Genomic DNA, 69,796 nt, shown 5'->3' on the forward strand with positions numbered 1-69,796 from the left:
GTGGGACAGTGGGGGCTGGCCCAGGAGTGACCTCCCCCCCCCCCCACCTCAGTACTTCGGGGCCCACTTGCTGAAGACTGTGAGGCTGCTGCGCCTGCTGCGCCTGCTCCCGCGGCTGGACCGCTACTCGCAATACAGTGCTGTGGTGCTGACCCTGCTCATGGCTGTGTTTGCCCTGCTCGCCCACTGGGTGGCCTGCGTCTGGTTCTATATTGGCCAGCAGGAGATTGAGAGCAGCGCGTCTGAGCTGCCTGAGATAGGTACGAGAGGCTGGGGTGGGAGGGGGGCATTCGAGTGTGCATACATATGTGTCCAGGAGTGTGTCTACTCGAGTGTATGTGGGTCAGGGAAGTGTGAATGCATGTGTCTCTGTCAGGGCATGTTTGCGAGCCGGTCAGAGATGTGTAGAAGTGTGTGTGTGTGCTTGTATGTGTGCGTCACAGCAACATGTGTGCAAGTAGACGTGTGTTTGAGAAAAATGTGGGGGTGGTATGTGTGTGAGTGTGACAGAGCCATCACCTCACAGTAGGCCTGTTCTCCAGCAGCTGGGCATTGTGGAGAAAGCCTGGTGGGCTGCCTGGAGGAATCTTATTCACCCATAATGACCTTCTTGTGGCCAAACTTTTATCACATTCTTCAAGCCCCTGCCTAGTTGGAGAAGGCTGTGCGGGGAGCCAGTGTCCTCCAGGGTTCCTCTGATGCCTGGCACTTTCCTGCTACCTTCTCTGAAGCTCATCCCCCAACATCTCGGCTCCTAAGCCTTATTCCCCACTCTTGTCACCTCCAGGCTGCATCTCTCTCGGCTGCTTCTCAGCCCTCCTCCAGCCTAAACTCGGTCTTTTTCCACATCCCACCAGTGTCTTCACTCTCCTTCATTTCACCTCCACTTTCACAACTCCTCCCTCAGCTTACCTCCCACTCACATCTTAACTCCTGCTAGGAGAGCTTCCAGCTCTACTTCTCATCCCAAAACGTCACCCGAAATGTCATCCAGCGGGTCACAGCGATCTTCTGGGGCCAAACCCTCATCCTCTTGAAGTCCCTGTAGCACCTGACCCTGCCAAACACACTCCTGCGAAATGTTCTGCCCCTCGGCCCTGGGCTGGCCTCCTCCCACTCCAGCCCCTCAGCCCCGAGCTTTCCTCAGATCGCTCCCCTCTCACCTTGTTCTCCCTTGCGGTTCCCCTGGCGTCACTACGTGGACATCTCAACTTCCATTTTTTCTCTCTGACGCCAAACCATTCTGTCCCAACCTTTTCTAACTCGCCGTGCTTGCAGCTCCAAAATGTAACACCCCAGTCTTCCTCCCCGCCCTCCAGCCCTCCAGTGACCTCCAGTGCTGGCCTTTCGCACCAGTTCCCAGTCAGTGGTAAGAGATCAGCTGCTCTGACAGCCTGTCATGACTGTCCACTCCTCGGTGGGAGCCAGGTTGGCCTTAGAAACCTACTCGGATCAGTTCCCAGGGATGAGGAGGCTCTGTAAATGCTCTCTCCTTCTCCAGCCCGGAGAGACCCGCGTGAGGTCCAGAGGGCCCACCTGGACATTTCCCAAGCCCTGGAGTCACTGAGCACACAGGTGCTCCAGGCAGTGTCAGCTCCTTGGCGCCTGCCCCTCCCAGAGTGGGGCTGTGTGGAGGCTGCTCCGGGTTCAGACGGCCATTCAGTGAACATGGAGTCAGAGGGCCAAGAGATGGATAACGGGGACACAAAGCGCTGACCCCAAAGTGGGCTGAGACACCAAATTCCTGGGTCCGCCCCTCCATCCCCAAAGGGGACCCAGGCACCCTGGGCTTTAGTCCATGTAGCTCTTTTGTCCTGGCGACTTCACAGGGGCTAAGGAGCCGACATTGGTAACACTGTTGGCTCCCAGAGGGCTCTGAGTCCACCAGCGAGAGCCTGGTGATGTGGGGGGCTGGCGGGTTTTGTAGATAGACATGGCCATTCTTGTACCCTTGAACCTTAAGTTGCAGAGTACTTTTGTCCTATTTGGGGCTGGTACTAGTTCACATCTGGGTTGTTTCCAAGTTCTTCGGGTCATCACCTCCACCTTCTTTCTCCAGGGAAACTACCCCAACCTGGGCTGGAGTCACACCAGACCTCCCAAAGTCCAGCCCTGCTGGCCCCGCTCTGTCTGCAGGAGGCACCTTCCTGTGGCTTCCTGGCCATGGTTCCCCTGGTCCACGGCCCGTGGTGTGGACACAGGATTCCTGCCCCAGATTCCCATGAGCCCAGTGGAGATGGGCTGGATTTTCAAAAGACTGTGCTAAGTACTGAGGGACTCATTCAGGGCAATTCACAGTATAAAAGTCACCAGCCTCAGGAACAGACTCTGCTGGCCTGACTCCCCATATGGAGGCCCAGGCCAAGGTGAAGAGGGGCACCTCTGCCACCCTCCCCTGTGCTCCTGCTTCTTTCCCCTTGTCTCCCCCCCCCCCCCCCACCTAGCCACTGGCTTCACCCTCAGGGCCCAACTAACGACTGAAAAGTTTTGCATGCTCCCCTGCATTCTCACAGAACACCTCAATTAACAGGAGGGGGAATCTCACCTTGGCTCAGGCCTTCTCACAACCCCCCAAATTTCTTGGCCCGGAATTTGATGCCCAGTGTGAACCCCCATCTAGCTAAGCCGAGTGGCTTGCCTGTACTTGTTTCCATCTTGAGATTTTGCTTATGCTTTTCCCTAGACCAGGAATGACCTCCCCCACCTCAGTTTCTTTGTATCAAAACTCTATCCATCCTCTGAGACCAAGGACAAATGTCTCCTCTTCCAGGAAGCCTTCTAGCCGTAGCCCATAGCATGGTGGTTTGAGCCCCGCCGTGTGGCACTCGGGCCTTGTGTAACTCTGAGATGTAGCTCCTACCCTGCAGGAAGCCCCTATGGGTCCCCGCAGCTCCTGGCCAAATGAATGAATGGGTGGGTAGGTGAGAGGGGGAGAGTTGGGATCATGGGGGGGGGCAAGATGTATAAGGTGTTGGGGAGAGTGTGGAGCAGGGGGTCTAGGGTGTGTTGAGGTGGGAGGGGGCAGGTGCATGTGAAGAGGTAGGTCCCACTGCTCCCACCTCCTGCCAAGGGAAGCCCAGAGAATGGGGTTGATGGGGAAACTGGGATGATCTTTAGCCTCCACCCAGCCCGCCAGGCTGGTCTGTGTCTGCATGTGTGCTGAGGGCCTCTGCATGTGCACAGGTGCCTGCCTGCCTGTGGCCTTTGAGTGTCCTCACCCATGTGCTTGTATCCGTGCGAGTGTGTCCCCTCCTCAACCTGGGCACCAGTGTGCAAGCACCTGTGTAGCCTTGTCTATCTCCCAAGTGCTCACTGGCCTTCTCTGTGTGAGTGGTGTGGCTGTGCCTCTGCGAACGTGCTCACATGTGTGTGCCCTTGTCCTCCTGCCTGTGGGGAGCACGTGTATAGCCTTGGTGGTGTTCATATGCATATCCATGTCGCTGTGCTTGAGAACATGTGTGTGAAGTTGAGTGGTGTGTGTGGTTGTGTGGAGAGATGAGGCAAGTTCAAAGATGAGTGGACAGGGCAGAGGTGGCCTCACCCATCCAGCCCTGGGAACAGTGGTCTGGGGTTAGTGCCAGCTGTGGGGAGAGGGTACAGTGCTCCTGACTCCGTCCTCGGCACCAACAGACTCCAGCTGGGGAGACGGCAGCCTCAGCCTCAGCCTCAGCCTCGTGTGCTCGTCTTGCTGAGGGCTGAGGGGATGGAGAGGAGAGCACTGGGCCGGCAGAGGAGGAAGGTGGAGGGAAACCATGGCATAGATCTGTATCCACATGTCCCCCACCCCGGGGCTACCAGCAGGCATACCTGCACCCACAGCCTGGCGTGCTGTCCTGCTGACTCGGGCCCCCTGCCCCCTTCCCAGGCTGGCTGCAGGAGCTGGCCCGCCGACTGGAGACCCCCTACTACCTGGTGGGCCGGAGCCCAGCTGCAGCGAACAGTTCTGACCAGAGCGACAACTGCAGCAGCGAGGCCAACAGGACGGGGCTGGAGCTCCTGGGCGGCCCGTCCCTGCGCAGTGCCTACATCACCTCCCTCTACTTCGCACTCAGCAGCCTCACCAGTGTGGGCTTCGGCAACGTGTCTGCCAACACGGACACGGAGAAGATCTTCTCCATCTGCACCATGCTCATCGGGGGTGAGGCCTGCCACGCTCTGGGACGCGCCCAGACTTCTGGCCCCAGGTGGCCCCTCCCTCTCCACCTCTCCCAGGTTCCCACGGGTCTTCCCAGAAGTTCTTCTGTTTTAGGGGCCCAAGGACCTTGAGGCCAAGGCCGGGAGAGCCCACTTGGCTGCAGGCCTCCATCCACCCAGCACAGCCCGTGCCTTTCCCAGGAGCCTGTGGAGGATGGGGGGGGGGGGGGGGGCAGGACAGACGTGCGCAGCCTGGTGTCGGTCAGGCTGGGCCAGGCCAGTCCTGGAGGTGACCCCCTCTCGCCACCCTCCCCAGCCCTGATGCACGCGGTGGTGTTTGGGAACGTGACGGCCATCATCCAGCGCATGTACGCCCGCCGCTTTCTGTACCACAGCCGCACCCGCGACCTGCGCGACTACATCCGCATCCACCGCATCCCCAAGCCCCTCAAGCAGCGCATGCTCGAGTACTTCCAGACGACCTGGGCCGTGAACAACGGTATCGACACCACAGAGGTGCGCAGGCCTCCAGGCTGGCCCTTCTAGCCTTTGCTCCTTCAAGGGGTGTGCACTTGGTCTAAAATTCTCAGGAGTGGGCCGGGAGGCCAGGAATGCAGAATTCTGGCCTCCCTGCCTCCGCTCTCTCCTGGGGGACAGCAGCATGGGGCAGAGGGCAGCCAGGAAGGTTTGGAGGCCCCTCTCCACTCTTGTTAGGTCTGGAGGAGGAGAGCTGGGCTGCTCATGGTGGGAACAAAGTGGCTGAGAGGGAGGCAGAGCGCCCCTCGATGACCAGTCCCTGTGGGGCAGGTTGGAGGCTGCCTCCCTTTCTGCCACCCCATCCCTCCCCTCTGCTCCCCACCTGCAGCTGCTGCAGAGCCTTCCTGATGAGCTTCGAGCAGACATTGCCATGCACCTGCACAAGGAGGTCCTGCAGCTGCCCCTGTTTGAGGCGGCAAGCCGCGGCTGCCTGCGGGCGCTGTCCCTGGCCCTGCGGCCCGCCTTCTGCACGCCGGGCGAGTACCTCATCCACCAAGGCGACGCTCTCCAGGCCCTCTACTTCGTCTGCTCCGGCTCCATGGAGGTGCTCAAGGGTGGCACCGTGCTTGCCATCCTAGGTTTGTGAGGGTGGGGGGAGGGCTTGTGGGAGGCAGATGGCCCCGTGTGCAGAAAATCCAGAGAGGGGACCCAGGCAAGACCACCTGGAGAGACAGCCAGGATGGAGCCAGGAGCAGCCATGGAGCCCCGGGAAAAGCTCAGCGTGGGCCTGGTGACCATAAGGTGGCAACACAAGGAGGGGGAACCGATTTAGAGGGTGTCAGAGGCCAGAGTGAGTGGAGGACCAGTCAGTCTGTCGTATATGATGGGACATGGGTGAGCAGCACTTTCTGACAGGAAGAAATTCAAACGCTGAGGATTTAAGTGCTGGAGAGTGTTCAGGAAGGGCTGGGGAAGCGAGGAATGGACATTATCTTTGTGGGCCTCCCACCACCATTAGGCCGGGGAGGGAGGAGATGCTACTCTCCCAGGGCAGATGACAGCCAGCCCAGGGCCTTGAGGGATGACAGCAGAGCTCAGAAGCAGCATGTATACTCCTTTCTTGGAAAAGGAAAGAGGTGAAAAGGGGAAAAGGAAAGGATCCACTCCTAGACAAGGAAGAAGAAGTTGCAGTTATGGAATCAGCATCATAATAGTGCTGACACCAGGGTCTCACAGCGGGGCCAGCTTGCACCTTCCTCTCAAGCAAACCTCAAAACCCTGGGGGAGGAAGTGGTGTTATTCCTATTTTACATAGAAGGAGACAAAGGTTCCCAGATGTTGATGAACTGACAGGCTGGCTTAGAACTTGTCTACCCAACTTTAGACCTCAGGCTTCATACACTGTGCTACCAGGCGCTCTGCTCTGTGGAGACTGCACCCAAGAAAGGGCTTTGTTTCAGGATGCCCTGACGTGCAGCACATCTGGGCATCCGGGAAACACGGGCTGCATGGCACCTGGGCTGTGAGAGGCTGCCAGCAGTGACCTCAGAGGGCCTTGCACACGGGAAAGGCCTGGATGGAAAGGAGGTGGCACCCTAACCACGGCTGAATCCTCAAGCAGCCAAGCACTTGTAGACTCACTGTGTGGACAGGTGATGCCGGAGCAGCTGGTGTGTACTAATCTGGAGAATCAGGATGACCAGATGCCCGCAGCTACTGTGTGTCCATCCTCTCTCCCTCGAGGAGGAAGATGTTCCGACAGGAAACAGGTCTTGGAACTGAGAGAGGCGAGAGGCTGCTTCACCCTTCACCTTGTGTCATTCATGAGTTTGGCTTCTGGGCCAGATGCCGTTTGTGCCAGGACTCTGAGCAGACGGAGTTAATGGCTGCTCACATGTGTCTGTCCGTCCTTGAGAACTTGTGGGGAACTGGAGAGATTCACAAGGGTGAAAAGACAGATTTTGATCATTGCAGACTGGTCACCCCAAAGCAAGATTGTCAAGTGGATTATTAAACAGATGGCTTCAGCCTGCATCAAGGAAGCAGTGTGGCTGCGAGCTGGCATGAGTCCTGCAAGAACATCTCTTCACTGATGCCAGGCACCAGATCTCAGAATAGCCACGTTCAGAATTGAGACGGAGCCTCAAGAATGACCACCGCCTTCCCCCGAGCCGTTGCCTCCAGAATGTCCCCAGCACCGGGACTTACTTCACCTTTGACCCATCCTGTCCCTGCCCATATGTTCCAAATGAACCATTTCCTCTGTTGACTTGGCCGCTGTGGGTGCCCAGAGAATGCGATTCCCCGTGACCTGGTTCGCTGCTTTGCCTTCATCCCACCTCCCACCTGCTTCCTTAGTTGAACATCCAGCGCCTCCTGCCTGCTCCTGGCAGCTAAGGCTCACCGTGCATCTAGCAATGTCAACTCCAGCCCCTTCCTCTGTGTATGAACTAACAGCTAAGCATGTGCAAACTCCATTGCGGGGGAGGAAGAAGGCAAGCCAAAGAGGTGGGTTGGACTCTGGTGTCAGGAGGATCTTGATGAGCTTGAGCGGGAGGCTCTGCTGAGCTGCCAGCCTGGAGGGTGGTCGCTGGTCCCTGAGACCAGTGGCACAAAACTCTGTCCTTGCTCCTGTCCTGTTTCTCATTTTTATCTCACCTCCTGGATGAAGACAAGAAATATACACTTATTCTATTTCCAGATGACACACATGAGGAGAGAAAGCTCATTCATCAGATGATCACACTGAGATCCAAACAGCTCTCAGAAGGAACCAGAAGGATGGCCTGATACCAAGAAAATAAGATTTAACAGTGATGCATTCTAGTCTTAAGTTTGAGCAAAAGTCCATGAACATTTAGCGTTGTGCTGGCAGCATGAGGCAGTCCACGGCGCGGGTGGCAGTGATCCACCTTCCTGAAGGATAAGGAAACGCTTTCTCATCTGTGAACTGACTGGCTGTGGGTTGAGCTGGCTTGTGAGGACAGTGGGTGCTCTGTCCAATCCCGGGTGGCGCGCCATCCCTGTTGGAAGGATCTACAGGGGACTCTTGTGGGCAGGGGAGGAAAGGAAAGGAATTTTGATTGATGGCCTATTCAGGCACTTTATCTCCACTAACTTACTTAATCTTCACCACATTTCTGTTCGGAGACACCGCATTTCATTGATTCTAAGACATACATTTTTCCCCTCCGTTTAACATTTCTGAGATTGGGATACAGATTTACAATCTGTCAGCCAGGTGGCAGCGTCAGCAGGTGGTGGGAAACCCTTCGTTGACACCTGCTGGTCAGATCAGGAAAGCACCGCAGCCTCAGTTCCATGCGGATCTATTGCAGAGACCAGGCGTCAGGGCTGGAAGGACATGAGCCTGGCATTTCCACTGTGCCACATGGGCACTGACCTGCCGGCTCCACACTGTTCCCGGATAAGCTACCCCGAATCACCTGTGAGGCCGGAAAACCGTCGGATCGTAGCGTCTCCCGTAGAGACTCTGATTCTGTAGATAGGAACGGGGCCTGGGAGTCTGACTTTTAACTGTCCCAGAGCATGCTGACCCCCGGGCAGGCCGGGAGCCACTGGAATTGGTGACTGCTCACTGGTCTCAGGTAAAGTTTGGATGTGTGTCCGCAGTGGCTTTGATCCCGTGTGCCGCAGCACCTGGGTCACAGTGCCGTCCTGGCCCCACAGGGGGGCAGCTGGAAAGCCCTCAGCCCATGAGGAACGCTCAGCAGCTCCATTTGACTTCCCTCCACAGAGGCCGGGGGCGGGCTCACTGACCTCTGCTTCCTCTCCCCAGGGAAGGGAGATCTGATCGGCTGTGAGCTGCCCCGGCGTGAGCAGGTGGTCAAGGCCAATGCCGACGTGAAAGGGCTGACGTACTGCGTCCTGCAGTGTCTGCAGCTGGCTGGGCTGCACGAAAGCCTGGCACTGTACCCCGAGTTTGCCCCACGCTTCAGCCAGGGCCTCCGAGGGGAGCTCAGCTACAACCTGGGTGCTGGCGGAGGCCCCACGGAGGTGAGGCTGCTGGGTATGTGCATGGAAGAGGCTGGGGTGCCAGGGAGCCTGGTGAGGTGAGCAGAGGCTGGGGTTTTTGGAGGTGCTGTGTTAGTACATGGCCTGGACGAACACCCCCCGCACATAGTAGGGGTCATACTCTCCCTGCCCCTTCACACCCACACTCTGTCCTTTAGAGCCCAGCCATGCTCAGCCACTGCGCCGTTTTCCTGGCCCATCTGAGACAGCCTGGCCTCCAGAGGGAGGTCTTAGGGGAGGGCCGCCGAGCCCACTGGTACCAGAAAAGGAGCCTGTTGGCCAAAGAGGAAGGATGGTGTCACAGGGCAGGGCAGCGGCTACACACAGCCACCAGGCCACCTCTGAAGAAAGCCCTGCATCTGTCCTACTTCTTCACCATGAAATAAAACTGCTCAGAGGGGCATTTGAATTTTCCTGACTTACGTCACAAATTCCAAACCAGTTTTTAGTACTATGTTCTCTTAGATAGTTCAGTTAGCCTAAGGGACCAAGCCACACTTGGCTAGAATTTTGAGGGGCTTAGTGGCTGATGGTGACAGCAGGAAAGCAGCCCTTCCCTCCCCCAAGTGAGCTTCCTCCTCAGAAGGGTGAGGTCAGGGTGGGGGAGGTGAATGGAGCGTAAGATAAGCCCAGTTCCTGGCCCCCACTGTTCCCAGGCGGACACCAGCTCCCTGAGTGGCGGCGACACCCTCATGTCCACACTGGAGGAGAAGGAAACAGATGGGGAGCAGGGCCCTGCGGCCTCACCAGCCCCAGCTGATGAACCCTCCAGCCCCCTGCTGTCCCCAGGCTGCACCTCCTCATCCTCCGCCGCCAAGCTGCTGTCCCCGCGCCGAACCGCACCCCGGTCCCGTCTGGGTGGCAGAGGGCGGCCAGGTAGGGCAGGGACTGAAGCTGGCCCCTCTGCACACCCTCGGAGCTTAGAGGGGCTGCAGCTGCCCCCCGTGCCATGGAATGTGCCCCCGGATCTGAGCCCCAGGTGAGCAGGCGCTGGGCCACTGCCCTTCGGCAGAGATAGTGCTGATAGGACCAGGGCCCCGGCCACTCACTCCCCTGCCCTGGGTGCCCCCCCCCATCCTAACCCTCCCAGCCTCCTCCATTGACTTGTGTAACTTTCCTTGACTCCTCCGTTTCCCAGCTGCCCCCCATCCCCCATTCATATAAGTACACGCTCTAACCGACTCCGCCTCTGGAGTTCCCATACCTCCCATTCAGAACTCAGCTCAGAACTCTCCTATTTCATGTCAATCTCGGATCCCCAGTGAAACTGCAATCTCCTAGAAGGGACATCTCATACTACCTTTCTCTTGGGGTCCCAAGCCCCCTGTCCCGGCTCCAGGGTCCTGTAACTTCTATATGAGGACACTGGGGTATTTTGTCCCAAGAAACACCGCAGTGGCTACCTGTCGATTTACTGTCCTGGTGCCTGTGTCCACAGGGTAGTAGATGGCATTGAGGATGGCTGTGGCTCCGACCAACCCAAATTCTCCTTCCGCATGGGGCAGTCGGTCCCAGAATGTAGCAGTAGCTCCTCCCCTGGACCAGGTACTGGGACCCGGTGCTTGGGGGAAGGTTGGCAGGGCACTCCCTTTGCCCTGTGACCCTCTGAGAAACCAACAGGATAGAGGTTGCCTAGAAGCCCTCCTCCCCTCCCCCACTGCAGGGTATGGGCAGCGAGTTTGGTGGTTAAGACCAGCACCTTGGTGTTGGAGGGTGGCTGGGAACGGGGTTTGGAGCGCTGCTGTCAGCTCTGCAGCAGTGTGACCTTGGTTCTCGCCTCAGCTTCCGGTCTGTAAAATGGTTGTGTGCACACTAAATAAGATAATGTTGCTAAGATCCCTAGCACATCTTCTGGCTCACTGGCAGGGTAGAGGGCTGAGGCAGAGTTAAAAATGGCCCCCAGCCAAGCCATGCAGCCCTGGGTGTGGACCAGGTAATGAGCTCCCAGGAGCGTCCATGTCCCTGGAGGACAGAACAAGAGACAGGCACAGAAAGCAGCTTCCCGGGGAGAAGGCAGGGGGCAGGGTGTCCGAGGTCCCCTGGCAGTTTGGGCAGAATTCATTAACTTGGGCCCTTTCTGTACTAACTGGGGCAGAGGCCTGGACCCTGGCTAGTAACCTCCTCCTACGGTCCACAGAGAACAGCCTGCTTACCCTCCCCCTCGGACCCAGTGAGGCGAGTAACACAGACACGCTGGACAAGCTTCGGCAGGCTGTGAGTGAGGGGAAAGGGGAGGGAGGGCAGGGAGACTGCTGTTGTGTAGGTCCTGACTCCACTGACCTTCCCTCTTCCCTCCGTGAAGGTGATGGAGCTGTCTGAGCAGGTGCTGCAGATGCGGGAGGGACTGCAGTCCCTACGCCAGGCAGTGCAGCTCCTCCTGGCACCCCACAGGGAGGGCCCATGCCCTCAGGCGTCAGGAGAGGGGCCAGGCCCAGCCAGCACCTCTGGACTCTTGCAGCCTCTGTGTGTGGACACCGGGGTATCTTCCTACTGTCTGCAGCCACCAGCTGGTTCTGTCTTGAGTGGGACCTGGCCCCACCCTCGTCCGGGGGCCCCTCCCCTCATGGCACCCTGGCCCTGGGGTCCCCCAGCATCTCAGAGCTCCCCCTGGCCTCAAACAACAGCTTTTTGGACCTCCACCTCTGACTCAGAGCCACTGGGCTCAGGAGAACTCTGCCCAGAGCCTAGCACCCCCGGCTCGCCGCCTCCTGAGGAAGAGGCTAGGACTGAGCCCCTGGATCCTGTGAGCCAGGCCGAGGCTGCCAGCACTGGAGAGCCCCCGCCAGGGTCAGGGGGCCTGGCCTTGTCCTGGGAACCCCACAGCCTGGAGATGGTGCTTATTGGCTGCCATGGCCCTGGCACGGTCCAGTGGACCCAGGAAGAAGGCACAGGGGTCTGACTGCCAGCACCAGAACTCATTGTTGCCAGACATGCTGCCATCTGCTGCTTTGCCCAACCTCGGGATAGAGGAAGGGCAGCAGCCACCCCCAGGGACTCCGGGCTGCCTGCTGGCTCAGGGCAGAAGCCTGAGAGCCAAGGAAGGCCTGGCCCTGGGCCCTCACGGAGGGTGGGCTGGAGCCTCAGGGACAGGCCCCAGGCTAGTCGTCCTCTGGCCCCTTCTTGTGGGTCCCCCCTCAGCCTGCTCCTCTGACCTCCTTGTCTCCTTCTGGGAGACAGAGGCTGAGGCCAAGGAGGGGTTCTGCCATCCCCTGCATGTGCCCCTGACTCACCTGTCCCATATTTTTTATATTAAAAGGTAATAAAGAAACTACTTTGGAACTCAGTGCTTTTTACTTACAAAAGAAAAGTAATACAGTAAAAGTCTGAAGCTAATCAGCTGGAGACACAGGGATTAGGAGTCTGGGGAGAGGGGAAGGTGGTCTGCTGAGAGAAGGGGAGGGGCTCTGGCTCTAAGGGAGCTGCAGAGTCCCAGCCCCTAGGGGTTCCTGAGGGCCAGCCCCGTACCGTACCCTCTCTCCCCTGCCCCACCCCGGCAAAGGCTCAGATCAGTGGGCTGTCAGTTGGGTCTCTCGCTACCCACTGGTTTTTCCAGGAGCCCGGGTTCCCAGCTCTAGGTAGGGAGCTGGAATGGCAGGCGAAACTGAGGCCAGAAAGCCCATGGGTCGTGCCACCACGCCTCACTGTGGGGTGATCTTGGCAGCCTCAGCCCGGATAAGGGCAATGAGGTCCTGGTTGATGAGGAAGACGAATCGCAGGCTGGCAATCTATAGGCAGGAGAGAAGGGGGGCTGAGGACAGAGGTGGGACTGGAAGCCAGGCCCACATACTGGCTCACCACACCCCAGGCAGGTCTCAATGTGGCCTCTCCACCTCCTTCCCAGCTCACCTCCACCACGGAGTTATTGCTGAGGCGCCATTTGGAGCCACACAGCACCGGCCGTCCATCGATATAGATGGGCCGCCGACCTTCATTGGCAATGAAGAAATCACCGTTGTTTTTCAGTTTGATGACACCTATGGAACAGAGAAGAAAAAGAGGATGGTGTGGTGGGGGAAGACCAGAAAAGAGCCCAAAGCCCCCATGTACCCTCTCTGATTCTTGGGGGTGGGCTAGAAGGCACCCAGGACTCCCAAATTAGAGATCCTGAAAGGCCAGCTCATCCATGAGAGTTTCCACAGAGACCAAGCCCCAAGGCTGCAGAGGGCAGTGAGAAACCAGGAGAGACATCCTCACTGCTTCCTGTTGGTACCTTGCTTCCGGGAGATCTTCCAAGCTGGACCCTCCAGAGACAGGTCCACGTCAATCTGGTTATCCTTGGTTGCCCTCCCCAGGGTGATCTGGGGAAATGGAGCAGGTGAGGGCTAGCAGCTGAGGATTGGGGGATGGGTCCACACAGGCCAGGGAAAGATGAGAAATGAGGGACCAGACACAGAAAGGACATGAGGGGAAGACTGATGGGGAAGGGAAACAGGAGTGGGAAACGGGAATGGGATGGAGCTGGGCCTGCCTTACCTCTCTCGAGCGCATCAGGTACCGCACCATACGGCCCCGTAGCACTGCCAGCGTCTGGTTGTCGAAGTCCGGAGAGCTCATGCCTGGGGGAGGAGCAGCTCGTGGGGGAGAGCCCACCCTTTAGGGCTACAGGGCAGAAGGCAGGGAGCCAGGGCACTGAGGGAAAGGAAGATGCACCTAGCCAGGCAATCCTGGTCCCCTGGCCTCCTCACCTGTGATGCTATCTACGAGCACCTGCCACTTATGCAATTCCTGTTCCAGCTGACGAATCTCTCGCTTCTGGCGCCGGTCAGCCACTGTCAGCTCTGGGGTGAGTTGGGGTGGTAAGGAGGGACACACCAAAGTCACTAGCACCTGGTACTGGTCCGCTGTGTTCAGGCAGGAGCTTCCACCCCCTTACTGTCCCCACCAGAGCACACTCACCATGTTCCAGGACCTCATCTCGCATGTCCCTGGGAGGTGAGAAGAGAAGAATGAATGAGGTTCCACTTCCAGCTCACCTGCCCTCACCATCAGGTACTCCTCGGCCCATTAGGACCTCCCTCAGCCAGTTAGCCCAGCGGCCCAGGAGGCTGCTTCTCTGGTCTCGGCCTAGCCTTCTTCCTGGGGAGCCTGGAGGTGTACGGTGCTGTGGGAGTGTGAGGGTTGAGCAGAGAGACCAGGTGCCAATCGCTACAACTGGAGCTTGAGGCTGCACCTGGGCTGGGCTCTGTTCTCTGCAGCAGGAGCGGTAGGGCCAGGTACCTGAGCACTCTGCCCCAGGGGGACCACCCTGCCTGTGGGCCCAGCCACTCACTTGAGCTTACTGTCATCAATCAGGTCCTCTGCATCCGAGAAGTTCAGCACCTGGTCCCCCTTGGGCAGCGGCTGCACTGAACAAAGGACGGAGGGAGGGTCAGCACCAATGCTACTACTCAGCCTCCAGCTGCTGAGCAGACCACTGAACTGAGGGGACACACTGTAAAGACTGAGCCTGTGGGGTCAACTTCCTGCTGAAATGAACAAAGTTAATCCAACACAGGTAAGGAGTGCACGTCAGATTAGGCTGCTTGCTAATCTGGCACAAAGCATGCCTGGGGTTAATGGAGGGCAGAGGCGCTTCTGCAAAGGGAAGGGAATTAAGTCTGACCTTTCGTGTGGGCTTTTTGGTGTGTGAAGGGCTCTCACACAGCCTTGAACTAAGTAGAGAAGGCACTGCTCTTAGTTCCATTTTACAGATGAGGAAATGGACACAGGAGGGAAGGTTCATCTATGAGACTCTAGTTTAGGACAGAACCAAGATTCAAGCTCTGCTTTCCTGATTCCAAACCCAAAAACCAAAGCATCACATGCTCCTGAACATTTTCTGCCGCCCTCAGCGAGGGGCTGAGGCACTAGCCCATTTAGAAAGGATGTGCTAGAAGGAGTTACCCGACCCTAACCAGTGTTTTTCAAACTGTGAGTCATACCGTGTTAATGAGTCGTGAAATTAGTTTCATTTTTTCCAAAAATGAGATGGAAATAGGATAATATCAGAGCCCATTAGATATGTTCAGGATAAATATTGTTTCATGAAAGTTTCTCAGTTTTTTTTCTAGTCAAAATGTGAAAGGGACCTGGGCCTCCAAAATCTGAGAACTGCTGCCTTAAGGCTGGCTCTTCCCACAATTGCAAGTGTGTGTTCAGTAGCAGCTCCCACTAGCTAGTGGCTGTGAAACTGCCGGTTGAGGAGTTTGACAACACTGGGTGTCCTCACTCCCTGCCAAACGTTCCCTCCACCACCACACCGGCCTCCTAGGGTCAGACTGTGTGGGGAGATGGGTTGGGGTGGTCACTGCCACCAAGTCCCTCCCCCACCACAGCTGCCGGAAGTCCCACCAACCTAATATTCAATTGACTTAACAACTAAGCAGTGTACATTCCCTGTTCCTAAGGACTCCTAGCTCTAAATAGCAAAGAGAAATCAAATACCCACATAAGAACCCTTGGAGAGAAAAATTAAATCTTTAAGTTAGCAAATAAGTTTACACAAAATAACTTTCAAAATAGTGACAAAGGAGCTAGCTATAATAGCAAAAATAACTTTATCCAGTATCCATTCTCTCTGGGAATTCAGTGATATTTGGGCGGGAGGAAGCAGATTTGGATGCTGCAGGAATAAAGTGGGCTGCCTGCTGGGCACTAAATTCAGAGATCCTTAGGAAAGAACGATGGGCCTCCCCCTGACAAGATTTCCTAAAATCCTCTTGTAGGAATGTCTTTAAATAGCCAGAGCTGCAGGCCCAGATGATAAAGCGAAGGGCATGACCAAAGTTTCCTTTTCACAACAATGTAGAAGGCAACGGGCAGTAACGTTAGGAAGAGCTGCGAGTGCTGCATTATGCAAGTCTGACGCTGAATCTCAAATCCAACCGAAGCGTTTCCTGCAGTTTAATCAGACTGCTTTCCTGATCTGTCACTAGGAGTGAGAGTTTTACTGCTGAGGGAAGAGACGGAGCAGGGAGCATTCTGGCCCTTGGGGAAGAAGGACAAAAGGACCGGATGTAAAGTCCCAGTGGGGGTTCTGAATGGCCCGAAGGCAGCCTGGCAGCACTGACTGTTGGTGGGAGGAGAGGCAGTGAGTGAAAGGTGAAGAGAGGGAAGGGCATCATCTCTTGGATGGGAAATGGGGAAGGGTGAGCAGTGAGGGGGATGTTCACATTTTGCTCATACCTGAATGTTATTCATGAAGACTATATTAACGTATTATTTATCCTATATAATAAAAGCCTAATATGCTAAGTGTCCTGTCATCTGGTTGGCTGGGCAACCAATCAAAGCATAATACGCTAATGATATGCTAAGGCCGCTCAACTGCTTGCTATGATGAGCACTGACCACCAAGGGGCAGTCGACCAGTCGAGCCAGTTTCGGCCCAACGGCAGAATGACCGGTCACTATGACACGCACTGACCACCAGGGGGCAGACACTCAATGCAGGAGCTGCCCCGGGTGGTCAGTTCGCCTCCTACAGGGGGAGCACTGCTCAGCCAGAAGCTGGGCTCACAGCTGGCGAGTGCAGTGGCGGTGGTGGGAGCCTCTCCCACCTCCATGGCAGCGCTAAGGATGTCTGACTGCCAGCTTAGGCCCGCTCCCATGGAGTGGGCTTAAGCTCCGTTAGTCGGACATCCCTTGAGGGCTCCCGGACTTCAAGAGGGCACAGGCAAGGCTGAGGGACCCCCCAAAGTGCATGAATTTCATGCACCGGGCCTCTATGTAATTATAAAATGCCCAAAACCCAAACAAACAAAACCCAGAAATGATAGACAAATAGCCATCTAGACATTTTGCCCAGGATTCCAAGCAATTTTGGCTGAAATTACCCTTGCCATGAAGCTGAAGACCGTTCCAGCTACTGTCCCTCCCTCTAGAAGGAAGTGGCTTTTGCTGCAAAGAGAGGTGAACCAGACACTGGGAGCCACTGAGGAACTACAGGGCACGTGAAGGCAACTGTGCTCAGAATACTCACACACGCAAACCCACTCTGCCAGTTCATGGGGCCAGTTACCTGTCTGGTCCTCCAGCAAGTAATACTGCTTCATGAGCTGCCAGTGGGCCTGCAGAGCCTTGGCAGTACGGGCCAGGTAGAAGGCATCAGGGTGTCTGTGCAGCAGGTCCTGGAAGGTCTCCAAGGTGGGCTGGCTGGTCTGAAGGGCAAGAAGCATGCTCTCTCTAGGCACCTAGGTTTTCTCACTCCTGCCTTTCCACCCCACCCTTGCCCACCCCCAAGCCATTCCCACCAGGAGCCAGAAGAAGCTATGGCTGTCCAGGGAGCCGGGCCCGCCTCTTCCTGAGTACAAGGGTGTGTGGATCTGCACAAGCATGTCTCCAGCAGTGAGGTCTCCCCACATCAGTTTTCTAGTTCAGCGGTCACCAACTGGTGGTCTGCGGACCACTGGTGGTCCTTGAGGTCCGAAAGGTTGATGACCGCTGATCTAGTTAGTCCAGTTCCCACCCTGCCCAGCCCCTTCATCAACCTTACTAGCCCTCATCCTTACCGATCCCACTTTGCTGAGCAGCTGTTCCTCAGCCTTGCTGAACAGGGCCTTGCTCTGGATGGCGGCAATGGCCTCTGGGTGCAGCTGCCTCATGGCCTGGCAGGCCAACCTAGGCAGGGAGGAGACAGGTCAGGACAGTGTTGAAGGGAGGGTGTTAAGCAATCTAAAGTTCCTATTTCCCCCAAAGCCTGCAGGTCTTTGAGATGCAGGACAAGAGGCCAGGCCCTCAGTAGGAAGAGCCCAAGGCTTAGCATGGTCTCATGGGTTTGTCCAAAGTACGAACAGGCAACTCAAGAAACCAAGTCCCTGTGTTCAACCCAGCGAAGAGATTCAAAGACACAGCCCGCTTGGGGCCAGTCCCGAGGAAGATCCTAAATCCAGCTGAGGCTCTCTCACCAAGACCTTTGTCCTTGGCCAAAGCTGCCACCCATTAGCCACTGCCCAGCACTTCCTCTTTCTCACACTGAGCCCTGCCTGTTTCCTGGTATATCAGGGCCATGGCTAAAGCTTAAGCAGTGCCAGCGGCTATGGAGTAGAAGACAGGTGTTAAGCATCCAAACAAATTTGGATGACATTAAATGAAGTAACTGAGGAGGAAGAGTGTGTGGTGCATGTGTGCACAAGTTTATTTGGAACTCAGGGTGCTAAAATTAGAAGGAATTGTGGGTGATCGGTGTGAAAAGGTTGGGAGGTGACTTGCCTCAAACCACAATGCACACAGTGGTGGAACCAGGGCTCCCCTCACTCATGTGGGTGTTTTCTCCTAGTCTATTTCCTTGACTTCTAGATCCCCTTGCTCCTGATATCAAGCCAGAACTAGCAGGGTTGGCAGCAGGAAGAAGCTTCCCTCTAAAGCCTGAGGATGCAAGGGCCCAGCAGCCCTGCCCCCCGGACCCCCTCTTTGGGCCCTTATACAATTCTCTTGTTCCAGGGGCCAAATTCTGGTATCCCCAGTACTTCTCCACTGCTGGAGCCAGCCCCACTCACTTGGAGATGACAGGATCGTAGAGCAGGGCGTACCAGCGCTCCTGGACTTCCCGAAGGGTGAAGCGGCAGCTGAACTTCACACCCAGGTGGACGGATGTCAGGTCATTGGTCTGCAAGGCCCCAGAGGGGTTTGCTTCAGCCTTACCACTGGAAAGAAACCCTTCCCTTGCCACCCGCAGGGCACTACTGGGCTAGTTGGGGGACAACTGGAGGCTGGGGGAGAAAGAGTGCCAGGAAAACTGGTGGGAAGCACTACCTGCAACACAGCATTGATGAGCAGGAGGTCATCAGCAGGCTTCCAGCGGCCCAGATCCTTCGTCACCTGAAGTGGCTGTTTGCTCTTTTTTACTCGCTTGGTGATTCCAGGAGTGGGGGCTGGGCTGGGCGGCACAGGAGTGCTGGGGGCCTTGGACACCTGGGCAGAGGACAAGAACACAGTGAGCTCAAAGCCAGCATCAGGGCAGCTGGTCTTCAAGTGACAGCCCCAGCCCCACTCAACAATAAGCAGCACAGGCAGGGAGCTAGTTTTCTAATACCCGTTCCCACCAGAGCACTTGTACATAGTCCTTGACCATATGGGGTCTTCTCTTTGCTGGTGGCACCCCCAACCCCAGAGTGGAGGGTGGGTAGAGAGGATACCAGGAAAACACTCTTACTGGTACAGTGTCTGGGGCCAGAGCAATGCCACCTGGGGATTATTTTTGCACCCAGCAATGCTGGGAACAGGCTGTCTGCTCCCAGAATAGATGCATGCTCCATGCCTCCCACACAGAATGTGATACAGGATGCATTGAAGGGTGGGGGGGTGGGGGAGCGTGGAGATGTAGAACAAGAAAGAGGGAGTAGGAAGAGATAGGTTCCCAGGAGGGAGGCATCTGAGGTAGTCTGGTCCTCTCAGCATCCTCTGAAGAACTCTTGCCACAGACAGGTTATGGGGAAACTCTTGCCAGCTGATAAACTGTGGCCCTGGACCCCACCTTTCCCCTCCCACCTCCTTGCCACATCTTCCCATTCCTCACCTTCTTCTTCTCACTAGAGGAGGGTTCACTTCCAGAACAGCGCCCTGGTTCCACCCCACTGGCCCCCTTCGCCCGCGTGGAGGACTTGGCCAGGCTGCTCTCCACCAGCTCATCATCAAACTTCTTCCTCTTGATAAACCTGTGGAGAATCCTACCCAGTGAGTAATCCTGCCCCCTCCCCAACAACCACTTACATCATGCCTCCAGAACAGAGCAGGTTCCCAGCAGGGTGCTGACTGCTCCAGCTCAGTGGATGGGGCATGACACTGCTGTGCCCCACCCCTCTGAGACAAAAGAGTACTGTACCACCAAGACTTCATGTCAAAGACCTGAGATCTCCCTCCCTTGCCCTCTGTCAGGGATTTAGTAGGGACAGGAAAAGCACGAGGTTCTGCCAATGGGGCCTCTAAGGGTCTCAGGTAGTCATTCCCAACAGGGATGAAGGCATGCAGTTGCCTAATGCCCCTGGTCAGTCCCTGGCCATCTGAATCCTTACTACCTGGAGGAGCTTCTCCGTTTAGGGATGGTGCCCAAGGCCTGTGAGGAGGCTCGCTTCTGCCCTGCCAGTGACTCTTCATCCTCTGAGCGGCTGGCAGTGCCTGATGCCATCAGGGATGAATCTAGCAGCCCCTGAGAATCTAGAAAAAGAGAAGTAATGAACTCAGACCTCCTAAGTTCCTAGCAGAGCCCTGAGCCTCTGCTCATAGGTCTTCTCAGCCCTCCCCTTCCTCTGCCAGCCCTCTCAGCCCTCCCCTGCTTCCTTGACACTTGAGGTTTTAAGGTGGGAATTCCTTGGCCATCCAGATCCCATCTGGGCTCAGACCTGGCCCAGACCTTCCACGCTGGGCAGTTTTCCCAGTGCCACATGTCATGTCGTGCAGCACCTGGTGCTCAGGTCAGACTGGTTGATGACGACACACCGGGCTCTGGGCATAACTGCTCCCTCTGCCATCAAAATGCAGCCATGCCAAAGAGCAGCAGCTCAACAGCAAGTTGGTCAATTGTGGCCTCTGCCGAGAGGTATGTGGGTGGTGCTGGCCCAGGGGGAGGTGGCAATGCCCAGCCAGGACGGAAAGACACATGTGCCAGGCACGGGGTGGACTCAGCAGATGCTTGGTGCCCAAACATTTGGGGAGCTGGCCCGGCCTCATACTACCTTTGTCCATCCTCTTACAGTCCCAAAGCCACCGGTTCCAAACCGCAGGGCTAGGAGGAAGGGTCCCACAGGCTCATCCAAGGATTCTGACCAGGTGAGCTTAGAGGCTGCGAGGAGATTCTGCAAAGGAGAAATGAGGCTCCATGAGGCTCAGGATTCCAACTGGCCAGCCTCACCTCCTTATACTGCAACAGGCCCCCCAGGTCCCATGAGCTAGGGAAGACACAAGGAGAAGAAAGACAAAAGTCTCTATTTCGCCAATATGACCCTGATAAATCAGTAGCCTTTTGGAAGCCACTGACATCTTTGAGAACATGATAAAAGCTATGGATTCCAGCCCTGACTGGTTTGGCTCAGTGGATAGAGCGTCGGCCTGTGGACTGAAAGGTCCCAGGTTCGATTCCGGTCAGGGGCATGTACCTTGGTTGCGGGCACATTCCCAGGAGGGGGTTGTGCAGGAGGCAGCTGATTGATGTTTCTCTCTCATCGATGTTTCTAACTCTCTATCCCTCTCCCTTCCTCTCTGTAAAAAATCAATAAAATAAAAATTAACAAAAGCTATGGATTCCAGAAAAATGTACAAACACATACTATTTAGGGTGTTCACGGACCCCACTAATTCTACTCACAGCCCCTAGGTTAATGGCCTTGATATAAACTAGCAGGAAACAAGGGATTCTTGGCTCACTTTCAACAGCTGGCCACTCAGCTCAACGGCACCACCCCTTTCCCTCCTGGGCCAAAGAAGGGAAAAGGATAGAATTCCAACCAGTCCATCTCTTTTCTCCCCCCCATTTGCATATTTAGCTGAAGATTTGGTGGGTGGTATCTCGGGGAAACTAAAAAATACAGTTTGGAAACTGCCTGAATATCAACCGCCACCCGGGGGGCGGAGAGGCTCCTAAACTCGGCCGAACTCGGGTGCTGGGAACTCGAGGGGGCGCGCCGCCTGCGGGTCCCGCTCCTCCTGCCCAGGCTGTTCTTGCGGCCCCGCCCCCAGGTGAGCTCGCCCCACGGAACACGGCTGGGAATCTTGCCACCTGGGGAGAGGGCGGAGGGCCCCGATCCCACGCCCAACCGAGGCAGGGTCTGCGCCCCCTCCCCTCCCTCGGTTCATTCTCCCTCGAGTGCACAGCAAGGTGGGGGTTGGTCCAGGTCAGTTTCAGGAGCTCGGGATAGCAGTGGTGTTGAAACTCAAAAGCAACACCGAGAGAACCCCGATGCTCTCGCGTTCTCGGTTTAAGCCCCACGGACTGGTGGCGGGGAAGCGGGGGGCAAACACCGGGCCAATTCTCACCCCACCTTCAGTAAGCCACCTTTACGCATGCGTAACGTCTCGGACTAGACGCTGGCCCGGCCCACGCATGCGCAGATTACCGGGGCGCTACCGGGGCGGGGCCCTAAACCGGGGGCAGAGGGGGGGTCGTCCCTAGAGGCACTCTGTGACATTCTATTTGACGCCCCCCCAACTCCGCTCACAACCCTCAGAGGAGAACCGCGAGGTCTCACCATTCCTAGGCTGCCAGCTCCAACAATTTCTCCGCCGCGACGGCAGCAGCCGCAGGGCCAAAGCCAGTTTCCGTGAGGTACGTCCACTTCCGGGTCTACGAACCAGGAACTTTACAATCTCTTCCGGTTCTCCCAGAGCACAGGCGTGAAGGGGGCGTGGCCATGGCTGCGGAGGTCACAGTTTTGCTTACAGGTGAAATCAAAGGCTTTCCCAACAGGGAAACATCAGGGATTATAGGCACCAGAGAGGTTACCCGGTTGAGGGGAGCGATTAAAGGGAGATGCGAGACTTGGGGCGGGATAGGCTGAGGGGCGAGACCGGGCGGGGCGAGGTGGGGCGACGCTGGGCGGGGCGGCCCGACAGTGGGGTGGGCGGGGCCGCGCGCGGACTAGGTTACCGAATTCGCTCGAAGAATAGGAGTCTTTGATAGTTTCCCAGGACCGGTATGCACTGGTTGGTTCGACCATAGGTTTTAGAGAAACTATTCTGTGTCAGACCCTATTCTGTCAGGCCCTGTGCTAGTCACGTGACGTTGAGGCGCTCGCCAGAGAGAGGTGGCGTCCCAAAGGGGCGGGAGGTTGATGTCTATGCTGTGGAGCGGATGGGCCGCTGGGAGAGGCGCCGAGAGAAGGAGCGGTGCCCAGTTGGTCTTCAGCCCAGTGCCACCTGGACTGCTAGAGGCATTGTGGGTCCCCGGAGGTAGGAGAGAAGACCAATGGAAGCACCTTCAGAGGGGAGTGCCTGCAGGGAATCTTGGGATGAGAGAACAAGCCTGTAGGAAAAGTTGGGAGGTGTAAGGGCTGCCCCGGGAAACCAGAGAAACTGTCCTCTAAAAGAGGATTTCTCTTAGTTTTATGTTTCCTTGGAGTGCACAAAAGAGTAGTAGCTCACTCACCTGGACATTGCCGGGGAATTAAGTATAAGATGGAGGGCTGGCCCTTCTAGCCCCGACAGTGTATGATAGCCCCCTGCTTCAAAAGTGCCCACTTCATTTACTGTCCTGTGATTGTGCTTAATGAATATTAACCTATTTAGTCTCCCCTGAAAGGTTGTGTTTCCTGACATAAGGTCTGGTGGACCACCTAGATAGAGTATCTATATTCGATGAGAGTTATCAGGGAGGTCTCTAAGCAGGTGACAACTGAGCTGTGATTTGATAGTTGATAAGGAACTAGTAATGCAAAGAGCTGGGATGAGATGACCTAGTCAGAGGGGCAAGTATAGCTCCAAGCAGAAAAGAGTTTGGTGAATTTGAGGAACAGGAAGGAGCCCAGTGTGGCTAGAGCGGGATGATGAAGAAAACGGGTGAAGGAGAAGAGAACCAAGAGGTCATCAGGAGAAGGTCACATTAGACCTTGTAGTTCATGGAGTGAAATTTGGCCTTTATGCTTAATGCACTGGAAAGCTCTTAAAGGATTGCAAGCAAAGGCATCCATCTGTGATACTTAATTTTTAAAATGAGCCCTCTGGCTGCTTGTGGAGATTGGATTGGAGGAGTCAAAAGAGGAAGCACAGAGGTGAGATAAGAGGCTTTTGCAGCAATCCAGGTGAGAGGTAAACCCAGATGGTTTAGCTGGGTTGTGGTAGCAGTGAAGATGGACAGAAATAGTGACTTCAGTATATATTTTGGAGGCAGAACTACAAAGACTTGCTGATGGATTAGGTATGGGATATGAGGGAAAGAGAAGAATCAAGGATGAGACCTAGGGGGAGGGAGAGTGGGTAGGAATAGATCAACCAAAGAACTTGTATGCATATATGCATAATCCATGGACACAGACAATAGGTGGTGAAGGCCTGGGGTGAGGGGCAGGGAAGGTTAGAAGAGGTCAGGGAAGGTTAGAAGAGGTCAAAGAAGACATGTGTAATACTTTCAATAATAAAGACTTAAAAAGAAAATAAAAGAAAGAGACCTAGATTTTTGGCTGAGAAACAGTGATGCTAGCACCTTTCCCTTTAGAATATGTTCAGAAACTGGTTCTATTGCACCAACTTCTCATATCCTGATCCAAGTCTCCTAGATCCATCATCTCTCACCTGGACTATTGCAAGAGCTCCCTAACTAGTCTTCCAGCTTTCGTCTTTACTGCCACTCTTTCCATTTCTTCACAGCAGTTAAGCTATTTCTATTAAAATGTAAATCCACTCATATCAAGCCTCTTCAAAATCCTCCATCTTCTGCCCTGGCCGGTGTAGCTAGTTGGTTGAATGTTGTCTGTGCACGGAGAGGTCACCAGTTCGATTCCAAGTCAGGGCACATGCCCAGGTTGCGGCCTTGATCCCCCATAGGAGGCATGCAGTAGGCAGCCAATCAATGTTTCTCTCCCCATCTCTCTCTAAAATCAATAAAAAATATTTTAAAAAGAAAAAAATTCTCCATCTTCCTTGGAATAAAAATGCATGGTCTAGTCCCTTTTCCCTCACTGACCTCATCTCCTGCTCCTCTCACTTGCCCTTTTTAAACTTTTAGTCTGTATCCCCTGCACTGTTTACCCTTTCCATGCTTTGTTTTTCTCCTTAGCCCTCTAATGTATGATGTATTTTACTTATTTTTTTTCTCTTATTGTATGTCCATTGGCAGTAGAGCTCTATGAGGGCAGGGATTTTTGTCTGTTTTGTTCAGTGCTATAGTAGGTGCTTAATAAATATTGTTGTTTTTGATTTTTTACAGAGAGGAAGGAAGAGGGATAGAGAGTTAGAAACATCGATGAGAGAAGAGAGTAACATCGATCAGTTGCCTCCTGCACACCCCCTTCTGGGGATGTGCCCGCAACCAAGGTACATGCCCTTGACCGGAATCGAACCTGGGACCCTTGAGTCTGCAGGCCGACGCTCTATCCACTGAGCCAAACCGGTTACGGCAATATTGTTGTTTTTTAAATTTTATTTGAGAGCGAGGAAGGGGGAGAGAAATATGTATTTGTTGTTCTACTTATTTATGCATTCATTGGTTGCTTTTCTTATTGTTGTTTTGTTTTTAATTCTCACCTGAGGATATTTTTTCCATTGAATTTTTAGAGAGAGTGGAAGTGAGGGAGCAGAGAGAGAGAAACATCTATGTGAAAGAGACACATTCATTGGTTGTCTCCCAAATACTTCCAGATCAGGGCCAGGGATCAAACCTGCAACTCAGGTACATGCCCTTGACCAGAAATCGAACCTGTGACCCTTTGGTGTGAGGGCTGAAACTCTAACCACTGAGCAAAACCACTCAGGGACATTGATTGCTTCTTGTATTTGCCCTGACTGAAGATCAAACGCACAACTTTGACGTATTGGGACAATGCTCTAACCAATTGAGCTACTCCGCCACAGCTTTAAATATTTGTTGAATAAGTATCTATATATATAAAAGCCTAAGCCAGTGGTCGGCAAACTGCGGCTCGCGAGCCATGTGCGGCTCTTTGGCCCCTTGAGTGTGGCTCTTCCACAAAATACCGCCTTCTGCGCATGGGCCAAAGAGTCACATGTGGCTCCCAAGCGCGGTTTGCCAACCAATGGCCTAAGCGACCAGCCAAACGTCTGGCCAGTAGCTATGACATGCACTGACCAGCAGGGGCAGACGCTCAATGCAGGAGCTGCCGAGCTGTGGTGACTTGGCAGCTGCTGTTCTCCGATGACATACCCGGAACCAGAGAGGAGGGAACCCAGTTCTGGTGCATCACCCGAGAACTGCCCTCTCACAATCCAGGACCCCTCAGGGGATGTCGGAGATCCTGTTTTGGCTCCCAGACCAGGCAAGGGGACCCTACCAGTGCACAAATTTGTGCACCAGGCCTCTAGCCCATTGGCTCCCCACTTCGGGTCTGGCTCCCCATAGGGCCTCTAGCCTGTTGCAGAGGTCATGGGTCTGGCCCTTACAGAAACTTTTTGACTCAATTGGCTAAATGATGACACTTGCAGGACCTACTGGCTGCGGCCCCAACGTCTGGCCCCCGCACCTGCCCATCTGCTTAATATCAATTTCCAGTGGAGGCAGCAATTTTCTCAGTACCACTCTCTGCTGGGAAACCGTCGAGGCTTCCCTCCTTCCCGGGTGTGTCACCGGAGAACTGTCCTATTGCAATCTGGGATCCCTCAGGGGATGTCAGAGAACCAGTTTCGGCCGATCCCGGCAGGACAGGCCGAGGGACCCACCAGTGCACGGCACTGGGCCTCTAGTGTTAAATAAACCTACTGAAAAGAAGTCTGTGGCAGGAGCATATTTGTATGGGGGCAGAAACCAAGAATTCTGTTTAAATATGTTAAGTGTGAGATGCCTGTGAGGTGTTGGTGGAGGTGTTGAGTAGAGAGATGTACCTAGCCCTGTCAGGGAAGAGTCCTGGACTGGAGATACATTTTAGGGAATGATTATCATGAAGATCTGGATGCCATTGTCTAGGGAGAAAGTGTAGATAGAGAATAAGAAAGGTCCAAGACTAATGCCTGAGGCACTTTAATGTTTAAGGTAAGGTAGAGGAAGAACCAGCAAAGGAACAAACAGAAGACTGTGGATTAAAAAAAAAAAAAGCTAGCAATGGCACCAGTCATCCAGCCTCCACCTAACCATCACTGGTTCCAGAGTAAGTAGTCTTTCATAGTCTAGCACTGTTTGCCTGAGATAGATGTGGCTTTACAATGGAGGTCCCATTCACGGTTTTTTCAGGATTTTTGTGCATCTGCTCAGGACGCCAGGCTCCTCCTGGAGGATTAGAACATTGTGGTTAAGAAGACATGCTTGCCCTAACCGGTTTGGCTCAGTGGATAGAGCGTCGGCCTGTGGACTGAGGGGTCCCGGGTTCGATTCCGGTCAAGGGCATGTACCTTGGTTGCAAGCACATCCCCAGTAGGGGGCTTGCGGGAGGCAGCTGATCAATGTTTCTGGCTCTCTGTCCCTCTCCCTTTCTCTCTGTAAAAAATCAATAAAATATATTTTTTAAAAAAAGAAGACATGCTCTGCCCCAGCCCGTGTAGCTCAGTGGTTAAGCATTGACCCAGAAACCAAGAGGTCATAGGGACCAGTTCGATTCCCAGTCAGGGCACATGCCCGAGTTGCCGGCTCAATCCCCAGTATGGGGCATATGGGAGGCAGCCAATCAGTGATTCTCATCATTGATGTTTCTATCTCTCCCTCTCCCTTCCTCTCTGAAATCAATAAAAAAATATATTATTAAAAAAGAAGAAGAAGACAGGTTCTGGAGTCAAACTGGCTGCTTTTCAACCTCAGCAATATCACCACCAGATTGTGACGTTGAGTAAGTTACCGTTCTTTGCCTCAGTTTCATCATCCGTGGGGAAATAATAGTACTCACTTGATAGATGGTTCTGAGGAGTAAATCACTACTTTGACTAGTGGGTAGTATAAAGCAAGTTTTCAAAAACTATTAACTGTTGGTACTGATCTAGGGCTTGGATCTCAACATCTCCTGCCAGGTGGTCAGAGTCAAGGACCCAGACTTTGAATCTAGGTTTTTCCCCACTCCTGTCTACTAGAGCAGGGCCAATTCCCCTCCTACCTTCTGGGCACCAGTCAGAGGACACAGGATCTGTCTGCTGTTGGCTCAACTATAGGAAGTCAAATTTAATAAAACTGTTGACCAGTGTAGAGTTATCTTTGGGTTCACAATGCATTTTAAGTCAACAGATACTCAATATCTGTACACTTTTTTTTTTCTCTAAGGAAGAAGAAACCATCTGCAAAGGTAGAGTCTCATACACACATTGAAACCCTCTGAAATATCAATCCCTAGGTTAGAGAATCACAGACGGACTTTATGAAATACTCAACTTCATTAACATGATAAAATGTACACATCTCACCATGGCTGGGTGGTTCAGTTGGTTGAAGCATCGTCTCATTTACCAAAAGCTTGCAGATTCGATTCCAGGTCAGGGCACATGCCTAGGTTGTAGGTTTGATCCTTGGTTGGGACACGTATGGGAGGCAACTGATTGATGTTTCTCTTGCATCGATGTTTCTCCCTCTCTCAAATCAATAAAAAAACAAACAAACATATCCTCAAGTGAGGATTAAAAAAAAAAATGCACACATCTCAGTCCAAAAGCCAGAATGACAATGAGGAAACCTAAAATATTCCCATTAAAGTTAGGCATTCCACAAAGATGGCCCCTGTGACTTTTTTCCCCCCACATTGCTTTGGAAGTACTAGCCTACTTAATTACAAAAAAGAAGGAATGAAATATGAAAACTGGAAAAGAGGTAAAATTATTATTTATGATATGAGAGCCTACCTGAAAAATCCAAGGACATCAACTGAAAAACTAATACAAGACTCTAGCAAAGTGGGCACAAATTTTTTTTAAATTTATTTTTATTTTTTTTAGTGGGCACAAATTAATATACAAAAAGCCAATGAACAACAGCCAAGTAGAAAGTATAGCGGAATAAATTTATAATTTACAATAGCAACAACAAAGTAAACTAAGAATAATCCTAATAAATATGCTAGATCCAGGTGCCCCAAACTAAAATGCTATATATCATAGGACACAAAAGGAAGCTTCAATAAATGGAAAGGAATACTCTATTTTGGGGTAGAAAGACTTGCCATCATAAAAATGTCAGCTCTCCATAAATCTATAAATGTAACACAATCATAAAAATACACTACATAACCTGAATATAAAGTTCATATGGAAATTTTTACATCAGGAATAGCCATGAACATTTTGAAAAAGGTTAACGAGAATGGGGAGGGCTAGAAGAGGTCAGTGGGGGGGGGATGTATGTAATACTTTCAACAATAACGATTTTAAATAAGATCATATAAAATTGATTCATCTACAAAAAAGATTAATGAGGAGAAGAGCTCTACCAGATATTAAACCATTAAAAGCTACAATAATTAAAGTAGTGTAATTGAGGGGACACTGGAGAATGCTTAGTGATATTGAGACAATTGTGTAGAGTCCAGAAATAGACCCAAGAGTGGTATCTCTAGCCCTTACACTAATGTAAATTCATATGAATCAATTGTGTTTAAATAAATTTAAAAGAGTAAAAACAAATTTATAATGTTGTAGTGGGGAAAGTATTTTTCAGGTTAGCTTAAAATTTCCCAAAACCTAAAAAAAGGATGTTCTGTCAACATAAAAATCTATAATTTCTGCAGAGCAAAAAACACCATAAGCAAAGACAAATGGCAAACTAGGGGAAATATTTGCAATTCATATAATAGACAAAGGGACTAATTTGCTTCATATATATAAAATCCCTTCAAATTAATATAACGAACAAAAATCCAATAAGGAAATGGGATGGTTAACATAAAAGACAAATGACTCTTAAATATTCAACCTCACAAGAAAGTTAAAACTACATTTAGATACCATTTTTCACCTATAGATTGGCAAATGTGTGACAATAGACTCCTGCATAGTTGTCTAAGAGGGGGACATAGACACTCTTAGGTATTACTGATAGAACTGTCAATTAATGCCTGTCAAAATTATAAATGCATATAATTTCTGATCCAATATACTTGTACACATGCATAATAAACTATACACAAAGTCATCGACTTTAGAAACAAAAGTTTACAACCAAATATCTATTAGAAGACTAGCTAAATAAGTTACAATCTCTCTATAGGATGGAATTTCACACAGCCAGGCCAAAGAGCTGTCACAAAAATCTTCATAGGCCATGATTAAACTCATGAAGAAATCACTAAAGAGTTTTAAGCAGGGTGTGTTATGAGATCAGGATTTTAGAAAGGTCTCATTGGCCTATATGGAGGATAGATTGAAAGAGTATAACTAGAGGCAGGGTGATCAGTCAGGGTAGTCATCAAGGAGAAGACACACAAAATATAAACTGGGTAGGGCTTGGTGATAGATTAGATGTAGGGATGCAAGAAATGAGGCACCGATGACACCCTGGCTTCCAGCTTTGGCAGTAGAAGTAGAGTGATGGTTAGTGCATTGAGATGGGAAGCACAAGTGAAGAGGCCAGTTTTGGGTGAGAAGGATGAGTCTTATTTGGATGAATAGAGTTGGAGGTGTCAGTGGGCAACAGGTTGAGATGTCAGTTGGGTTTTTGGATATACAAGTCAATGACTTGAGGGAGAGATTGGAATTAGGGAATCACCATATAGCTGATGTTCCAAGCAGTAAGGGAGATGAAGTCATCTTGGGATAGTCTATGGCAGGAATAGAGAATCCAGGCACTAGAGCAGCGGTTCTCAACCTGTGGGTCGCGACCCCTTTGGCGGTCGAACGACCCTTTCACAGGGGTCGCCTAAGACCATCCTGCATATCAGATATTTACATTACGATTCATAACAGTAGCAACATTACAGTTATGAAGTAGCAACAAAAATAATTTCATGGTTGGGTCACAACATGAGGAACTGTATTTAAAGGGCCAGAAGGTTGAGAACCACTGCACTAGAGCAACCCCTAGAGTACACAGGCAAAAGATAATGAGCCCCTACTGGAGCTAGAGCAGTACATGGGGGACATAGGAGGGAAGCCAACTATCACAGAAGTCAAGGGAAGAATGTGGTAGCATTTTAGTGGTCTGTGTCTCACCTTGAGGACATAAGCTGGGTTTTATTTTTATTTTTTGTTATCTGCTACATCCCTACCTTCAATCAACACAAAGTTTTGCACATAATAGATATGTCTGTGAACAAATAAGGGCATGAATCCCATCATAGCTGGCTCTTTACACTACTTTAGTACACATCTTCATTATTGCTCCTCTAATTGGTCTCCTAGCATCTCCACATTGCCAAAGCTGCCTCTAAAGCACAGATCTGGTACTACCACTCCTTTCCTTGAAAATCATCAGTGGCTCTCCACTGCCTACAGAGGAAAATCCTCAGCTTGGCCTTCAAGCTTCACAAACCCAATCCCAGCCCAGTTTAGCTCCCACAACACCTTGCTTTTGCCCATTGAACTACAGCCACAGTGACCACTTTCTAGTCTACAAACATGGTCTGTGCTTGAAGTGCTCTATGCCCTTTCATTCCCCAGACCCGTCTTTCCCTGACACCTGTGGTAGTTCTTCAACATTCTGTTGAAATCCCACTTAGCCCTGAAGGTTTTACCAGGCCCACCCTGCCATGAACATCTCCTTCCCCTGTTCTCCATTTTACTTTGCACCTCTGTGACATCACTGGCCCTGCACTGTGTCTTACATATGCCAGCTTCTCACTATTCACTACCGATCTCCACACTGGAGTGTGGAAAGGGATTGTATCTCAATGTCACCTTTATACATCCAGTACTTAGTAAAGTGCTAAATGAGTGATAGATAATCCTGGGAGTACTAATGTCTAGTTCTCCCACTCCAATGCTTTGCATATGGTTCTGTATCCTGTGTTGGCAATAAGCTCCTTGGAAGTTTGTTTTATTAACTTTTATACCCTCATTGCCTAGTACAGAGCACAGCAACACAGTAGGTGCTCAATAAATGTTTAAGTACGTAATAATTACTCATTTAATTTGCTCTCAGGAGCCTCCAGAGAGGCCAATAGCTTTGGCAAACAGTGTTTTGTATGTGCTTCCTGCCAGCTCTCACAGGCTGCCTCTGTAGGCCAATGACAAGCTGTGTCGTGTAAACATGGATCTACTGAGGGACTGTGAAGTGTGGCTAACAGAATGAGTTAGGGCTGTCGTGGAGGGTAAGTGTTTAACTCAAAGAGATGTGGCTCTCCAGGCAGAAACACAGCCCAGAAGAAGCCTCAAAGACAAGAGCAAATCAAATCAGCTAAGGAGGGATGGGATCACTTATTCCTTAGGGGAAAGTATGACTGGGTTTCTACTTTGTACACAGCCCTCTGTATTGGGGCAGCTACAGCTGGGCAAATAATTGGAAAATAACTAGGCATCTGCTCTTAAAGAGTGTGAAGTCTGGTGGGGCTGAGGACAGGCCCATCAGTAATCCCAGAACAAAGTCAGGATTGACCAGTGCTAGGAGAAATGCATGAACAAAGGATGAAGAGAGCAGCCAGGAGAATCTGAGCCTTCGGGGGGATTAGGAGAGGCTGCATGGTAGAGGGAGGTAGCATTTGAGCTTATTTACTAAGCTCTCCTGAATGGGAGGGAATTGTAATAGGTCCCCACTGTCTCCTTCTTCCTTCTTCCAGCTTCTCATCGCTGTAGCCAGAGCAATGCTCTTGAAGTGTAGGTCGGAGTATGTCACATCTCTGCTCAAAATTCTGCAGTGTTTCCCATTTCATTCAGAGTAAAAATGGCTCCTGTTCATTCGGGGTGGAGGGAGGAAGTCTTTACAGTGGTCATTAAGGCCTTATGTGATCTGCCCCCAGGCACTTCTGCATCATTCCTTCTCTTCTTCTACTTCCTCACCCCAAAGCAGCCACACTGAGACTTCGCTATTCCTTGAATGTGCAGGCATGCCCCCACCTTAGGCCATTCTCTTTGCCTGGAATGCTCTTCCCCATGGTTTGCTTCCTCACCTCCTTAAGTGTTCATTCAGATGTCACCTCACTAAAGCCTGACATGACCTATTTTAATTGTAACCCCTACATTCTGGTACCTTACCCCTCTTTTGGAATTTCTGTTCCTCCATGGCATCTTTTATCATCTGACATACTGTGTATTGTACTGTTTTTTTGTTTATTGTTTGTTTCTCCCCAATTAAATATGCGTTCCATAAAAACACTTAAAAAGGACAAATATTTTCATCAAATCTGTATCCCTAACATCTAGAACAGTGGCTAGTATTAGGTGCCCAATAGATATTTGTTGAATGAATGAATGAATGAGGACATTATACATGCTTGAGAAAGTCTATAGGAAGTGCCTCCTGGTGGAGTTCCTAAAAAACAGTTGCCTGGCCTAGCCGGTTTGGCTCAGTGGATAGAGCATCAGCCTGCGAACTGAAAGTCCCAGATTCAGTTCCAGTCAAGGGCACATGCCCGGGTTGTGGGCTCTATCCCCAATGGGGGACTTGCAGTAGGCAGCCGATCCATGATTCTCTCTCATCATGGATGTTTCTATCTCTCTCTCCCTCTTCCTTCCTCTCTGAAATCAATAAAAATATATTTAAAAAAACAAAAAACAGTTGCCTGAAAAATCATTTGCAAGGACATCTCTGACCTGCAGAGCCGAGGACCCTGCTGAGAGTGGGTGGTCAAGTGAGGAGGAAGTGGCCCTTAGCTGCGGGAGGGAAGACTCCAGCCACCAAGAACTGTCTGCAGGATCCAGATGTCCAAAGGATGGGTCAGGAATCCCTTGTCTCTTTCCCCTACAGTTATCATACTTGCTCTCCACGCTCAATCACCTTCTCAGGTGAACCCCACCCAGCTTCAGTTGTGTCCATCTTTCAGCAATTCCCATACTTATAATTCAGCCCTCTCCTTATCCAGGCCAGCTCAATCCCTTTGCTGCCCCCTTGTGGCTCCTGCAGTAAAGGAACTCTCCCAGAAAGTCTGAGGTGACAAGGGACCTACATAAGGACTCTTAGAACAGGGATGTGGGAGAGGAAATCTGAATCAACTTGACACCATGGCATCTCTGAATTATTGATAGCTGCCTTCCCTCACAGGCATTGCCACCAATAGCAATTAAAATCTCTCAACCGAACTCTGATAGGTATGCCAGCTGGACTCGGGCTTTAGTTGTTCTGGGCTGGTCACCTTTGGGGGAAAAATTTGGGACAGCCAATCACAGGGCCTACTACCTTGAGGAGCATTTAGGCCAATTGACTAATATATCCAGCCTCCACCTACTCTGTTTCCTACCAACTCACAGCCAATAAATAGTCTTTGAGGGTGATGCAGTCACCAGCCAGCTCAGGACTAGGTATGTATAAAGAGATGAGGAGTTAGGTATGACACAAGAGGGAGGGCTGGGCACTGTGGAGAACTGGAGAGCTATGCCCTGTAAGAAACTGCTCAGCTGCGCCACTGCTCAGTTCTGCCGGTGTGCAGCCCCAGCGGTCCAGGGGTTCCCAAAGGTGAGGATGGCGTCGGTGAAGAATGAAGGACAAGGAGACAGCGTTCAGATGATCAGCATAGCCAGGTTCTCTCTTTATTCTCCTGTTACATCTGTATTTATACCATTTGATCCTATAAGCATGCCTCTATAGTCACATCATGGTACGTTTTGGGTCCTCCCTTGACCTCCTACAGTTCCTTGTTTCATGTCCATAGTTTCTTATCTGACTTTTGCCATCTAGTTCTGTTGATTTTAATCCTATCCATTCTATTCCAAAGGTTAGGGCTAGTTTGTTATCTCCATTCCAAGGTCACTACTCTACTGTTCTGTTAAGCTACAAGGAAGTAACTGAAGGAGATTATCCTAAGTAAACATTATGTAGCTTAAGCGTGATCATAGTTAAGGTGATTAACTACCCGCCTGGCACTTAGTTAAGGGGTTTTACTGATTTAGTCCCTTCCTTAGTCCTGTTAATCCCTAACTCCAGGGAAAAATCTCCACCTGAGGAAACAACCTTTCTCGGGGAGGTGGCCCTGGTTAGAACACATACCGCTAAGAAGGGGAAGCAAACATATTAAGAACAGTATGCCAGGTCCCTTGAAACATATGCTGTGCAGATGTTTCTTCCCTGCAGCAACTATGTCAAGCAGCAAGGATGGACTGGCTTCTGGCACAGTTCTATCCAGTTGTTTTTGCAGGTAACAGAAACCTATCTAAGCTAATATCAGCCCCAAACAGGGGAATGTCCTAGAATGCTCCTGGGTTATATTGTGGACTTATAAGACAGGGATACAGCCCTAACCAGTTTGGCTCAGTGGATACAGCATCGGCCTGTGGACTGAAGGGTCCCAGGTTCGATTCCGGTCAAGGGCATGTACCTTGGTTGTGGGCACATCCCCAGTGGGGATTGTGCAGGAGGCAGCTAAATCAATGTTTCTAACTCTCTATCTCTCTTCCTCTCCCTTCCTCTCTGTAAAAAAATCAATAAAATATATATTTTTTAAAAAGACAGGGATACAGATGGACCTCAGTAACCATCTGGCTGGCACAGTTTCCAATTAAGAGACTGCTTTGTTAATTATTTCTCTGTAATTTTTTTTTCTTTCTGGCTACTTTCAAGGTATTTTCTTATCTTTGTTTTTAGTACTTTGACTATGATATGCTTAGGTGTGTGTGGTTTTTTTTGTGTTTATCCTGTTCGGTGTTCTCTGAGCTTCATGGATCGGTGATTTGTTGTCTTTCATTAATTTGGGAAATTCTCAGTGATTATCTCTAGACATTTCTTCTGCCCCATTTTCTCTCCCTTCTTCTTCTGGGACTTCAATTACACACATGTTAGACCATTTATCATTGTCAGATACATTTTGCTTAGTTTTGGATTTGCATGATTGTTTGCTTGCTTTTACTCTTTGTGTTATAGTTTAATTTCTATTGATCTAGCTTAAAGTTATAGATTTTTTTCTTCTGCTTTTGTCCAGTTTGCTGATAAAACTGTTCAAGGAATCCATCTCTATATTAAGGTTTTCACTTGTAGCTTTCTATTTTTCCATTTCATTTTTACAATTTCCTACTCCCTGTTCACACATATTGTCCATATTTTCCACTAGTCTAGATCCTTTAATGTATTAAATACTAGAGGCCTGGTGCACAAAAATTTGTGCACTCGGGGAGGTCCCTCAGCCAGGCCTATGCCCTCTTGCAGTCTGGGACCCCTCGGGGGATGACCACCTGCTGGCTTAGGCCCACTTCCTGGGGGATTGGGCCTAAGCTGGCAGTCAGATACCCCTCTGGCAGCCCAGGAGCCCTCGGGGGATGTCCACTTGCCAGTGGGGAGCAGGCCTAAGCTTCAGTCGGACATCCTTAGTACTGCTGAGGAGGCGGGAGAGGCTCCCACCACCACCGCTGTACTGGCAGCCGTCAGCCTGGCTTGTGGCTGAGCAGATCTCCCCCTGAGGGAGCGCACTGACCACCAGGGGGCATCTCCTGCATTGAGCATCTGTCCCCTGGTGGTCAGTGTGTGTCATAGTGACCAGTCATTCCCAGTTGTTCTGCTGTTAGGGTCAGTTTGCATATTACCCTTTTATTATATAGGATAGAGGCCTGGTGCACAGGTGGGGGCCGGCTGGTTTGCCCTGAAGGGTGTCCCGGATCAGGGTGGGGGTCCTGCTGCGGTGCCTGGCTAGCCTGGGTGAGGAGCTGAGGGCCGTTTTCAGGCTGGCCACACCTCCTTCAGGGTGGGGGTCCCCTCTGGAGTGCCTGGCCAGCCTGGGTGCGGGGCTGAGAGCCGTTTTCAGGCTGGCCACACCCCCTTCAGGGAGGGGGGTCCTGCTGGGGTGCCTGGCCAGTCTGGGTGAGGGGCTGATGGCTGTTTGCAGGCTGGCCAAGGCCCCCAGTGGGGACCCTCACCCATGAGGGTCTGGCCATCCTGGGTTAGTGGCTGATGGCTGTTTGCAGGCTGGCCAAGCCCCCCAGCGGGGACCCTCACCCCATGAGGGTATGGCCATCCTGGGTGAGTGGCTGATGGCTGTTTGCAGGCTGGCCATGGCCCCCAGCCACCCAAGCTCCCAGTGGAGGCTGGCTGGAAGCAGGTATCTGGGATTTATTTATCTTCTGTAATTGAAACTTTGTTGCCTTGAGCGGAGGCCACAGCCAGCCAGGGCAGGCGGGAAGCTTGGCTTCCTCCATCGCTGGGGCAACCAAACCTCCTGCTTGGTCCAGCTCCGTGGCTGCCGGCCGCCATCTTGGTTGGGTTAATTTGCATATAATCACTCTAATTGGCTGGTGGGCGTGGCTTGGGGCATAGCGGAGGTGCAGTCAATTTGCATGTTTCTCTTTTATTAGATTAGATAGCTATTTAAAAGTCCCCAATTGATAGTTACATCTAAGTCATGCTCATATTCTCTTTTTGAGATGACTCCTCCATTCATGGAGTCATGCTCATCCTTTTTCTAATTTTTTCCAAGTTGCCTCCCCAGTACATAGGACACACCAGACTCCACATGGCTTTCCTCCCCCAGCCTCTTTGGCTGGATTGTTTACAAAAGTTTTGATTCCTTCCACTTCATCCAGGTCTCCTTGAAGATCACAGTGAGGGCTAAAGTAGACCTGTCCCTCATGTACCTTCCACATTAATGTTAGTTTCTCATCTTTGGAGGTTCCAAGATAAGCAGAGCTATGGCCAACCCCAAATCTGGCTTGAAGAACTATGCCAAAAAATATTCCTTTCTATGCCCTGGGTTTCCTGAGCTTTTCTGAGGGTGGAGGCATACCAAATATATAAACTTTGCTCTGGAAAAAAAATGAGGCACATATATAAACTCAAGAACCTCATTGCTAGAAAAGCACTATATATATCTATATATCTCCTTGGTTTTCAACCCTCTTGGCTTCACAGCTTAAACCATCCAGGCCTTCTTGGCTTTTAAGGAGATGAATTGTTGGCAAAGCAGGAGAAGAACCTATCAGATACTGTGCTTGTTTGACAGAGAGCTTGCTAGAGGACATGCAGAAAGCCAAAGTCCATCATCACCAGAGCAAGTTTAGCCACTAAGCTACTTAAGCACAGTTCCAAGAGCATATGAAACATGTAAAAATGTTACTGTGGTTTTTTTAAAAAAAGTTACTGGTTTCAAAATACAAAATATATTTAAAATATGTATATATAATTAAGTGTTTAGAAAACATAGAATTGCCAGTTTCATTACACTGTCAAATTTAATATTCAAAATATTCTTATTACATTTATTAAACATGTTAGATTTTATATCTATGTTGAAAAGTCACAGCCAACTACACATTAAAAACACTTACTCATAGCCAGTTAATTTCCAAAGCAGAGTTATAAAAAAAATTCTTTCAAATTATTTCAAACCATACATTGAGCATGAGGCCATTTTAATGTTGGATACAATTGGTGTGAGGCCTCCAAAAAAGAATAAGTCTAGAGCAGTAAAGGCGAACCTTTTGAGCTCAGCGTGTCAGCATTTTGAAAAAGCCTAACTTAACTCTGGTGCCGTGTCACATATAGAAATTTTTTGATATTTGCAACCATAGTAAAACAAAGACATACTTTTGATATTTATTTTATATATTTAAATGCCATTTAACAAAAAAAAATCAACCAAAAAATGAGTTCGCGTATCATAGGTTCGCCATCACTGGTCTAGAACCTGAAAAGCTAGAAAGGGCCCTTTGCTGCCACAGCTGTACTGTGTGACCTGCATCAGAATGCCTCTTACCTTCCTCCCCGCCACCCCTCCACCCTGTCCCCCGCCCCCAACTAGGCTTTCCTTGCAATAATGTTAAGCTGTGGCTCAGAAATCAAATCCTACTCAAGCATCATTCAAGAGCCAGTGGTTCATATCCTTTTCTTTCTTCCAGACTCTCAACCTTAAGCTGGAAGCAAAAATGGCACCATTCCTGAGAAACAGAATCACTGGATTGCAGGTTCTCTAAGGATAGAGTCACTTCCCAGTTAAGGTTTTATTATGCCTAGTCCCTGGGCTGGGGCTGGCTGGGGGAGTAGAGAAGGAGGGGGAGAGTGGAGGCCCAGTGAGAGCTGAGACAGATGGCCGTGTGCTAGGAACAGTGAGGGTGGGACAGTGCTCTTTAGCTGAATGAACTAAGGAAAGTAGTGTCTTAACTGAACAGACAGACAGTTGCCAGAGATGGCCTCCTTAGCCCACACCATCTAGATGTGGAACCTCCATATCTCCATTTCTGCCACTGTTGCCATCACTCTTGAGACTCACTTTGCCTCCCATACAGTGACACTTGGCTCTGACTTGCATGCGATATTTCCTTTTGTTTTTATCCTTTGTGCTTTCATGCTAATCATCAGTATTTCAGTTATTTATTTGTCCATGTCTTTGATTAATTTAAGAGTTCCTCACCCCTACTGCGTGCCAGGCACTAATCATGGCCATCTCAGCCTCCTGGCTCCCGAAAGACAGAGACAACACTTGGGGAATCTTCTCTGTTTGGTGTCCAGGTCAGTGGCCAGGTGGTCATGGACCTGGTTTCAAACATCAGTGGGGAAGATGTAGGTTTCAGCAATGAGACAGAAAAATTTAAAAATAAACATAGCACTATTTTATTAAAATATACAGTTTGGGGAGTGGAGGAGGAAAGTAGAATTTCTCAAAGTTCTAGGACTACTTAGCAACATCCCTGGTGTTTGTTGAAAAAACACCAGCTGGGAACCTGAATTCGTGACAAGCTGCCATGTGATTGTAGTCACCCTAAAGTTTGGGAATCACTGGCTACGGGATGGAGTGGGGACTGTGATTGTCTCGATCCTTCTGGCTTTTCAGGGTTCCAGGGAGGGACTCGCTTGACTTTTTATGAACAAGTTCAGCAGACTCATTTGAAAGCTCCAGGTGTTCCTTTCTGTGGGTGGCCGAGACACTGAAAGAGTTAATACAGTTACAGGTCAGGGAGCAGCAGACAAGGCCCAAGAGCTTCCCGGGTCTTCTCTGGGAGACGAGTGCAGGGCTGGGCCCAGACGTGGCCTGCACATGGAGCTGCCTAACACACATTGCTGCCACATTCCAGGGGCTCTGCTTCTCTTCTTGTGAGTCTGCCTCTTGTCTCACATCACGGAATACTTCCCTTTTCCCTCCCCTTACACTTCCCTGCTTCTTCCTACCCATCTCCATCGCCATCTAATCTCCTTCCCAGAAACCAAGTGATCAGCCCTCTATCTGCAGCATGTTGGATATCTGTGTGAATTTGCACTTGCTGCATCTCGGTGCACACATGTGAACCACTGTGAACTTCAGCTGTGCAGGAATAGGCCCTGAGCAAGGAAAGGCAGTCAGAGTGAAGGCTAGGATTCTTCTCCATCTGCAGACAGCGTGTGGTATATACAGGCATGTTGCCGTCTTACCTGTCAGAGAGAGCCCAGGGGAGATGCTTGTGAGGCAAAGCAGGAAATGATCTTGAAGGAGGGGTCTAGTGTTTTTTGAGGGACATGGTCTTCCTAGTGTCCCAAATCCCAGAGGGAAGATGAAGAGCCCTTCCCCACAGGCTGAGAGGACACCTCAGCAGGCCTGAAATGAGGCAGGCTGTCAATGCCAGGCAGATTAGGAAAATGGAGCAGTCAGCATGAGGTCAGTGGTCCTAGTTATGAAGCTAGACAGGGCTGTGAACCGGACAGCACAGCCAGGGAAGCTGGTGAGGTCAGCAGGACCACCAAGACGTGAATGACCTGGAACCACAGCAGGCAGACTTGAGGATTCATGGTGGGCCAGGAGCACATGGCCAAAGAGAAGGTGCACTTTGGGGAGTGGAAGCAGTGTGTGTCCCCAGAGGGGCACACAGAGTACTCACAAAGAAAGCAGCATGACCACTCCCTCCACTCCCCCCCCTGCTCCCCCCCCCCCCCCCCACACACACAGGCAGCAGTAGCCTGGGCAGCAGCATAGAACTTCTGTTGAAGAGTGGCAGGTCCTCATAGCACAATAACAGGATCCCAAGACAATGTAGGGAGCCCCCACACTGAAAGGTTAAGGACCAGCCTGACACTCAGGTAGGTGGTGCCAACCTGGGATGTGGATAAAGAAGACCAAAGAAGCAGGGCTTTGCCTGTACACCTGGTAGTGAGAGAAAGTGAATAAACTTGTATAGAGTTGGAAAAAGGGGAAGAAAATTGTATTCACCTAAATTCCCCTAGAAACGGAAAGCTGTCTTTGCTGGGAACAATATTTTGATAAGTGCTTAAGCCTGAAACTGAGATCCCAGGGGAGGCCTGGGTGTGGGCGGGAACAGCTTTGCATGAGACAGGAAGGAGTTTTTGAATTCTGCATATTATACCAAAGAGAGAGGGGGAGAAAAGAGGCTGCTGTTTGGTGTTGTTCACTGTGAATCCCTTTCCACATCACTCCCTAAAATTTTCCAAAAGTTACTAACATCATTAAATGCCTGGGGTCAAATAGAGTATGCACCCTTGATATTTATGTGCACAAATAGGGTGTGCCAAAAATATATACACACACTTTGAGTAATTATAAAGGCAGTGTTTATTAAAATACATTTCATTTTCAAAACTGAGCTATCAGCTGTTAAAGTGTGTATACATTTTTGTGTGGCACCCTGCATTTATGTGTGTGAGAACAACAAAGGGATTGGGAGCCTCCGATTCAAACAGATGCCAAGTAGAGCCCAGACACTGGCAGGGATGTAGAGGGAGAAGAGAAGAGACACCACCATGGGGCCACCTTAAGCAAGTTTAGCCAAATCTCAGGGGGGTGGGGCCTCATTTGACTTCTGGATTACTTCATTCTGCCACAGTGTTGTTTTGGTTGTTCTCAATTGTGTGTGCTACATCCAAATTAACTCACAATAACAATCACACACACACACACACACACACACACACACACACACACACACGCCTTGGAAACTCTCCAGAAGTTGTATCTATGTACGAGGTGGGTTATAATGCTAATGTCCAGTTGGGACTCTCAGGCCCACTTCAGAGTGGAAGCCTAGCCAAGGATCAGCCTTCTTTGATGCTGCCATGCTACCCTGTCTTACCTGAGTCCCTGTCTGGAAGATGGCAGCAGCACCAGCATGTTACAGCTCTTAGTCTGGTTATGTCTAGACTGGCAGACATCAGTGCCCTATCCCTGTCATAGATCTTTTGTTCTTTGTTTGCTTTTTTAATCCTCACCCGAGGATATGTTTATTGATTTTTAGAGAGAGAGAAAGGGAGAGAGGAGAGAGAGAAACATCGATTGGTTGCCTCCTGTATACGCCCTGCACAGGGATCAAATCCACAACCTTTTCTGGTGTCAGGATGATGCTCCAACCAACTGAGACACCTGGCCAGGGCCCTGTCAAAGATCTTTAATTGGGGCAGGGCCAGGGCCACAGGAAGCAGCTGGGATTGGCCATCTATTTTTTATTATTTATTTATTTAATTTGCGGGGGGGGGGGGGTTGGGGGGGGGTTGGTCATCTAGAAAGGCTACTTGAGCCCTGGCCTAGTAGCTCAGTTGGTTGGAATGCCATCCCTATTTGCTAAAGTTGTGGGTTCCATTCCCTGTCAGGGCACATACAAGATTCAACCAATGAATGCATAAATAAGTGGAACAATAAATTGATGTCTCTCTCTCTCTTTCTTTCTCTTTCTTTCTCTCTCTCTCTCTCTCCCCCCTCTCTCTTCCTTCCTCTCTCTCTAAAAATCAATCAATCAATTACAAAAAAGTGAGAAAGGCTGCTTAAAGAGCTTTAGGTCTTCAATAGTGACATCTTCAAGCCAAGAGAGGCAAAGGAGAGTTGAATCTTCCTAACCAGAAAAGCTGATTGTTGGCCTGCTAAATCCTGCCTCCCTCCCCTCAGCTGCTCTTCCCAGGGACAGTCCTTGAAGGCCTTAAGGAAATGACAATGCCAAAGACAGGCCCAGGCCCAAATCTCAGGTTTACCATGTGATTCTTGGTCTCCCTCATCCATCCATTCTGCATCTGACTCTCTTTGAAAACAACCCCCAGTCCTAGGGTGAGCTACAGCTCTTGAGCAATTCATGGGCAGCCCAGGAAACAAGTAGAAGGAAAGACTTCTGGAGTGATCTTCTGAGACGCCATGGAGAGTCCCTTGAGAAAACTAGATTGGTATTGGCGTGGGGACCCAAGCTGATGGCTCATGAGGCAGGCAAGCTTGGCTGTCTGATGTGACATGATAAACTAGGTCATTGTTAATGTTTGGAAAGAGACATCTTGGGTCAATGGATAGAGACAGTGTGTACTCTTGCCCCCACCCTTGATGTGCAGATCTTCCTGAATCCAGATTAACCACCCAGCCTTGCCCCGTACCAGGCCTTGAGGGACATCAAGCTTTTATGGTAGGAGGAATGCACATCCAATGCCAATAGCCGGGGAACATCTGGGCATCCCCCTAGCTGGTCCCAGGACAGGCTGACAGGGGTCTTCTTTACTATTGGGTGACTGGAGGAGGCCACATCAGTCTTCCAAACAGTCTCCATCTGGTTCCTCCGTGGGCTGGGGGTGGAAAGTGTAAAAAAGAGACAAAGAGTTAGACATACAGAGAGAAAGATTGAGAAGCAACAGCTCTCCAGGGCCACAGGCTCAAGACACTTCTTCCCTTCCCAAATAGTTGTCACTTCCCTCCTCGTTACCTCTCTTCCCCTTAACTCTGTGTCAGTTCCCTGGGGCTTCTTTGGCTGAGGAGTGGCTGGAAGAGGTCCCTGTCCTTCCACCCCCCCCACCCCCCCACCTCCGGCAGGCACATGTCCTGGAGCTGAAGCCCTGAACTGGCCATACTAGGTGTAGATGTGGGTCTTGTTGGCTGCCCAGAGACTCACAGCATCTCTTTTTGAGCTCAGGGGGTGGGGGAGAGGGGCGGCGGGGGTGGGGGGGTCACAAGGTGGGAATGATCAGGCTTGTTTATATTGGATGAACCAATGGCAGGTGCTGGGCCAATGCTCAGGGTAGAAATGGTTGTAAGTTCTCAGCTGTGGGTCCTCGGAATCTTTCTATTGCATAGTTTGAAACATATTTGGTTAGGCTGGTCCCTGAAACCCACACTCCACTCCCACCCCCCACACTCGCTCACCCCCCACCGTTTGAGCCAAAGGCCTGAGCTGAGCAGGGCAGCTGAGAAGACAGGTGCCTTGCAATTCATGGGGTGAGCTTTGCCAGCCTCCCCAGGCTGGCCACTCCTGCTCCCTGCCTCCACACCCATCCAGCTGGCTGTGCCCTTGGTTTCCCTGCACCTACCGGGCCATCCGCAGAGGCATACATTTCTGGTTCTTGGATGGAAGATGCTCTGGGGGCTGCTTGCAGAAGGGGCTGCTAGAGTGGACACGCCGGAGTAAGGAGGGGGGCGGCTTGCTTTTCCTTGAATTTGGGGAGGTGACCACAGGGGTGTGCAGATGAATGTTCCATTCCAGCTTGAGCTAGAGAAACCAGCAGAGAGGCATCAGGAGACAGGAATTCATTCCCTCTCTAAGATAGGAGCGGCATTGCCTAACTCAGGGCTGAGCAGAGAGGGATGAGACCCAGGGAAGGCCTCTAAATAGAAGCCCCTGGGACCCCAATGTATCAACTTTCCTAGAAATTACTTGAATTCTTATTTGCTAGATTAGTTCCTGTTATTTCCTTTGCTGTGGAGAATCTGAACAATGAGTAAAACAGTGAGAAAACACACACACACACACACACACACACACACACACACACACACACACACACACAAAGGAAGCCAGAGCAGCTGGAACTCCTGAGGCACTTGCAGGGTTAGTGACATGGGACCAGGCTGCGCCTGGATGCTCCGGGGAACTTTTCATCCAGCCCCGACCCAGGCACTGGGCAAGGAGCTGGGGGATTCCTCACAATCACCAAAAGAAGTCATATGGTCCCTTTCCTCTCGACTTTAAAACCAATTTAGTAATTAAGATACTTACAGGACATGATTGGGACTAGTATAAGATGCTAGGAAACTGAGTTGGGAGATAACCTCCATGGCCAAAGGTCTTCCAGCTGCCTGCTGCTGGCACTTACACAGAGTCCCTCAGCACACTGCCTCCCCCAGACTGAGGCCACTGCTTTCCGGACTCAGGGGCTTACCTCCTGGCCCAACCCTAGGGGAGATCCCAGCAGGTTTTGAGTCACTGCTATGGGATTCTTCAATCCCTCCAAGCCCTGGTCTAGCCCCTTGGGGACCATGTCAGCTGCCCCAGTAAGAGGGAAGGAGTAAAAGAAGCTCACGCCAGCCTTCAGAGAGTAAAGATGGGTCAAACCCAAAGGATTGGGACTCAAAATGACTTTAGACTCTCAATAGCAACACCAAAACCTAGAAGGCAATGAGCAGTGTCTTCAAAATCATGAGGGAAAATGAATTCTAACCTAGACTTCCATATTAAGGCAAACTGTTGATTCAGAATGAGGGTAGAGCCTGGCTGGCATGGCTCAATAGTTGAGCATTGACCTATGAACCAGGAGGTCATGGTTCCATTCCCAGTCAGGGCATATGCCCAGGTTGTGGGCTCCAGCCCCAGTGTGGGGCATGCAGGAGGCAGCCGATCAATGATTCTCTCTCATCATTGATGTTTCTGTCTCTCTCTCCCTCTCCCTCTTTGAAATCAATAAAAATGTATATTTTTTTTAAAGAATGAGGGCAGATACTAACTAAAGATGTTTTCAGACAACCAGGGACTCAGTGATTTCACCTGCCAGGCACCCTTGGTCAGGAAGTGACTGGAGGAGGTACTGCAGGAAAGAGAGACCTAGAAAGCAACAGAGCTGTTCCCAGAGAGAAGCAAAGCAAGTCTCCAGCACGATGGGAAAGACAGTGGTGACCAGGTCTGGAGAACTCATAGGATCAGGGCAGAGAGACCCACAGGGAGGGAGAAACAGAGTTGGAACTTCGGGGTCCAGCTACCTCACCCACCTCCAGAAGAGTCTTTCTTCTGTGATTATCTTTGAAAGTCCCACTCTGTTCTGTTGCCCTCCCCATATATGGAGATTGGAATGTGCCCTTCCTTACACTCCTGCCTTCACCTCTTCCTGGTTCAGAGGCTTTGACCTGTTCTCGTATTTATCATCTGCCCTTCTTGCCTCCAGTCACCCCCACATTCCTACTGGCCCATTTCCTGGCCCCATCCCTACTGTCTGTGCTGACCCCAGAGAAGGTCACCAGGCAGGAGACCCACCTTGGGGAACATGGTTGCCATGCTGCTCAGGCACTCTCGGCGCTTCTTCTCCAGGTCCTTCTGCTTGTCCGTCCAGGCCTTCAGGCGCAGGTCCTGCAGGTGGTCGATATTCTCCAGGAAGACGTAGAGACTCTGGGCCTTGTAGGTAGCCCCGGTTTCCCGCATGGCTTGTATGTGGCTGATCACTTCTTGTCTGGAGAGAAAGGGAAGTCATTTAGTGGGTTAAGGGGCCTACTTTCCCCCCCAAATCTGTTCATCGGAGATGACTCCACATTTGTAATTCCTGGGAGCAGGAAGAGAAGCAGAAGTTGGGAAGGCAGCGAGGAGAGAAGTGGGAGGCGTTGTCAGGTGAGGAGCCTTGGGGCTGGGCTGGAAATAAGAAAGTAAAGCACATGAGGGAGCATATCAATTGTGTTATGGACAGTGGTGTGGGGCAGGAAGAGAGAAAGAAAGAAGGAAGTGGGCTTAGAGACAAAGCCCACTACAGGGAGAATGGTGTGTAAATACCCTACCTCCCACTCCTTCTGGGTTGCTCAGGGCTTCAGGGGGACTTTTTCCAGGTCTGGGGTTCCCCCCCTTTCCCATGTTCCTCCTTAACCCTTGAATGAGTTTTAGTTGTGCCCACACACCACAGTGGGTGTGGGTGGGTGCTGGGTAGGTGCCAGGGAGAACCTACCGGAGGCTCTGGAAGCATCTGTAGATGATATATTTATGGCACAGGCTCTGCAGCCTGAGCTCGGTCAGTTCCATGGTGGTAGTGGTGAGCTTCAGTGCCTCGCTGCACAGGGGGTTGGGCAGCCCCTGCTTAGCATTCTCACTCAGGAGCTGCAGGTTTTTCCTCTGGGCCTCCACATCCATGTGGTATTCCTTGTTTAGAGTCACGGAGGATATATGCAAAGGGGTCTGGGTCACCTTTCTGATGGATGTCCCTGTGCCAGGAACAGAGGCTGATTTCTTGATCTTTGTGGGAACCCGATGGGTCCATGATTTCAGGGTTAACTCGGGTGAACTCTTGACCCTCTGATATCCTGGAGCAGGCTTCCAGGTATTAGGGGACCTGGGCAAGTGTGGCCTCCTGCCTTGGCCAGCAGATTGGGTTCGGCTTGGGGGAGGGGGCGGTGATGCCTTCTCCAAGTCCCTCCATCGATTGGTGGTCACGAAGATCATCTCCTCATCCTTGCCTGGCTGCTCCAGCTCTCTCCGAGGGCCCCCTTCCCCCTTTTCCAGCTGGACCAATCTCTCCTGCTGCTCCTTTGCCGCTTCCTGCACCGCCCACTGCCGCAGCTTCTCCTGGTGCTCCTGTTCCAGCAGGGCCCACTTCTGCTGCCGCTGCAGCCATAGCTCCTCCTCCTCCAGCCACTGCTGCCTCCGCCTCTCCCAGCTGAGTTCCTCTTCCCAGTGCTCCCCCTTGCTCTCCAAGGCCACCGTCCTAGAGCTCTCTAGAGACAGCTGCTCCCTAACATGGGACTTAATTTGGAGTCCTTCTTTCTCCTGGGCTGCTTCCTGGAAGAAGTCCTTCTGGTCTTTAACTTTGTGGTCTGGGCTCTCTGCCAACATTATTTCCCATTTCTTGTGATCCACTGAGGATGGAAACACAGGCTGAAGACTTTCAGCATCCCTGCTGCTGTATGCATCTGCAATCCTCGAGTGCACAGTCATGAGGGAAAGTGGCTGACATGCTAAAGACCTAGTACCACTTTCCCCAGCACTGGCCCTGGGACTTGGGGAAAGTGGTGAAAATAACGGCTCCTCCATGGCTGATTCTTTCTTCGGGAGAGCCTCTTTCTCAAGTGGGCCCAGAGTGTCAGCTTGACCTTTAGCAGACTGAGCATTCTTCAGCTGAAACTCTAAGTCATGCTTTATCAGGAGAAGGTCATGACACTTTCCCCCTAGAGTTTCTACCTGGCTTAATAGGGCATCCCTCTTATTCTCAAGGATTTGGAGGGAGTTCTGGAAGTCCAGCCTCTGGCTGCTGAGTTCTTTGGTCATCTCTATTTTCAGTTGCCTGTATTTGGTCTCCAGGCTCCTGTTCTCATTGTCCTGGAGGATCAAGGCCCTGTTGAGGTTCTCCACCACAGCAGACATGTACCTGATGGCCCTGACTTCTCCCTGGTTGAACATGGTGGAGTCCAGGAGCTCCTGCAGCATGGACCTCACCTCAGAAACCTTCGCACAGGTAGTATTCTTGTCCTGGAGCATCTGTTCTGGGCTCAGTGGCTGAGGGCAGGATGTCGATTTTTGTAGGTTTTGTTTCTGCCAGCCTTGCCAGAATGTATGTTTGGACACTAGAAGAAGTAGAGAACAAAGGCAAAAAGCTCCCATGGGTCCCAAGGATTACATTGCTTCTCCAGATGCTGCGTGGTCAAATTCCCATCTAACCCTCCTAGATCTTTGGCAAGAAAGGAGCTGGGGTTATGTGTGAGGCCAGGGGAGATATTGTTAGGAGAGATCTCTGCTGGGCTCAGAACTTGCCGAAGGCTTACCTGTCAGGGCCTGCCTACTCCATAACACTTGCAGGACCCAGAGGGGCCTGGAACAATTCAATCCAGTTTAAGTCAATTCAAAGTACTCCTGGTCCTCCATATTTTGCTGGAGTAAAGTTATTATTCCTTCTTTCTTTCTTTTTTTAATCCTCACCCAAGGATACTTTCCCATTGATTTTTAGAGAGAGTGGGAGGGTGAGAGAGAGAACATCTATGTGAGAGAGGCACATCTATTGGTTACCTCCCACATGCACCACAACCAGGTTGAGTCTTCAACCAAGATACGTGCGCTTGACCGGAATCGAACCCGGGGACCCTTCAATCCAAGGGCTGATGCTCTATCTACTGAGCCAAACTGGCCAGGGCTATTTTTCTAATCATGTTACTTCCAGCCTCAATACCTAGTTTGCCAACTATCCAAACTCTGGAAGCCTACCTGGCTCTTAGACTCCCTTTATTTCCCTTTTTTGTTATCACTGAACTGTGTTTGTAGAAAATTTATCACATGGTCCTATAACTGTTCACATGTTTGTTTGTTTTAATGACTAGTGTCTTTTTCCACTGGGGGGTTACAAACTCCTTTGATAAAAGCAGAAGACCTTCTCCCCAGGAAAACATACATAAACACAGATTGTGTACCCTGTGTTTAAACCCATTCATAGACGTCAGCTTCTCAGGGCTGGGTGATGGTCATTGTTGTATCCCCTTGGATCAACCATGTTTAGGGCTTCTGGAGTGATTATCTTACAGCATCCATTCATTTGCCGATTCAATGAATATATTGGCATAAAAACAAATTGTCTAATTTTGGATAAAGGCTAAAGGAAACATGAAAATTAAATGACATTGAAATCAAGCTAGCATCAAGCTAATACTGTCAGAGAGGTCATAAGGCCTATTGGTTCAGAGCTTGGATTCTGGAATTAGATAACTTGGTCTTGAATCCCCTCCTTACCACTTGCTTTATGTAAGTTTCCTAACTTCTCAGTGCCTCCATTTCTAAAAAATGGGAATAATCATAACATGTAATTCATATTATTTAACTTAAAGCATGGTTAGTGCCAAGCATAGTACCAGGTACCTAGTAAGTACTCAATAACTAATCCCTGAAAAGAACTGACTAAGACACAGTCTTTGCCCTCTAGGGGTTTATAATCTGGCAAGAAAATAAGTCAAGTATACAAATAACTATATTTGGAGAAAGAATATGGTAAAGATTGTAGGAGAGATTGTCTCCTCATCTACCTTTCCCTGCTTCCTTCCTCCCCCAACCATGGACCTTGCTTGATAAGGAACCTGGCCTTGAGAGTCAATGGTAAATGCTAATGTTAGCTGTTGTTTATTAAGCCCTGAGCACGTCTAAGTGTAGCGCCAGATGTCTGTACAAGAGGAACCCACAAGTGGGCAGTGTCCTCCTTGTTTTGTATGTGAGGAAAGTGAGGTTCAGAAAGATGAAGTAACTTGCCCAAAGTCACACAGCCAGAAATTGGCACGTGGGATTCAACATCAGGCCTATCTGACTGTGAAGCCTATACTTTTCAGTAAGATTCAGAAACCAGAAAACCAAAGTGTGGGGCCGGGTTTTGCCACAAGCTTTCTTTGTGGTCCCTTCTCTTCTTTGAGCTTCAGTGTTCTCATCTACAGAATGTAGGAGTTAGATCATCTCAGGCCCCTTCTAGTGCTGGTAGGAGTATAATTTCAAGGTTGAACCTTGTTGCTGAGTGACCACTTCTGGAACAGCCACAATTGAGAAGGTTCTGGAACCTCTGGCTGAGTCTCACCAGACTTTTGTCTTGAAGGCTGGGTTTGCAGTAAGAAAAGGATGTGCCTCAGGCTCTAGCTACAAACTCCAGCCTTTCTGGCCTTCTAGCCTTGTTCCCCAGAACTTGCATGAGGCCACAGCTCCAAGGAGCACCAACAGGTGATGGCTCCACGTCACTCCTTCCTCCAGCCCTGAACTCAGAACTGCTTAGCGCTCAGCTTGGGTTTCAGATCCCAACCTCTCACCACTGCCCATCCATCTCAGATAAAGCTTTTGTTTTATCTGAAAAAAATAAAAACACACCCATGGACCCTGGTGTGGGACTTCTCTCCTGAGATGGCATCTACCCCAACCAGCCCCTCTCCTCTTGGAACCTACTTTGTGCCCTTTTCTTTTGTCCTTCAATGAGAGTGGAGCAAAGGGAAATGAGAGATTCGATGCCTCCTTTGGTGGTGATGAGGGAGAGAGGTAACAATTTTTCCATCACCTCAATCCATTCGTCCAGGCCTTCCTCTTCCTTCTCACTCTGCCTGTTACTGATCTCATAGGTCAGACTGTCACCTGGAGAGGAAGTGGAAGATTTAGGCTGAGAATAATCTGTCTTCTAGGGAGCCCCAAGCAGCCCTATTGCGCAGGGGTGACAGCAGCTTTGAGGTCAAGTTGGTTTCACCTTTTACTAGCTATGTGATGTTTGGCGTGTCACTTAGTCCCCTGAGCTCCAGTATCCTTGCCTGTAAAAAGACTGGGTGAAGATTAAATAAGACAATACATGTGAAATGATCAATGTGAGGTCTGCCATGTAGAAAATATATAATAGACATTAAACAGCATTGGTGTATTATAAGGCCAGGGATGTGTCTGCCTTGTTATTGCTCTATCCCCATATTGTCTAGTCCAGGATCTGGACAATTAAGTGAATTAACTGGAGTCAACAGCCCTGCTTAGTTCTTGGGGGCAGCAGAAGAACACATGCCTAGTTGTGGGCTTGATCCCATTGTGGGGCATTCAGGAGGCAGCCGAGCAATGATTCTCTCTCCTCATTGATGTTTCTCTCTCTCTCTCTCTCTTTCTCTCTCTCTCTCTCTCTCTCTCTCTCCCTCCCTCCCTCCCTCCCTCCTTCCCTCCCTCCCTCTCTGAAATCAATAAAAATGTATTTTTTAAAAATAGTCTCAATAAATAGGGGGAGCACAGAGGATTTTAGGGAAGTGAAACTATTCTATATGATACTCTAATGGTGGATGCAAGTCACTTTTTGTCCAAACCCAAAAAATGTACACCAAGAGTAAACCATAAAGTAAACTATGGACTTTAGTTGACAATGACATATCACTGTAGCTTCATCTACTGTAAAATATTTACTGCTCTGGTGAGGAATGTTGATAATGGGGAGTGAGGAAGAGCAAGAGGTATTTTGGAAATCTCTGTACCTTCCCTTCAATTTTGCTATGAAACTAAAACTGCTCTAAAAAATAAATCTTTTTTTTTAATCTCAAAAAAATTTCAATACAGTTGCAAAATACACAATCAACAAAGATCAGTTGCATTCCTATATACTAACAATGAACTATCTGAAAAAGAAATAAAGAAAACAATCCCACTTACAGTACCATCAAAAGCAAATACTTAGGAATAAATTTAACCAAGAAGGTGAAGGATCTCTACACTGGAAACTATAAGACACTGATGAAAGAAATTGAAGAAGACATATATAAATGGAAAGATACCCCAAGTTCATGAATTGGAAAAATTGATATTATTAAAATGTCCACACTACTCCAAACCATCTGTAGATTCAATGCAATATGAATGGCATTTTTTGTAGAAGTAGAAAAAACAATTCTAAAATTTATATAGAACCACAAAAGCCCCCAAGTAGCCAAAGCTATCATGAGAAAGAAAAACAAAACATCAGCCCTGGGTAGTGTGGCTCAGTTGGATGGATGTCATCCCATGCACTGGAGGGTTGCCAGTTTGATTCCCAGTTAGGACATATGCCCAGGTTGTGGGCTTGATCTCCAGTGAGGGGCATACAGGAGACAGTTGATCGATGTTACACTCTCACATTGATGTTTCTCTCTCCCTCTCCCTTCTTCTCTCTCTAAAAATCAATAAAAATATTTTTAAAAGGAAAAACAAAACATCACACTACCTGATTTCAAACTATATTACAAAGTTATAGTAATCAAAACAGTATGGTATTGGCATAAAGACAGACACACAGACCAATGGAATAAGAACTAAGAGCCCATAAATAAACCCATGCATATACGATCAACTAACATTTGACAAGGGAGCCAAGAATACACACTGGTAGAGGACAGTCTCATTAATAAGTGGTATTGGTAAACCTAGACATTCACATACAAAAGAATGAAATTGGACCCCTATCATACCACTCACAAAAATTAACTTTAGAGTTTACTACCGAACTGCGGGCGGGCGCCATGGCGGCCTACGAGCAGGTCCAAAAGGGGCCCTTGAAGCTGAAAGGCGTCGCAGAGCTCAGCGTGACCAAGCAGAAGAAGAAAAAGAAGGACAAAGACAAAGCGAAACTCCTGGAAGCTATGGGAACGAGCAAGAAGAACGAGGAGGAGAAGCGGCGCGGCCTGGACAAGCGGACCCCGGCCCAGGCGGCCTTCGAGAAGATGCAGGAAAAGCAGCAAATGGAAAGGATCCTGAAGAAAGCCTCCAAACCCCACAAGCAAAGAGTGGAGGACTTCAACAGACACCTGGATACACTCACAGAGCACTATGACATTCCCAAAGTCAGCTGGACGAAGTAGCCTTCCCACCCAGAGTATGGGTGGCACCGAGGGGAACAGCAGGCCAGGTTGGGGTTATGTGTGGTGCCTGTGGTATTTTCTAGAAACACTCTACACACACCCTGCGTCTTCTGCTGAGACAGTGCTTTTCAAAGCAGTGTGCCCTCATTCTGGAACTTGATTAAAGTAAGACTATCCTTTTACTCTATTTTAGTTTCTCAGTAGCACATTGACGATGAAGCTTTTTAGTTCGGACTGGAAATTATTGAGAGTTTATTCAGAGGTTAAGTGGAAGTGTTTTTACACCCAAGTTGCATCTAACTCGTGTTGACAGTCCACCAGCTGTCTCTGCCTGGAGGAAACTGCCCCCAGAGGAGGAGCTGCAAGTGCAGACCCTCAGGGGGCCCTGCATGTGCTGCCCTTCCACGTTCCCTCTAGCTGGGGCTTATGCAGTTCCATCCAGGGCCTAGGGAGGCCATTCGCCTGTGGCCTTCAGACTGCCTCAGCCCAGCTGGCCAGGGAGAATAACCGCCCAAGGCAAGGATGGAATGAACGCCTTGCCCCTTTCTGAGCTGAGCTAGTGGCTGGCATGCAGCCTGTTCCCCCAATATCCCTATTCCAGACATGTCAGGTGGGTGTTGCCATGGTAGACATTGCCAGTCAAGTACCACGTTCTTTGTAATGGAACCCAGACACTGCCTCCTGCCTCACTACCTTCACCGCTGAGCTCCAGGCACAGTGTTTGTTCAGAGTTGGCACATTCATGGAACCTGTTTGGCATTCCCGGCCTAAGGACGCCTCAGGGTAATGGGACCAGGGCAGTGACCCACACAGACAGACATGGGTGCAGTCCCAGGGGAGGACCCAGGTTCCAGTACTGCAGAGCCAGTGTCTTTGAGGGCCTGCATGTCCCCCCTGCATGAGGATCGGACTGCATATGCTACTGGAAGAATATGGTCTCTATTGACATACATCTGAAAAAACAACAAATTCAGAAGAAAAAAATCTAAGTGTTGGGTTTGGGGCTGTCATATGTGAACTGCAGAATAAAGCAAAACCAGTTATTAAAAAATTAACTTTAATGGATTAGAGATTTAAATATAAAACCTGAAACCATAAAACTCCTAGAGGAAAACAGGAGAAAAGCTTCTTGATATTAGTATTGGCAATGATATTTTGGATATGACACCAAAAGCAAAGGTAACAGAAACAAAAATAAACAAGTGGGACTACATCAAACTAAAAAGTTTCTACAGTAAAAGAAATGATCAACAAAATAAAAAGGCAACCTACAGGATGGAAGAAAATATTTGCAAACCATATGTCTGATAAGGGGTTAATACCCCAAATATATAAGGAACTCATACAACTCAATAACAAAAAAATGATCCAATTTAAAAATGGGCAAAAGAGCCTGGCTGGCATGGCTCCATGGTTGAACATTGACCTATGAACCAGGAGGTCACAGTTCAATTTCCAGTCAGGGCACATGCCCGGGTTGCCGGCTTGATCCCCAGTGTGGGATGTGCAGGAGGCAGCCGATCAATGATTTTCGGCAGTTTGGTCAATTTGCATATTTGGGTTTTATTATACTATATAATAAAAGGGTAATATGTAAATTGACCTTAACGGCGGAATGACCAGAACAAGGGCTCAACCAGTCATTATGAGGTGCACTGACCACCACTAGGTCCCTCCCCTGAGCCGGCAGGCTCCGATTGCCTGATGGCCAATGGGGAACTGGGAGTGGGTGGCAGCAGGGGGCGGGGCTGGCTGCAGGCAGCCGGGGAAGATGGCCCTGATCACAGGCCAGGCCTAGGGGTCCGTACCAGCGCATGAATGTCATGCGCCGGGCCTCTAGTATAGGATAAGGAAATCCCGCCAGGCTAAGTAAAATAAGTCAGATAGAGAAAGTCAATGCTGTATGATCTCACTATGTGTGGAATCTAAAAAAGTTGAACTCATAGAAATAGAGTAAATTGGTGGTTACAAGGGACTGGGAAGTTGGTATAAATGGGAAGATGTTGGTCAAAGGGGTACAAACTTTCAATCATAAGATAAATAAGTTCTGGTGATCTAATGTACAGCATGGTGACTATAGTTAACAATACTGTATTGTATACTTGAAATTTGCCAAGAAAGTATATCTTAGCCCAGCCAGTGTAGCTTAATGGTTGAGTATTGACCTATGAACTAGGACAGTGATGGCGAACCTATGACACACGTGTCAGAGGTGACAGGTGAATTCATTTTTTGGTTGATTTTTCTTTGTTAAATGGCATTTAAATATATAAAATAAATATCAAAAATATAAATCTTTGTTTTACTATGGTTGCAAATATCAAAAAATTTCTATATGTGACACGGCACCAGAGTTAAGTTAGGGTTTTTCAAAATGCTGACAAGCCGAGCTCAAAAGGTTCGCCATCCCTGAACTAGGATGTCACAGTTCGATTTCCAGTCAGGGCATGTGCCTGGTTGTGGGCACAATCTCCGGGGGGCGGGGAGCATGCAGGAGGCAGCTGGTCAATGATTCTCTCTCATCATTGATGTTTCTATCTCTCTCCCTCTCCCTTCTGCTCTGAAATAAAAATATATTTTTTAAAAAAATAAAGTAGATCTTAAATGTTCTCGCCACATAAAAAAAGGGTAACTGTGTGATGATGAATGTGTTAAGTAACTTTATTGTCATTTCACAATATATACGTATATCACTGTACACTTTAAATTTACACAATGTTACTTGTCAATTAAACCTCAATGAAGGTGGAACATTTTTAAATAAAATAGCTAGGATGAGTAAAAATTTAGTTTCCATCTTGCTAAGAAATGAGATAACATAATGGACCTGTGACGTGGGCTTCATCACATATGGCAGCTAATGTTACATTTGTGCCAATGACGTGTTTGCCACTTTGGGGAATGAAGGTGATGTGTTGTAACATGAGTAGGAGAATGTTTCGCTGGAAAGGCACCACGAGACATCTTTAACTCCCTCCGCACCACCACCCTGCACTCCCCTCCCAGAGAATGTGGACCAACGGTGGCAAAAGCAAGAGCCTGAGCCAGCTGGCAGGCACCGGCCTGCAAACTCACCCCAGTCACCCAGCCAGTGGAGAATTTCGTATAAGTGCTTCTCTTTAGTCTTCGCATCTTTGGAGAAGGAGGCAATTTTCTCCAACAAGATGAATCTTTTCTTGCCCCTTTGCTGTATCTGGCGAGATTTTGCTTTTTCTTTTAAATCATATCCCAGTTCTTCCTGGAAGCGGTTGATGACACAATTGACATTGTCCAAGATTTCGGCGAGCTGGGAAGAGATATCCTATATGGAAGACAGAAGATTGTAGTGTTTAGAGTTGTGAACGCTGGAGCCAGATGCCATGTTCTAGCAGCGTGCTCTTAGGCAAGTCATTTAACCTCTTGGGGACTCTGGGTTGTGTGTGTGTGTGTGTGTGTGTTTTGTGGGGTTTTTTGTTTTGGTTTTTGTAAAGTGGAGATCATTATAGTACCTATGTCACAGGGTTTTTGTAAATATTAAATGAATTTGTAAAGCCCTTAAGACAGTGTCTGGCACATAAAATAAGTAGCTCTTACTACTGTAATTTTGATTATTAAGACCAGGTCAGGGAGAGAATACTAAAAATCCACAGCAAACATTTCTTCAGAATTTCAGAATTTGCTGAGGATGCCTGGACATCTCTCCTCACAAGAGGTAACAGAGTGGAGATGTTAGGCCCCAAGAAACTCAGGATCAGAGGCTCCCATAAAAAATGCACTAGAGGCTCATGAGAAGGGTGATTCCAGCCTTTGGCCATTTTACTACGAGCTTCCGGGACTCAGCATGGGGGATTCTGACAGGTCGCCAAGAACAGACCCAATCATGAATCCTGGGCCCATCTTCTTGCCTTGTTAGGACCCACCCTCTGCATCTCGGGGCCATCCTGGGGTTTCCACTGGCTATTCTCTTCCTGGGCCCTGCCCCGCCTCAAGGGGATGGTTTGACTCAGGCCTGCCCTGCACAGGCCAAGTCTAGGAGGTGGATACTCTGCATTTATCTGTCTGCAAAGCCAGATTGTCAAGGGTCCCAGGATCCCCAAGGCCCAGACCTGGAATCTTGCCAAATCTGAGATCAGTCCCCAACTGCCACATCAGACCGCAGTGGAAGGAGTACTCCCTCATCTCCGCAGTTACCTCCTGAACCCGACTTAGCTGGGCGACCTCAATCCTCGAGATGATGGCTTTCACTGATGCAGGAGTCACCAACTGTGGGGACTTGTCCTTCTCCATTTTGGACCACTTCGTCAGTAACCAAGGCGTCCTGTGTCTCCAGTACCCAAGCCTGGACACGTGATGTTGGCTGCTCTGGGGCAGCTCCTGAGTATCCTATGCCTAGCAACAGCTTCTGGTAACTGCCAGACAGCAGGTTCCAACTGACCTTCTTTTCTCCAGTGACATCATCAGTTTGATTGGAAGAATGACTCCCTGTCATCTATCTTGTAGCTTTACCTAATATATATTACTAGCTTTACCTAATATATATTAACTTCACCTATTGCTTTATATATTTTTATTGATTTCAGAGAGGAAAGGAGAGTGAGAGATAGAAACATCAATGATGAGAAAGAATCATTGATTGGCGGCACGCCCCACACTGGGGATCAAGCCTGCAACCAGGGCATATGCCCTGACCAGGAATCGAACCATGACCTCCTGGTTCATAGATCGATGCTGAACCACTGACCCACGCTGGCCAGGCCACCTGTTGCTTTAAAAAAAAATCATTAAATGTTTTGCTCCCAAACTAATGGCTAAAAATAGGAAAAAGCAATTAGGAAAAGTTCTTTTCCCAAAGAGAACTTTTAAAAAATTACAGCCAATCAGTAACTAATGGGTTAAGATTGTTTTTCTTGAAATATTAATGTTTAATGCATGTAACATTATTATATTTAAAATCGTTTTTCTTGCAGTAAAACAAACAAAATAACTAATGGGAATGTTTATATTTGCACCAGGGATTAGGGCTTAATTAGCACTTTCACTTACTGAAGGTGATCATTACTGCAAGAGGCCTTTTTAAAACAAATGGTTAAGCTCTGGCTGGAGTGGCTCAGTTGGGTGAGCATTGTCCCATACACCAAAAGGTCACCTGTTCGATTCCTGGCCAAGGCATATGCCCAGGTTGCGGTTTTGGTTCTGTTTCTCTCCCTCTCCCTTATCTTTCCTAAAATAAATTTAAAAATTGATATGTCATTTAAAAACAACAATTTTTTAAAAAGATAAAAAATAAAAAACAAATAAAACAACAACAAATGGTTAAAATGAACATTGTAGTATGCCCAGGACCTAGAACTGTGCCTGGCACATAGTAGGCACTTAATATACACTTGTTGAATGAATGAATATATAAGTACATATACATGCAAATTATTCTTACATGCTACTGAAAAGTATTCCCATTTAAGAAATAAGTCATTAAAGTAAATTCAGTTCTTAGCAGTGTTCTTAGCAATGCCATAGCCACTTAATAACTTGTCATCCAACAATCACCTGTCTTTCACACACTATCATTCATTCACTTACTCAGTTACTTCTTTTTTTTCTTTTCCTGTTTTTTAAAATATATTTTTACTAGAGGCCCGGTGCACAAAAATTTATGCACTGGGCGGGGGGGCTCCCTCAGCCCAGCCTGCACCTTCTCACAGTCCAGGACCCCTCGGGGGATGTCCACCTGCCAGCTTAGGCCAGCTCCCTGGGGGATCGGGTCTAAGCTGGCAGTCAGACATCCCTCTGGCAGCACAGGAGTTCTCCTAAGCCATTAGACAGACATCCTTACAGCTGCTGCGGAGGAGAGAGAGGCTCCCGCCACCGCCACTGTGCTGGCCAGCCATGAGCCGGCTTCTGGCTGAGTAGTGCTCCCCCTGTGGAAGCGCACTGACCACCAGGAGGCAGCTCCTGCGTTGAGCGTCTGCCCCCTGATGGTCAGTGCACATCATAGTGACCAGTTGTTCCCAGTTTGCCGTTAGGGTCAATTTGCATATTACCCTTTTATTATATAGGAAGGAGGACTAGTAGGCCTGCACATGAATCTGTGCCAGTAGCTCATTGCCGCCCTCCTGTAGTTCCCTCTGCCCCTCCCTCATAGCTTGCTGCCCTGCCCCCTCCTGTAGCTCTCTGCCACCCACTTGTAGCCAGTAGCTCGCTGCCGCCCTCCTGTAGCTCCCTCCGCCCCCCTGCCCGCCCCCATAGCTTGCTGCCCTGTCCCCTCCTGTAGCTCTCCACTGCCCACTTGTAGCTCCCTGCCCCACCCTCCTGCTGATCCGTGATCAGATCGTTAAGCAGTCAGTCGTTATGTAACGACCATTTGCATATTACATCTTTATCATATAGGATTGTTTTCAGAGAGGAAGGAAGAGGGAGAGAGAGAAAAACAGTTACTTCTTTGTTATTTATTTTTTAATATACATTTTTATTGTTGGTAGTATTACAGATATCTCCCATTTCCTCCCCTTCCCCCCCTCCTCCCAGCCCCTACCCACCTCCCCAAAGTTACTTCTTTCATTGACTCATTCACTTAACAACACTTACTGGTATCATTCTATGTGTCAGGCACATGGCTAGGTGCTGGAAATGTAGAAACAAATGAGATCTGTCTCTGAGCTACTCATACCTTGGTTTATGGTACCTGTCTATATGTCTGTCACTGGATAATCCTTTAATCCTTACAATTTCAGAGCATGTTGTAGTTTATAAATAACTTATTCATCTTACAAACATGTGCTAGGCAACTATAGCTCAGAGTAGTAAGGAGATTTACCTAAAGTTACAGAGCTGGGAGGGACAGTCAGGACTTCAACCTGGTTTCCCAGCTCCCAATCCAGGGTCCTTCCCCCCCCCGCCCCTTTCTGACTCCCTTCTTTTCTTCTTCCTTTTAAACCCAACATACTGATAATTAAATTACATATAAATGACCTAAACATCCAATTAAAAAATAAATATTGTAAGATTCAATTAAAACCCAAGACTCAACTATCTGCTGTCTATAAGAAACGCACTTTAAATAAAAAGATACTTATGGCCCCGCCAATGTAGCTCAGTAGTTGAGTGTCAACCTATGAACCAGGAGGTCATGGTTAGGTCTGGTCAGGGCACATGCCCTGGTTGTGGGCTCTATCCCCAGCAGAGGGTGTGCAGGAGACAGCCGATCAATGATTCTCTCTCATCATTGACGTTTCTATCTCTCTCTCCCTCTCCCTTCCTCTCTGAAATTAATAAAAATATATTTAAAAAAAGATATCAATGTAAAAAACATTCAAACCTATAGAGAATTTTTGTGAGTTTATTTGAGCCAACCAATTTGATAATTGCCCAGAAGCAAAATCTCAACTCATTGAGATAATGCTCCAGAGAATGGCAGGTTTGTACCTTACTTTATACATTACAATTAAAAGAGAAGACACAAGTAGGTTACATGAAATTCATTGTTGATAGGTTAGAGGGAGGTAGGAGACAGCAAAGCAGGAAAATCTCTGGGATTGGATGAAAAGTAAAATGATAGACACATACGTCTTTTACCTACATATAGTTAACAGTTAACATGATAACAAACCAAGAAGATTTATGGTTTCTGGTGTGGTATGTTGGTTGTGCCCTAAGGGGTCTGGGGAAAAAAGGGAGTTACCCTGACATTTCAAAGATATGTTATCATAGATACAAAAGACATAAGACAGGCTTAGGTAAGTTAAAGATGTACTTTTTGTCAGAGAAAGTCTAGCCTAGGCCATGACTACCTGCCATAGACTGCTTTTAGTTAAAAAGTTTTTATTTCAGACCATCCTTTGTGGTTACTTTAGGTCTCTGAGTTTGCAAAGTCACCATGCAGTCAGGCCTCTTTTCTTCCACAAAGAAAAACGATGGAAAGAGATAAGCCATGCTAATACTAATCAAAAGAATGTTGGAGTGGCTATATTAATAACAGATTTTTGAACAAGAAATATTAGCAAAGATTAAAAGGGAGGGACTTTCCATATCAATAAAGATGTCAATTAATAAAGGGGACATAACCCTATCTGTGTATGCCCCTAATAGCATAGCTTCAAAATACAGGCAGCAAAACAAAAACAAAAACTTACAGAAGTGGCCCTAGCCAGTTTGGCTCAGTGGATAGAGGGTCAGCCTGCAGACCGAAGGGTCCCAGGGTCGATTCCGGTCAAGGGCACGTACCTCAGTTGCAGCCTCCTCCCCAGCCTGGGCCCTGATCAGGGCACTTGCAGGAGGCAACCAATCAATGTGTTTCTCTCACATTAATATTTCTCTCTGTCTTTCCCTCTCTATTCCACTCTCTAAAAATCAATGAAAGCCCCCGTGGGGCACAACCAAATGTGCTGGACGCCAGGACAGATACCACAAATTCCTGCACCCACTTAAGTAAGTGTCCCTCATTTTACTTTTTATCCAATCCCAGGGATTTCCCCTACTTTGCTTTATCCCACCTCCTTAATCTATCACCAATGAATTTCATGTAACCCACCTATGTCCCTCCTTTGATTGCAATGTATAAATACAAATGTAACCTGCCATTCTCTGGAGCACTATCTCAATTCATTGAGGTTCTGCTTCCCGGCATATGTCGACAGTTTGGCTCAAATAAACTCACAAAAATTCTTAAAAAAAAAAAATCAATGAAAGAACATCCTAGGGTGAGGATTAAAAGAAAAAGGAATTGAAAAGAGAAATGGATAAATCCACAATTGTAGAGATATCAATACTTTTCTTATAGGAATTGGGTAGAAGTAGGAAAAGTAAGTAAGGATATAGAGGTCAACCAACACAATTCCATTGACTTTGTGGACGAAAGGGGCCACGTGCTAACCTGACAAGCTCAGGGAAGGCCTGCATGGCGGTCTTGCAAACTCAGAGACCTAAAGTAACCACAAAGGATGGTCTGAAATTAAACTTTAACTAAAAGCAGTTGTGGTGGGTAGTTACATCCTAGGCCTGTATCTTCACTGACAAGGTCAACCTTTACCTTAACTGAGCCTATCTGTCTTTTTGCATCTATAATAACATACACTTGAAATGTCTGGGTAACTTGTAACTTCCCTTTTTCTAGACCCCTTGGGGCACAACCTAATTAATGTGCCTGGGTGCCAGGACAGATACCATAAATTCCTTCATTGTTATCATGTTAATTGTTCTGCACCCACCTAAGTATTTTATCCAATCCCAGGGGTTTCCCCGCTTTGCTTTCTCCCACCTCTCTAGTCTATCAACAATGGATTTCATGTAACCCACCTAAGTCCCTTCCTTTTATTGCAATCTCTATATATGAAAGCTTAATATGCTAGTGTCCAACCGATCAGGTGACCATTTGACCAGTTGCTATGACGTGCACTGACCACCAGGGGGCAGACGCTAGGACTGGTAGGTTAGCTTGCTGCTGGGGTCCAGCTGATAGGGACTGGGTGAGACAGGCCAGACATGCCCTGGAGCCCTCCCTCGGTCCCTCCCCAGCCAGCCAGCCCCCATCGACCTGATCACTGGCCAGGCCAAGAGGCCCCAACCGTGCACGAATTTGTGCACTGGACCTCTAGTGTATAAATACAGATGTAACCTGCCATTCTCCAGAGCATTATCTCAATTGGTTGAGGTTCTGCTTCCCGACAATTGTCAACAGTTTGGCTCAAACTCACAAAAATTTTTTACAGGTTTGAATATTTTTATGTTAACAACATTTATAGAACATCCAAACAGCAGGACATACATTATTTCCAAATACATGTGGAACAATAGTGAGAGAAATTAGCTTGAAACATAGGCAGATAAGGCAGGGGTCCAGTGGGAAACAAAAGGCAGGTGGAACATGGACAGGGGCAGACATGGCAGTTTGAGCAACCCTGATAACAGAAACCAACCATGTTGGGAAAAAAAATGATTTTGGATACAGAGCAGGAGGCATGGGAAACCAAGGAAGGGCCTGCAGTAAACAAGGTGTACGTACACATAGAAACAGAGAAAGTTCAGGTCCTTTCCTGGGCAAAAACAATGAGGGAATCAACAAGGTAGTGACATAGATAGATATGGAGCAGGCTTGTAGCACATATACTAGGTGTACCGGTGAATAATGCGGATTTTTTTTCAATAGATGGAGTTACACATATGTTGATATATATGCGATTTGATATGTATGCTGTTTTGTTGTATTGACAACAAGCTTCAAACCTACATATGTCAAATTTTCTGAAGGTGTAAACATCATAGATATTTTTACTCTTTTTTTTTTTAACATATTTTATTGATTTTTTACAGAGAGGAAGGGAGAGAGATAGAGAGTTAGAAACATCGATGAGAGAGAAACATCGATCAGCTGCCTCCTGCACATCTCCTACTGGGGATGTGCCCGCAACCCAGGTACATGCCCTTGACCAGAATCGAACCTGGGACCCTTCAGTCTGCAGGCCGACGCTCTATCCACTGAGCCAAACCGGTTTTGGCAATATTTTTACTCTTAAAAATGTCAAATTATGTGCCAAAAAAAGAGCATTTGTGGGAAGTTTTAATTCATTATTTTGAAGAAAAGTGCTGCTGAAAGTCATCGTATACTTTGGGAGGTTTATGGTGAACATGCTCCATCTCAAGATACTTGTGAACGCTGGTTTAAGACGCTTTAAAAGTAATGATTTCTATGTGAAAGACAACGTCCAGGTCAACCGAAAAAGTTTGAAGACAACAATTACAAGCATTATTGGATGAAGATGTGCATCAAACTAAAAAACAACTTGCAGAAAGATTAAACGTTGCTCAGCAAGCCATTTCTGATCATTTACAAGCAATGGAAAAGTTTTTAAAGGAAGGAAAATGGGTGCCACATCAACTGAACGAAAGACAAATGGAAAACCGAAAAGTAATCAGTAAAATGTTGCTTCAACGGCATGAAAGAAAGTCTTTTTTTTTTGCATTGAATTGTGACTGGCAATGAAAAGTGGATTTATTTTGAGAATCCCAAACACACAAAATCATGGGTTGATCCAGGTCAGGGGTGGGCAACCCCTGGCACGCGTGCCAAACATGGCACGCCAGTAACTTTTGCTGGCACGTGAAACCCTCTCTTATAATCTTCCATTTACAATTTTTTTCTTAATATCGACTTTTTAATTTGGAAGCAGAAATTTATTGACCTTAGAGTTGACTTGGAAAACATTGAAAAAAAGCAATTAGAGACAGGAGTACCAGAGAGAAGTGTCGAAAAAAAACTATTGAGGACTTGGATTGCCATTCTAGAAAATTTTTTCTGTTTAAAAAACTTTGCAACAGCGTTACTCTCCATGTTTTCATCCACATACGCTTGTGAATCTTTGTTCTCAGTGATGAATTTTGTTAAGTCTCATAATAGGAGTAGCCTGACGGAATATAAACCTGATGTAAAATCTCTGTCATCAGTGATGCAGCAGCAAAAGTCCCACTGATAATATCAAACGGGAGCCATAATGTTTTCTATCGGACTATCAATGTACATGTATACATTAAAAAATAAATGTATTTTTCATCATCATATACTGTGTTTTTGTCGCTCGAATGAATTTTATTTCCTCAAGGTACTTCACATACGTACATCTTAAGAGATATCAAGTAAGTGTAACATGTTCTCAAAAAATTAGGGTTGGCACGCAGAAGAATTTTGAGTCAGAGATTTTGCTGGTTTTTGAAAGGGCGAGGGCTATGCCCTCCATCTTGCCTGTATCCTCCATGTTGGGGCCACGTGCGGCCTTCTTCCCGGAAGCCCAGGCCTCTGCTGGCCACGCCCGGGATTTTAAACTAACCAATGACAATCAAGGGAAGTGCGCGCCATAGAACAAGACCCAGCTTGCGCCTGGCCAATCGGCAAAGCACAGTCCTTTCTCCTCCCCTTACTCCAACCCCCCCTATATAACCGGACTCCAGGCGGGGTTCGCTCTCTCAGCCACTTGGTTTGCCGTTGTGTCGGTGAGTCTGGTGGACGGGAGCCAAGCTAGCTCGAAATACAGATTCTTATGCTTTTGCATCGATTGGCTGGCTCCCTGATGTGGTTTCTTGGGAATCTTGAAATCTGGGCATAACAGTTTTGGCACGCACTCACAAAAAGGTTGCCCACCCCTGATCCAGGTCAACCATCAACATCGACTGCAAGGCCAAATTGCTTTGGAAAGAAGACAATGCTCTGTGTTTGGTGGGATCAGGAAGGTGTGGTGTATTATGAGCTTCTAAAACCAGGTAAAACCATTAATACTGATCGCTACCGACAACAAATAATCAATTTGAACCACGATTTGATCGTAATGGGCCAGAAGACACGGCAAAGTAATTTTGCTTCATGATGACGCACCATCACACACTTCAAAACCAGTTAAAGACACGTTAAAAGACCTTGCCTGGGAAGTATTACCCACCGCCATATTCACCAGACCTTGCTCCTTCAGATTAGCACTTGTTCCGATCAATGGCACACGCACTTTCTGAGCAGCACTTCAAACAGTATGAAGAAGTGGAAAATAGGGCCTCTGAAAGTTCCCAATAGAACTTTTCTTGTTTTGAGGCAGACTCTCAACTTATTGGGATAATTAATGCTTCAAAAAATGGCAATTTTTCACCTTGTTTTATACATTACAATCAGAGGAGACGTAAGTGGGTTACATGAAATCCATTGGTGATAAATTAGGGAGGTGGGAGAAAGCAAAAAGGGGAGGACCTCTGTGATTAGATAAAAAGTAAAATGATAGACACATACTTCTTTTAAATAGGTGGGTACAGGATAGTTAACAGCGAACAATTAACAAGATAACAATAACAATGAGGGAATTTGTGCGCTCCAATGGCGCATTGGTTGTGCCCTGAGGGGTCTGAAAAAAGGGAAGTTACAAATTACGCTGACATTCTATAGATATGTTATCTTAGATGCAAAAAGACAATAGGCTCAGTGAAGATCGAAAATTGATCTTTGTCATGGAAGATACTGGCCTAGGACATGACTACCCACTATAAACCGCTTTTGAATTAAAAGGTTTTAATTTCAGACCATCCTTTGTGGTTACTGTATTTTTATTTTTAAAAATTTTAAAGGTTATAATTCTTTTTTTAATTAAAAAAATATATATTTCTTTATTGATTTCAGAGAGGAATGGAGAGGGAGAGAGAGAAACATCAATGATGAGAGAAAATCATTGATCGGCTGCTACCTGCACGCCTCCTGCTGGGGATCGAGCCTGCAACCCAGGCATGTGCCCTTGGCCGGAATCAAACCTGGGACCCTTCTATCCACTGAGCCAAACCAGCTAGGACCTTTGTGGTTACTTTAGGTCTATGAGTTTGCAAGGCTGCCACACAGGCCTTCCCTGAGTTAGTCAGGTTAGCATGTGGCCCCTTTTCTTCCACACACGCAACATTATGGACAATCTCAAAAGCACTTCTTGGTGAGAGGCTGTTTGTTGTGCTGGACACAACACTATGCTAAGTGAAAGAAGCCAGACACAAACTACTACAAAGTATGATTCCACTTATCTGAAATCCTGGAAAGGCAAAATTATGACAGGAAGCAGACCAGTAAATGCCAGGAGCCAGAAGAGGAGAAAGACACTGACCACAGAACAAAAGGAAGTTTCTGAGTGAAGGAAATGTTTATGTCATGATTATGGTGGTGGTTACATGACTGTACACATTTGTGAAAATGCACTATACACTTAAAATTGGTGAATTTTATTATATGTAAATTATACCTCAATAAAACTGATTTTTTAAATGTAATAATGTTTAAAAAATAAAATAAAAATGTAATGTTTTATAATGCCTAAGACTGTGATGGGATTGTGGGCAGATAAGATAGTGCAAGGGGCTGGAAGTTAATTAGGAGGGTACTGGAGGATATAAGGAAATAGCCCTTCCTCTTTTCCTTTTTTTGGTGGAAAGTCTTCTCTACTTTCTTTCTTTTTTTAAAATATATTTTTATTGATTTATAGAGCGAGAGGAAGGGAGAGGGATAGAGAGATAGAAACATTGATGGAGAGGAAGTCATCGATTGGCTGCCTCCTGCATGGGCCCCACTGGGGATCGAGCCTATGACCCGGGCATGTGCCCTGACCAGGAATTGAACCGGTGACCTCTTGGTTCCTGAGCCACACCAGCGGTTGAAAATCTTCTCTACTTTCATTTCTTTTTCCTTGGGGCTGGGATGCTCCCTCTTCCAAGCTCCTTTCCCATGCAGCTCTGTGGCTAATAATACCTTCACCACAGTTCAAGGGCCCTAATTAGGTGATCACTGGCCCAGGAGAGATGTTTGTAAATGTTTTTTTAAAAACGCAGCCAAGCCCTAACTGGCTCGGCTCAGTGGAGTGAGCGTCGGCCTGCAGACTGCAGGGTCCCAGGTTGGATTCTGGTTAAGGGCATGTACCTTGGTTGCGGGCACATCCCCAGTAGGGGGTATGCAAGAGCAGCTGATCGATGTTTCTAACTCTCTATCCCTCTCCCTTCCTCTCTGTAAAAAAATCAATAAAACATATATTTTTTAAAAAAACAGTAAAAAAAAAAAAAAAACACAGCCAAAAAAAAAATAAAAATAAATAAAAAAGCAGCCAAAAAAATAAGAAACGTAGCCAACCCCCTTTCTAAGAAAAGCCTTTAGTAGAACCTTTTTTTATCTAAAAGAGGTAAAAGCAATATCTTATTAGAATTCATTTATATAAATTCAACTTCATGATATCTCTGTGTTATAAAATTATTCAATGTTGCCCGGCTGGTGTTGCTCAGTGGTTGCGTATGGATCCATGCACCAGGAGGTCATGGTTCAATTCCTGGTCAGCACATATGCCCGGTTGCATCCTCTGGGGTGATCTGCCTTTCAGTCATGAGGGACTTGGACACTTCACAGACTGGTTTTGCTTGTGAATTGTTTCTTTTTTTCTCTTATCCCTAAGTCTCAGCCTTACCGTTTAACCAGTGATGTGGACAGTTTCTTTCTTACTCTTTTTTTGTATTAGTATTAAACATATTTTTATTGACTTCAGAGAGGAAGAGAGAGGTAAAGAGAGAGAGAAACATCAATGATGAGAAAGAATCATTGATGGGCTGCCTCCTTCACGCCCCACACTGGGGATGGAACCCACAACCCGGGCATGTGCCCTGAACGGGAATCAAACCGTGACCTCTTGGTTCATAGGTAGGTGCTCAACCACTGAGCCACGCCGGCTGGGCTGGACAGTTTCTTTATCTGCAAGGCCCACTGACTTCTGTAAGACTAAAACTCTATCCAGAAACATAATTGGGTTATTTAAAACCTTAAAAAAAAAAGTTAAACTATATTTAAAATTTCTGGGTAAAAATGGTAGATTGAACACATGTATCTAATTTTGCTCCACTAATAATACACTAAAACTAGAGCAAAGGGATTTTTTAAGGACAGGGAAACAGAAGAGGAGAAAAGAGCCAAATATTTTAAGAAGCTGGATAGCATGTGGATGAGTGGTTATTGACTTGGACTAGAGAAAGATGGATCCTAAGGCAGCAGTGGGGTAACCATATGGTAAAACAGAATTGATTGTGGCAGATGGCTTACCACCCGAAGAAGGAAGTCCTAAAGATGCTGACAACAGAGGTTCCCTGCAGTGAAGCTGTGGCCAACGAGGCCCATCATGTACCGGAACCCGCAGAGCACAAACGCTTCCAATAGGCTTTCTGATAACCCATCCTTACATGTGAACAGACAACCAAGGATTATAAAACCTTCAAGAAAACAATCTAACATGAAAGAGACCAAAACAACAGAAAAAGAAATTTAGAGAAAACAGAGATTATGAAGAAAGAAGAAAACTTAAATAAAATTATAATAGCTTCAGAGATAAGCTAAGCTAATGCAACTCTGAAACAAATGAGATGCTATATATGAATATTCAGAGAATAAAAACAGGTGAGAGTAATGAACATCTTTAAAATAGTGAGACTCAGAATATTTCTCAGTAGATAAAACTGAGATGGAAAGATAAAATTGAGAAAATATCCAAGAAAACAAAGTAAAAAGATGGAAAGTAGGAGAGAAAAATAAAAAAACTAGAAGAACCAGTCCAGCAGAACCATCCTCTGAATTATAGGAGTTTCAAAAAAGAAACAACAGCTGTAGCCAGTTTGGCTCAGTGGATAGAGCATCGGTCTGCGGACTGAAAGGTCCCGGGTTCAATTCTGGTCAAGGGCACATGCCTGTGTTTCAGGCTCGATCCCCAGAAACATCATCATTGATGTTTCTATCTTTCATTCCCTTTTCCTTCCTCTCTCTGAAATCAATAGAAATAAAAATGAATAAAAATATATTTGAAAAAAGAAACAACAGAGAAAAACAGAGAAAATGGAAGATGTCACCAATGGGATGGTTCAATATTATTTCCCAGAAGTGAGGGGCACTGAGTGTCCAGCACAACAAACAGCCTCTCACCAAAACATATCATTGCCATTTCAGAACACTGGAGACATGAAGATGTTCAGAGAGGGGGAGAAAGTCACAAAGGATAAGGATTTAAAGGCTTTCATCTCAAAAGCAATGATGAAAACTAGAAGGTAATGCCCCAATGCCTTCACAATTCTCAAGAAAGTCAATTCCTAGCTAAACAATCAATCCAGTGTCTGAGTAGAACAATGGCCATGTCAAACATGCAAAGTTTCCAAACAATGCATCATCCTCTGGAAGATAGTCTCTTCCCAAAAGAGGGCATAAATCAAGAAAGAGAAAGACATTGAATATGGCAAAACAAAGATCCAACAAAGGAGAGAGGCAAAGAAAATACCCCGGAGGATGAGAGAGGAGATGCCAGGTTGCCAGGTGTTCAGCAAGGATAGAGGATAAACCCTCAGAGTGGAGCAAGTCAGAGGCTCCAGCAGAGATGCCTTCAAGAAGGTGAAGTTGATAGAATATCTGTTGTATCTAGATATTCTGAGAAAAGATTTAGACAGTTTGGAGAAGATTTTAAGGCAGATTTTGATAAATACATAGACCACTAAACAAATTTTAAAAAAGATAATTATTCATTCCAGAAAAAATAAAAAATTGTGCAGGAAAGGAAGAGTAACCAAAGTTTTCTACATGGCTCAATTCTGAATGGAATATATAGTCACTGTGTTGTTAAGAACTAAAAATTGAACTAGCAAAAATTATCAAGTTAAATTTGGCAGAAGGGAGATGGGAATGAGCTATAAGAGTGGGGAGGGAGTAAGAGGGGGAAATCCTCAAATCTGCCCCTATTGCTTGTGGGGGCTAGGGCAAAACTACAATGGAGACTCACATACTAAATATATTTTTTAAATATATTTTATTGATTTTTTTACAGAGAGGAAGGGAGAGGAATAGAGAGCTAGACACATCAATGAGAGAGAAACATCGATCAGCTGCCTCCTGC

At 48.4% G+C, this 69,796-nt stretch overlaps 3 protein-coding genes and 1 pseudogene across 11 annotated transcripts in view; 2 read left to right on the forward strand and 2 right to left on the reverse strand.

The window, feature by feature from the left end:
- Window positions 1–11,925, forward strand: part of KCNH3 (potassium voltage-gated channel subfamily H member 3) — a 16,888-nt gene extending 4,963 nt beyond the window's left edge. For 5 of the 7 annotated variants that reach the window (XM_014458214.2, XM_014458215.2, XM_014458216.2 and 2 more), the window contains 9 exons: window positions 53–260; window positions 3,866–4,138; window positions 4,451–4,650; window positions 5,000–5,249; window positions 8,411–8,628; window positions 9,303–9,625; window positions 10,085–10,191; window positions 10,742–10,860; window positions 10,949–11,925. In XM_014458214.2, the coding sequence (XP_014313700.1) occupies window positions 53–260; window positions 3,866–4,138; window positions 4,451–4,650; window positions 5,000–5,249; window positions 8,411–8,628; window positions 9,303–9,625; window positions 10,085–10,191; window positions 10,742–10,860; window positions 10,949–11,545 (2,295 nt within the window). In that variant the 3' untranslated portion in view covers window positions 11,546–11,925. The remainder of the gene's footprint in view (window positions 1–52; window positions 261–3,865; window positions 4,139–4,450; window positions 4,651–4,999; window positions 5,250–8,410; window positions 8,629–9,302; window positions 9,626–10,084; window positions 10,192–10,741; window positions 10,861–10,948) is intronic. The other 2 variants (XM_006091524.3, XM_023756332.1) reach the window with 2 other exon arrangements.
- Window positions 11,919–21,993, reverse strand: MCRS1 (microspherule protein 1). 3 transcript variants are annotated; one of them, XM_006091534.3, is made up of 15 exons: window positions 21,807–21,991; window positions 20,298–20,417; window positions 19,641–19,779; window positions 19,142–19,280; window positions 18,379–18,537; window positions 18,123–18,232; window positions 17,136–17,244; window positions 16,646–16,784; window positions 13,916–13,991; window positions 13,543–13,571; window positions 13,332–13,424; window positions 13,120–13,202; window positions 12,857–12,944; window positions 12,493–12,620; window positions 11,919–12,371 (listed from the first exon to the last, which is right to left on the reverse strand). In XM_006091534.3, exons 2-15 carry the CDS (start codon window positions 20,305–20,307, stop codon window positions 12,285–12,287), a joined length of 1,389 nt encoding a protein of 462 aa, XP_006091596.1. In that variant the 5' UTR covers window positions 20,308–20,417; window positions 21,807–21,991; the 3' UTR covers window positions 11,919–12,284. The 3 variants fall into 3 exon arrangements, with proteins under 3 accessions (XP_006091596.1, XP_023612102.1, XP_014313704.1); XM_023756334.1 differs by lacking the exon at window positions 21,807–21,991 and adding an exon at window positions 21,600–21,618; XM_014458218.2 differs by lacking the exon at window positions 20,298–20,417 and having other exon boundaries at window positions 21,807–21,993.
- A 16,982-nt stretch (window positions 21,994–38,975) lies between these two features.
- FAM186B (family with sequence similarity 186 member B) lies at window positions 38,976–56,678 on the reverse strand. Its single transcript, XM_014458142.2, has 8 exons — window positions 56,583–56,678; window positions 55,488–55,713; window positions 50,008–50,190; window positions 46,061–47,669; window positions 45,385–45,577; window positions 43,451–43,629; window positions 42,527–42,712; window positions 38,976–39,120 (listed from the first exon to the last, which is right to left on the reverse strand). The coding sequence occupies exons 1-8, from the start codon at window positions 56,676–56,678 to the stop codon at window positions 38,976–38,978; spliced, it is 2,817 nt and encodes a 938-aa protein (XP_014313628.2).
- On the forward strand, window positions 52,051–53,463 carry LOC102443317 (annotated as a pseudogene).
- Window positions 56,679–69,796: the final 13,118 nt, after the last annotated feature.

This window comes from Myotis lucifugus, unplaced genomic scaffold (genome assembly GCF_000147115.1).
Source record: "Myotis lucifugus unplaced genomic scaffold, Myoluc2.0 scaffold_91, whole genome shotgun sequence".
NCBI classification, from domain to species: Eukaryota; Metazoa; Chordata; class Mammalia; order Chiroptera; family Vespertilionidae; genus Myotis; species Myotis lucifugus.

Bases quoted from the DNA above. Each gene is read 5' to 3' on its own strand.
- MCRS1 (XM_006091534.3), bottom strand. The intron at 13,572-13,915 runs GTGAGTGGCTGG...CTCACCTCCCAG, and splicing joins ATTGATGACAGTAAGCTCAA to GGACATGCGAGATGAGGTCC. The intron at 12,372-12,492 runs GTGAGCTGGGAA...TCCTGCCTATAG, and splicing joins GCAATAACTCCGTGGTGGAG to ATTGCCAGCCTGCGATTCGT.
- FAM186B (XM_014458142.2), bottom strand. From the start codon at position 56,678: ATGGAGAAGGACAAGTCCCCACAGTTGGTGACTCCTGCATCAGTGAAA. The intron at 50,191-55,487 runs GTGAGTTTGCAG...CTTCCTCTCCAG, and splicing joins CCACTGGCTGGGTGACTGGG to GTGACAGTCTGACCTATGAG. The intron at 47,670-50,007 runs GTAGGTTCCAAG...TACTTCTTCTAG, and splicing joins ACAAAAGAAAAGGGCACAAA to TGTCCAAACATACATTCTGG.